At 46.0% G+C, this 72,089-nt stretch overlaps 2 protein-coding genes and 1 long non-coding RNA gene across 5 annotated transcripts in view; 1 reads left to right on the top strand and 2 right to left on the bottom strand.

Moving 5' to 3' along the window:
- Window positions 1–33,129: 33,129 nt before the first annotated feature.
- On the bottom strand, window positions 33,130–58,507 carry LOC127592431 (uncharacterized). Its single transcript, XR_007960125.1, has 3 exons — window positions 57,992–58,507; window positions 55,502–55,587; window positions 33,130–33,202 (listed from the first exon to the last, which is right to left on the bottom strand). It is a non-coding gene; the product is annotated as an uncharacterized LOC127592431 (long non-coding RNA).
- Window positions 35,987–62,275, top strand: tmem121ab (transmembrane protein 121Ab). The gene is made up of 2 exons (XM_052053179.1): window positions 35,987–36,277; window positions 59,835–62,275. Exon 2 carries the CDS (start codon window positions 60,367–60,369, stop codon window positions 61,309–61,311), a length of 945 nt encoding a protein of 314 aa, XP_051909139.1. The 5' UTR covers window positions 35,987–36,277; window positions 59,835–60,366; the 3' UTR covers window positions 61,312–62,275.
- A 4,708-nt stretch (window positions 62,276–66,983) lies between these two features.
- Window positions 66,984–72,089, bottom strand: part of slc24a4b (solute carrier family 24 member 4b) — an 18,565-nt gene continuing 13,459 nt past the window's right edge. For 2 of the 3 annotated variants that reach the window (XM_052053152.1, XM_052053150.1), the window contains exons 11-17: window positions 70,804–70,973; window positions 70,575–70,716; window positions 70,314–70,480; window positions 70,018–70,132; window positions 69,751–69,863; window positions 69,579–69,644; window positions 66,984–69,455 (exon numbers count right to left, since the gene is read on the bottom strand). In XM_052053152.1, the coding sequence (XP_051909112.1) occupies window positions 69,306–69,455; window positions 69,579–69,644; window positions 69,751–69,863; window positions 70,018–70,132; window positions 70,314–70,480; window positions 70,575–70,716; window positions 70,804–70,973 (923 nt within the window). In that variant the 3' untranslated portion in view covers window positions 66,984–69,305. The remainder of the gene's footprint in view (window positions 69,456–69,578; window positions 69,645–69,750; window positions 69,864–70,017; window positions 70,133–70,313; window positions 70,481–70,574; window positions 70,717–70,803; window positions 70,974–72,089) is intronic. The other variant, XM_052053151.1, reaches the window with a different exon arrangement.

The following is a 72,089-nucleotide window of genomic DNA, read 5'->3' as shown; positions in this document are numbered from 1 at the left end:
CAGCGGGAAGAAATCTGCCCATGTTAATAGCTGGTCTCGTATTACATGTATAATGGATTGCAGGCTTGTTAAAGTCTGTCGATGAAAGCTGAAGATCCCCCCCCCCCACAGTAAATAAGTTCTCGCCCGCATAGGAAGACTAACTTCCACTGGCCGCGGGATATAACGCTGGGCGCCTTCTTCCATTTGGCTTTACTGAAGTTTCTCAAAGCTCCGGCCTCCAACATTCATTTTCTGTTTTGACGTATCAGATCACCTTTTTAGGCTGTCTCACTTCATCCTGGATTGTCGCTCCCCGACCACAGTCCTTTTCGTGGTGCATCACTCTGCCGTTTTTCGCACCTAATCCTTCCACTCATCCCCCTTGAGCTCAGTCCGGTGCTGCCTCGAAAGCCCTCCAATGCAGACGATCAACAAAGGCTGCTTTCGGTGCGATCCTATTCTTCCTTTCTTGGTTGTTTGGCACGTAGGGTGCAGAGGGGGACAGATTTAATTTACGTTTTATGAACACTTCCTGCTGGCTGAAATGAAAGAACGAGTGACGGCGCTCAATTTTCTGCTTGTGCTTTATTATCTTTCTGCAGGCGGCGCGTCCCCGCAGCAGCAGGGTTTTGGTCACCGTCTCTCTGCTAAATAATTCCAACATATCCCAGGTCGGAAGCAAAGCATGATGAGATGAATCACGCGCGGTTCGATCGCTCAGCTGGATTTTAAATGAGTGTCTTTACAATTGTGTTGCGTGGTCAGGCTTCCATTAAAATGTTCAAAATGTTCTGCGGACCAAATAACGTGGGCTGATGATTTCCTTTGCCCTCCAACTAATTAGAAGTCGAAGTTGAAAGGGGTGTGAGGACACAGCATGAGTCACCCAGATGAGAGTGGCGGTCCCGGGCATAACTGTCATCATTCCGTTTCATTAGCGGTGAATGTGTCCAAATTCTGCACAGAGGCATGTCGTTTCCTCCTCTGGAAAATGAGCACATCAGAAAGGGCTTGCTACGGAGTAAACAACAGAGCATCTGTGTTCTTGGAGATGCAAATGCGCAGCCAGGAGGGCTGCGTTCCAAAGTCTAACCATTCCCCTGAAAGGCGAAACAAACTGGAGGGGGATGCATTTGGATGGATGATTCCGCTGAAAATTGGCTGAATGCAAGCATCAACTGCGGCTTTGTCACTAATCGGCGACCTTGTGCTATCGCTGATATCAGATGAATGGTCGCGTCGCAGCTTTTACCACTTTTTGTTTGCCCTGTCAGGCAAATGAGATACAGCTTGAGACACAAAAAATGGCTCTGCATCTTGAAAATCTTACAAATGTTGATGAAAACTCAAACCATGACACTTTATCCTCCGTTTACAACCCTGTTTCGTTTCTCGTTCGGACGTAACCAGAAATTTCGCTCCGGATAGAAAATTAGATAGTGGCACACAACTTCCTTTTTCATGCAGTCCTCTGTCATCCTGTTTTTTATGCCTACATACGGCAGTAGGTTCATGTTTTCATGTACATCTTAGGGCAAGATGATTGAGATAAATATCGGGAGATGATAAATCTTTCAAAATAAGTCCGACAAGAGGACTTAATCTTCGCACTTTGACTGCATTACGACGTCCAATCGCCAAACGGCAAAGTGGTGCAGGTGAGCAACGAAAAGCGTACGAAAGCCCTTTTGGAAAACGGCTCATCCAGTTTCCTTCATCATCAGGCTACTTATCATTATAATAGAGCACATCATCCTTTTCCTCATCAACCCCCCCCCACTACCCCCCTTCACGATAACGAGCCCATTTGCCAGCACGTTCAGCATCATTACTCATGCTATAACATAAGTATGATTACTGTGTCACGACACGCTTCCTCACTGGCATCAATCTATGTGCCATTAATACCACAACTGTCCTCATCGTTATTGCCATGGAGTCATCGAAATGTCTGCTGCAGCGTGCCGTTTTGAAATAGTGTGAGTGTGTGGGGGGGCGGGGGGGATCATATACGTAGGATCTTTTGTATTCATGAAGAACGTTTTTGGTGCTTGCGAAGGCTTTATACACAGTGCACGAAAAATAAAGTCATCGCAGTGTAAGTCCGGGTGGAATGAGCCAATTACTAAGCTAACCTATTCAGAAGGTTTTAGCAGGTGGCTGGCTCCAGATCATTTCCTCCTCATCCTTTCCACCTCATTCCCGACCGGTCGCGCGAGGCAAGATCTGCAACCCGCAGAACTTTCTCAAACAGTGCAGCTTCTGCAAAAACGCAGGGAGAAAAAAACGGGCGATGACTCATTTTTTGTTTGGCCGTGTGTGGTCGATACTCTTCTGAGAATCTATTTGCTCTGTCGTACACCACACACGCGCACCTTTCGCTTCCCGCTCGGATTTTGCTTTGTAGTCCTCAAGCTTCTCTCATCAGAATTGTCATCATTGGCCTTGGTTTTGTGATAGTCCTGACAGGTACACATGAAGCAAATTTCACCATGAGGAGGAGGAGGAGGAGGAGGAAATGTCAGCGTCAACAGCCGCAGGCCAAAAAAACAAAAAAAAAAAGAACAAAACAAACATGGGTGATGGCGAGTTGCACTGCTATTCATGAGAGAGCTGAGAAACAAAGCAGTAGCATGAAATCGATCACTTCCTAAATCACCACAAAGACATCCGCAAGGGGCACCTGGCAGCTTTCCAGCTCATGGAAACCCCCCCTCCCCCTACACACACAAACACACACACACACACGCATGCACACACACACACACACACATTCCTTGTGTATAAACACACCCACATTCAAAACAACAATGCAAACCTTTGGCTCCCTTTCATGCTAACATATCCAGTAATCATCATTCCCGTCACACCCGCATACTGACAACTTTCCTTGCTGGCATACACACACAATTGAAAACACACGCACACGCACACACACACACACCTTAACAATCCCTCAGACTCGCTCGCTAAATAAACAAATTAAATATGCAACCCAGTATCTGTTCCTCTGTTGCACACCCGCAGACGTAGGCAGCAACACAATCCGTTTGCTTTCTTTACCCTTTGGCAGACGCAAACAAACACAAACCCTGAAGATTAAGACAACGTGGTCAACGCAACGTGTGCAAGCCACACGTGGGCAGTCATATTTTTGGATTTAGAAAACATACTTTCAAAAAAATATATTTTTTTTGCAACTACTGCTTTTTGCTGTAAGGTATAACATCTTGGCTCCATTAACATTAACGGCGTGGACCTGCGGTTGTTTGATTGCACTGATTTGTAGGTGCCATTCCTTCACTCTCTTTACGCCGCCGCCGGCTTTGCTGCCAAGGCTGACTCAGCAATTTGCACCATGTGTCACTACGATGCTTGAGAAGATGCTTGCTCAGCTTATTTTGGGCCAAGTCCACCAAAGGGAAACACTTGATTCATCTACGCGGGGGTCAACCTCAGACATTATCGCCACAAAAGGGGGCACTCCACTACAGCAGGGCCTTAGTTGTCCCTCCTAAGGGTCGTGCGCCACCACCGTAAGGCTGGTGGCATGATATTCAGTCATCAATCATCATGGGGATGCGGTATCGGCTCTGGGAGCAGGATCTTGATGCCAAATAATTAACCGGCAAGACATGACAGGATTTACGGTATTATTCTGCCAGAACAGGAAGCCCAGAGGAAAATACAAGCCCTCAAAGGCAACCAAATGATTTGTGTCATACATCTTGGATGTTTGTTGACCGAAGTTTCCGTTTGAGTTTCCGCACTCCAAGAGGAACATGAATTTATGAAGATACAGCCGTGGGGATTCGCAAGACGTCCTAATCTGCGCTCGCTAGCTCCGCCATTGTCTCCAGAGCTTTCCGGCCTGGCTCCGCTGCGTTAGCAGACAGCGCCGAGGAAGCAGGAGGATGTGACATCAAATAGAAGACGTGCAGTTAAGGTTTGGATTCCTGGGGAAACGGGGAGTTTCTGTTGAGTTTCACGAAAGTTAGCTTCACCGCTGCACACGGTAACTTTAGGACTAGTAATGTAGCGCCTGCCGATGGCCATTTCTTCGTTTTTTTTTGTTTGCTTGGGATCATTCTTCAAAAACTTGGGGGGGTGGGGGGGAATGACATGAGTAAATTCCTACCCCAAACGGCATGAATGTACTGTGGCTAATTCACCTGCACAGATCGCTGCTAATGTATTATGACACATTTACGACACATGTCCCCTGTGTATCACACAGCAAATCCCCCCCGCCCTCCCCACACACACACACACTCTTTTCCATTAGGCTAGCCAGCCCCGAGTGGTCTGACATTAAAGCTGATCCAGCATGGCAAGATATTGCTTCCTCCTCATATTGTCTGCGTTCAGGCCCGGCACGGTCCCGCTTCCTCGACCAGCACTCGCACCGTCCGGCATTTGACACTCCGACAGCCATGTTAAATTGATTCCCCGGGACTGCGGTTTATTTTCCCCGAGCTTTTCCAGCCAGATTGCATGAATGGCTCCACTGGCTGGAAACCGAGGTGGACCAAAGCTAATAAGCCGATGCCTGTCACAGCACTTAGCACCAGTGAGCGACAGGATAACACCGGGTGCGTATTTGCCGACTGTTTTTTTTTTTTTCTCTGATGCTTCGCCTAATGCGGTGTATTGATCCTCACCGTTATGTGATCATTTGACTGCTCCAAAATAGTCCGCGGGCTTTTATAAGCAAGTGGGAATTTCATATATTGCATAGTAAATAATGATTTTTCTTTCATTAAGTACAGGTGCTGTACATGTTTTATTTTTTTTTTCCTTTAAGGAAGTGAACCACACAACCGGCTGCCGAACAAGAGCGAAAAGCAACCCATTCACACTCTCAACTTAATCGACCCGCTGGTCATTCAGGCCCATGCTCATCGAGCTCAGCGGTCTATCGGCACCACAACTGACCTTTTGACCGCGGCACCCCGACGTGCAAGAGGAAAAAACAAACAAACAACAAAATCGAAATATGTCGTGACTGAAAAAAATGGGGAAAATGCCCTGCTTGACAGAGCTAAGTGAAAAGAAAAATCCTGGAGCCGCACCAAAACGGAATGTGTTCGCCTCAGCGCTCCACAGGCTTTAATGGAAATTGGCTCTGTCGTTTTATGCAAACAACCTAACTAACAGGGCAGCAAAAGCTACTTGGCGGAGGTAAAGATATGGCAAGATGATGTAATCAACATTCAAAAACAATTTTGGAGCGTCATTGCATTCTTTGTTACAATTCCAAAAACATCAACGGAACAGCTAAACGAGTTCAACAACCAGTTTTCGTATTTTACGTATTTGTCATTGGAGCAGGAAAGCTCCCATTCGTTTCCTCTTTTCGCTCCCCGGGAGAGGTGGCGATCAAGCGCTCACTAATCCTCCAGCGCAAAGTCCAAATTGATTTGCGGGGCCCGATGACGAAGATGCGCATTGACATTTTGGTGTCATTTGGCTTGAACCCGAGTCCCGCAATCGCACCCTGGGGTGCAGCCACGAGCCGCGTCGGCGCCAAAATCCTTCCGATCGATAGCGACTCGCGCTTTGTCGACGCATGCCGGTTGCCGGTTGCGGCATCGGCCTGCCGTCGCTTGAGCGCAACTGCTGGGAGAAGGACTCTCGAGGGAGTCTTTCTGATAATGAGGAAGTATGTTCACGATGGGCGGCCCGGTAGTCCAGTGGTTAGCACGTGGGCTTCACAGTGCAGAGCTACCGGGTTCGATTCCAGCTCCGGCCTCCCTGTGTGGAGTTTGCATGTTCTCCCCGGGCCTGCGTGGGTTTTCTCCGGGTGCTCCGGTTTCCTCCCACATTCCAAAAACATGCGTGGCAGGCTGATTGAACACTCTAAATTGTCCCTAGGTGTGAGTGTGAGCGTGGATGGTTGTTCGTTTCTGTGTGCCCTGTGATTGGCTGGCAACCAATTCAGGGTGTCCCCCGCCTACTGCCCCAAGACAGCTGGGATAGGCTCCAGCACCCCCCGCGACCCGAGTGAGGATCAAGCGGCTCGGAAGATGAATGAATGAATGAATGAATGTTCATGATTTGCTTTGTGTTTGACTGTGGATCAATCAAAGGCGCTCTCCTCCTTTTGTCTCATCAAGGATGGGCTCCATCTCACTCATAACAACCTCAACAGAAGTTGACAAATCCAAGTCCGACTGTCCAATTATGATTTCATACCAAGATCTATTTCCAAGCGCATCTCAACCGAGTCATATCCGGTAACACATCAACAACCCAAAAGGCGCGGCTGTCCGAATTGCACCTCCTGTCAGCAACGAAGCAAAGGTAACAAGCGTCAACGCTGGCCCGAAGCTCGGCGTTGTCATGGAGAATTGCCTTCTCCAAATGCAACGCGCATCCAGACACTTGCACTCAAGGGTGTGTTTACAGTTCCTGCTTGTAACCTCTGACTTCAGGGTTTGGAATCTGTGATTTATTTCTGCGCGAGCGCCCGAGGCAAGAGGCCATTTATCTCTCACTGTCCCCCGCGCCGGTTTCTTTCCTCGGGAGGCAGTCTGGACAAACGCGCGCACATGTACGCGCGCACACACGTCGACTTCCATGATGCCACTTCTTATATTGCCTTTGTGTACGCTTGAAGGCTACATAATGCACAGTATGTGTCCCATTAAGCCTTCCGTGAAACTGTGGACACCATGGTTGATAGTTGGATGATTATTTCTTGATCGTCGCTCAATAATAGCAGCCAACGTGTGCGCTAAACAGAGGAGAGTAGTTTTGGATGATCGAAACGATGCTAGCTTTAAATTTGAGCTCATTAGAACGCCGGGGGATGATAAAAGCTGTAGCTCGGGTAAATCAATGGCAAATATTATTGCGACTCCCGTGGCTTGGAAATATCACAACGCCGCGTGAAGTGAGTGCAAGAAAATGATCAGGCGGGCGAAAGAAGCATCCCTGCCTGACAGAATTTAGCGGTTACTAATCCCACACACGACGGATCGTGTCACACAGCAGACTGAAAAACTTTTTGATGGGCAAAAAAAAAAAACGTGGCATTTTAAATACTATTGAGCATGTAAGCGGCATGAGGCTACACGAGCTATTCTTTGACCGTGGCTGTATCAATATTTGAGAGTGCATTGATTTGGATTGCCTAGCAACACCATCTATTGAGGGGTTGATTCCTCCTCACCCCACCTGCCCTTTTTGCTACCTTCGTCATCTCGTTCTTTTTTTTTTTTTTTATACATATAAACTTGCTTAGACTTCCATGACCTCCTCGAACTCACCCAAAATTGGATGACAGGCAATTAAGCGAGTCGTCGCCGGGATTGCTGGCAGCATTCATAAGATGCGCAGGAATTCATGTGGCAGCGCGACACCCCTTTGCACTTTTTATTTCCCCATTTTTAGACAGGGATTCTTTTTTTTTTTTCTTTTTTTTTAACCCCCTGCGGAAATATCGCATTGATGAATAGGAGTGAAATAAGACAGGAATCAAAACTATTCAACAAGGGATAACAGCAGAAGGGAAAGAGAGTGTTGGGGGGTGGGGGGGGGGTCGTCTTAGCTTTCGATAGTAGAAGGTGGCACATTCACAGTATGTAACACTATGATACCCCCCCCATCAAAAAAAATATATATATATATATATTAATATATATATATATATATATATGACGGTACCGGATGATGCATGGTGCACTTCAGTGTAAAGATCTTTTTTTTTTGCCTCCAGGGATGGTGAGAAATATATTTTTGCATCATTGGCCTCATCATTTGATGATCACGACATGCTCGGCACCATGCTCGCCTCGAAATAGCATTTCCAGGGGCCGAACATGACAACGTCAAGCTTGATTAAGCATCTGAGATGAATATAGAAAAAAATAAAAAAACTGATTATTCAGTGCTCGTGTCAAACGAACACAACGATGCATTGCAAAGACGCGGCTCCACCCGTAACCTCACAATTTGTCTCTCTGATCTGAGCCAGGCGGCACAACTTGAGCTACTTGTACCAGAAAGTCAGACAAAATTGGTCTTATACTGGCTTCGATGAACCGCATTTCTCTCCAAGAGTCAAAAATGGTACATTCCTTCATCTTGTGCCATCCTGTGTGAGACAGGAAGTGGCCTATACGCACGGATAAACAAACGGGAATATTTCATATCTCACACTTTTGTCTCCTGGGAGCCATTCTGGTGTTAATTGTATTCAAGGCAGAGACCGAGTTACAACTTTGCTTGTTACTGTAATGAGCAGGTGGGAAGAGGAACAGGGATTTTTATTTTATTTTATTTTTTTTTTAACCGCACTGTGCAAAAGCGTGTGAATGTATTAATCACATAAAGTTCAAGAGCTCAATAAAACTTCAGGCCTCAGGAGGAGGTTTGATTCATTTCCCTTCCGTCTTTGCAGGTACTTGAAATGCGAGGTGCAAATCTCCTGTAAATTGATCTTTCGGCTTCGGGACAACACAAAAAAAAATAAAAAGGCACCGGTCGGTGTCTTATCGCCCTGCAATGGCGTTTCTATAATAATGCAAGATAACGAATCATAATGAAATAGCTTGTCTGGCTCATTGCCCTCACGCCCCCCCCCCAAAAAAAACAAACAAAACTGAGATAAACAGGAGTGCAGGCAACATCTTATTGACCCACATCCATGGTCAACATCACTAATGCTCTTTCGGTAAATGGGAGGAAATATCTGCAGCCAGGTTCCATAATCTTAATGAAAACCCGCTCAGGAAATTATATTAATGGAACAGCAACCGTCTCCGCCGCCTGTTAATTATTTTGTTTTTTTTAACGAGAAAACCAGCAACACAAAGGTTTGCTTCTTGTTTGGCTTTTGCGTTCATTTTATGTCTCTGGTTATTGTTGACATGTTTGTTTTTGGTGCGTGGGTATGTGCATGCTTACGCGTGTCACTTCCTATCGGGATTATTTTATTTTTATGCATTGAAGAAATACAAAACATAATAGTGGGGGAGGGGGGATGATACCTCGACAGGATAGTATAATTTGATGGAATTTTTTCACTTCTAAATTAGATTAAATCCTATCTCTCTTTCTCTCTCTCAATGAAATTGATTGTATATTCCAAACAAAGAAATCAAACCGGTAACATTTCATGTTGGGTAACTTAGCAGCCTTGGCTAACGTCAGCTTGTATGATCCATTTTTTTTTCTTGCTATCAGGAGGTTTTACAGATGGAAAATCCATTCAATATCCCAGACATTTCGGCACAAAATTGTCCAGAATCGCACTGTGATGGACGAGGTTCAAAAAATAGGCAGATATGTGGCAGCAATTGGAAAGGAACGTTCGAGAAGCACATCAAGAGTGATAGGGGGGTAAAAAATTACTGGGGAGCCCCGGAGACGGATGAGTGGAAGGAATGACAGGGATGCTCTTGAGAGATATAAAGTTGGGAGGACGGAGAGTGAGTGCGCCAAATTGAAGGTTTCCATGTGCTGCTTGCGGGCGTATCGGGTGGGCGGCAAGCCAGCCGTGCCGCGAGAAGCAATCCAATCAGCCGTAATGGAGTCAAAAGGTCATTGTTCACTCCTGCTAAACTGATAATGGCCAGCGGTCTCAGCATGAACCATCCAGCCAAGGAAACACTCACGCTAACAAACGTCAGCGGATGTTTGCGTTTAACCCTTTCGGGTGCGGCGGTTACTACAGCGGACAGCATGAAAGGGTTAAACATACATCGCATTGTTCACAAAAAAGGGGACATATGGCTCTTATGATCGAGCAGAAATGCACAATAAACTTGACGGGTGAAGCGTGGGAGTGTGAATGCTACATGAGCCCATGGTGGACCCCACCTCTCGCCCCAAAGTCCAAAGTCCACCTTACCCGTGACACGAATGAGGACAGGTGCTACCAAGAAAGGCTTCGCAATGAGCCCTTCAAGCTCTCGCAGTTATTCAACCAAATGAAGTCAAGGGTCTGCCCCCGCGATGACACGGCATGGCAGTTCCGAGCTGCTCCATTTCAGCAGGTCGCCTTTGAAACGAAACGAAGCCAAAATGATGGGCTCGTGATGGCTTTAATTAATGGAAGTAAACCCAAGGAGCGCTTCCCTATTAACCCTCATGACTGAGGGCAAATTCCTTCATACAAATTCCTGGCGAGGCTTTCCTGCATGATCTGCAAATGTCCTGCACGCTCGAGGATGCGCTTGTGACACTGTTAGCACGTGTGCTATTAAAGCCAAAAAGGACGAAACTTAAGAGAGTGGTCGTGACATTTTCGTGGCAGGAGGAAACAAATGCTCTTAGGGAAGGACGTGCTACTGCTGCAAAGTGGCACTTAGATTCACAAGCATTTTTTTAACTCCTTCACTCTCAAAGACGTTTTTAAACGTCTTTTCAGACTTGCTCTAGAATTGGCTGGTACTGAATGAGTTAAGCACACGGTGACCGGAGGGACCGTTAGTAATGATCAAAAGTTTCTTCTTTATCATGCATGTTTTTTTCTTGTGGGCTCAAATGCTTTATTGACAAAACGCACTCAAGGGGGGTGGGGGAGGGGCTTGCAATTAGCTCCGATCAGAGGGCAATGAAGAAAACTTTTAAAAGTATTCACAAGAATCATTATAGGCTCCCTCAAGCCAAACTAGGCTGTAAAAATAACTGCAGTCGATAGTCCCTGGGTTGGCGATAGTATCTGCTCTCGTTTGTGACAAATGATCAGTGAGACGCAGCAGCAACAACAACAACAAGAACAACAACAAAGAAGACAGTGTTCAAACAGGAAGCCTGGAGGCATGAGCCAGTGGACCGGCTGCAGTCATCCACTTTGTGTCTGCAGGTCCAAAAGTCAGACGCGATGAAATAAATTAGATTGAAAGCACAGCTTTTTTTTTTTTTTTTTTTGGACACCAGCTGACGAGTTGATTCATTTTCACAGTGCTGTTTTCTATTTCATGTATTTATTTGTTTTTAGCTTTATCTTCGTTGGCTTTGTCGTTGGTCCCCTTACTCGTCTTATATAATGTATGTAACACATCAAATATGTCTACATAGGCTCTGCAAATTAATTCCATCATATGGAAGGACATGCCTGCGGCAGAAATTCCCCAGATTGTATTCGATTCTTCACCAAGCAGGAAAACGTCTTGCCAAATGGCTTTTGATCCCTGTCAAAAACTGTCTTCTGCTCTGTACTCGTTTATGCGACGCAAGAGATGTCCTGAAGGGACTGGAACTGGTAAACATAGCCGTGCCTTCAAGAAAAACAAAACAGTATTAGCTTAAGTAGCAGCACTGAAAACGGCCACAGGCCCAGACCGAGGTCGTTGGGATAAAAAAAATCGATCGGGTCTCAGCATCCATTACCAGCAATGGAGATGAAGAGTAGCGAGACGCAGACAGAAAGACGAAGAGGGGCGCAGACGGCTCAACAAAGCAGCATTCGTCCGTCTGACGGCTGAAGCAGTGATGTAAGAGGCAACCGCGCGCCCTAAAACGTTGATTGTAATGAGGCTAAACAAAATCTATTCAGTCGGCAAAGCTTTACTGGAAGCTCGTAATGATGTTCCGAAGGTGCTTTGTCGGCTGTGATAAATCTTCACTTTGGTTGTGTGCCTTGATTTGTCACCTGTCAGATTTTGTTTCATATTCCGCAATGATAAGCTTTTGTTGGTGTGAATTTGGCAAAGGTGAGATGTACACGATCGGAGCCTAACCTGATAACATGACACGTTGTCCACTGTAGTGGATCGCCGTCTTTGGCGTTTCTGCCACGTGACGGCAGCAAAGCGCCTCGACGCGTCTGCATCGTTTGGCACATCCGATATTTTGAGCCACATCTCGCCAAGCTAAGAGCAAGAAAAATTCAGGAGGATAACTGAGCACCGCCCCCGCCTGGCGGGTACGGGTGAGTTTCATCCTATCTGGTGGTTTTACTGGAGCGGGCTAACAAGTCCTTGGTGGAGTTCGAAGTGAGGCCACGTTCCCCCAGAGGTCGAGAGCCACAAAAGGCGACCGGCATTGCAAAAAGGTCAGCTCCCCTTACAAGTTCCGTCGGCTTGACAACAACAGCTCAGGGCTTAGCGCGCTATGGTCACATTTTTCACAGAGATCTCGTTTGGGTCACAGCCCCGCTTAACAAACGTACACGCCGCTCTAAAGGTTTTGAACCGACAACGCTAACCTTGTGAGCACTATTGGCAACAAAAATGTGCAATGGCTTCTTTCGGTTTTATGATTGCTTGTTTTTCACCCAATGACAGCTCTCTGGTTTTCATAACGGTTGCCGACAACTTGTATCTATGTCGTCTTCTTCATGGGGCGGAGGGGAAGCAAATATGAAAGCGAGCGTAAATGTGTGTTTGTTATAAATCGATCTCGCCTCCGTCGCGCTCTTCGCGTCTTCCAAATCAGCATTCCGTCTTTGCTGTTGCCACTGATAGCGTCTGGCTGACATTTGTGGGAGCCGGGGGGACAATTTCGTTCCGGCCCACAGGTAGGGAGCGGCTGAGTGGTGCTTATTATTTTGGTTTTCCAATCTCACGCTCCAAACCATTTTGCAAGCTTCCTTTTCAACAAACACCCCTCGCCGAGCCCATTAGGTGGACAAATACAACTGCGGTCGGTCTTTGGAGAGAAACTCAACAAGGCAAATCATCAACAAAGTCTGGTTGGAACGTTTCCATAGCAACAAAAACATCATGCGGTGACATTTAAATCCAGGCCGGGCTTCGCCTGCGCGTCCTTTCTCGGTTCATTTTAAGCACGGCGGTTATTTGTCAGCGCACGTAAAGCTTGTCAAGAAGGTCATTACTTGTCATTACGTTCCACTTCATTCTTTAATTGCCGGCCTGAACCTTTGCATACGCTCCACTGGGGGTGGGAGGGGGGGGTCGTTTAAAACGCACTGCGAGACAGTCCAAACAAGAGCAGATTAAGACTGAAGAATTTAAATTGTTGTCGTGCAAAATTCTGTTAAGCTTGCTTTTTTTTGGGGGGGGGGGGATAAATAAATAAAAGGCTTTCCTTATAATTACCTAATTACCTTCACAAATTAATTTGTGTGTGTGTGTGTGTGTCAGGAATTTAGACAGACGCAGCTGGAAAGTCATATGTGGCTTTTTTTGTGGCTAACAAACGTCATTGGTGCAGAATTTGGGTACAAATTGGACTCGTCGACCGCCCGATGGCAGCCCCCCCCCCCCCACCCCGTCAATGATGGCCGCCGTCAGACCGCCTGAACCAGAAACACAATCCGAAGTATAGATTTTGCCAGCTGCAACGCGAACATCCACATCGGAAATTGACACCGCTCCAAAAGAAAACATCATTACCAGAAGTCGAGTTCACCTCCTCCGCGGTGGAACACGTCGCCATACTCCAAAGGTTTGTTTTGCCTCGCAGCGTATCGTCAAAAGCGCGGAGGAGATGGCGTGAAAACGCCAGAAGAGGTCGAGGGAGGTCACGGGACTACAAGAACCTTGCAAGGAAAAAAAAAAATGACTGCCAGACCCCTACAGCTGACCCGCGGTTGGCGCCAGAGCAAAACCAGGATCCAACATCACCACGCAGCGAGTGCCGACATTTCCCAGAGATTGAAAACAAGACTTTTTCAGATTTCTCTATTGGCTCGCAATTCTTTGTGTGGATAAAAGCGGGTTCACACCGAGGACATCGTGGAGAGCATCGAGCTGCTCGCAACATCTTCCGGCATGGTTGGTTTGGGATCCCCGGGAGATTGTCTGTCATCTAATCAGGACCATGTGTCAGAGATTTAAAGAAACGACTCGGCACACAGGAAAATTGTCTTGAATATGGGCGGAAGCGGACCTGTGAGAGCGAACGACGGTTAGTTGCTCCGTGATCACACTCTAGGTCCCCGCAAGTTCGACATTTTATTGTAACATATGCAAAATACAAGAAAAAACACTGCCCTCGATTTTTGCATGCCTCACCCCCTGGTCCGGCCCTCAGTCGTGATTGGTTACCTGTTTTTCAAATTTCAGTACATTGGTGCCTTTTCTGTCTGGTCTACATCAAATTAACATGTTGCAGACTTTGCAGATGTCGCCTGGGGCGCGACGGGTGTTCTCAACTCGTCTTTTGTTGCTCAACCGCTGTTCCCGATTTATTCATTCCCCTTTTGTGACCGGGTTTCGCCTTCTCCCCTGTGGTCGCCCACCTGTATTGACGTGCTAATTGTGGACTTCAACAGCCTTCCGACTTTGTGCGCAGGAATTTGGATAGATGTGCCTAGATTAAATGAAACTTTAAACATGATACAATTTAGCTCCTAGATTCCTCTAACACCATGCCAGGACATTGAAGGGAGAGCATAAAGGCACAGCAGCCACTTTATGAGTTGTCTTGAAGAAACTTCAAAGTCGGCTCCGCCTGTGATCCAATTTTTCCTTTACGAGTATGATTCAAAATCCAGTCCACAGCATGCTAATGATTTGAGTTGCCGCTTATAGTTTTCTGTTATTTTATCTTTCGAGCCAATTACGGCATCGTTAAAAGACATTCAGCACCAGCCAATTCTGGACCAAGTCTGAAAAGACGTTCATAAACGTCTTTGGGAGTGAATGAGTTAAAGATTTGGGGTTGTGTGATTTGAATCCTGTTCAACTCTTGGTAAAACGGGGCCCCGACTGAAAATCATGTCGTGGGACGAAGAGATTCATTAAAGAGGGAAGACTAAACACTTGAAAACGGAGTGCCGGCCGGGGGTTAGGCACAAATGGGCAATTATCCCAATTTGCAGCACCCGTCTGCAGCTGGGAGCTAACTTTCTAATTAAGTTGGACTTTTTAATGACGCCGCAAGAAATTCACAAAAGCCGCACAAGCTGTTCACATCGCCGAATCCTTGAGCAAAACTTCCACCTAATCAATCGACAAAGACAAGCCCAAAGACGATCATTCCTCAACTTTTTTGTGGCACTCGAGTCCTCAACGGCCGAATGGACTGACGGTTCCAAACCAAACCGGTAATGAAAACGCCACATTGTCACCTCTCCTACCAAGCATCTGTTGATGGATACAGACAACGCGCCACCGGAATTGACGACATCCAGGCCACTGTGTGACGATATTACGGATGACAGCCAACATATTTTGGCTTGAGCCGCAGCTCACATTAATCATCCGTCGAGAATCGAGAGCTGTCGGGCCACAGTCGGATGCAGAGAAGCTTCACTTGGCGAAGCCCCCTTGCGCTCACTCGGGTTCGCCAGCGAGCGGCAAGTTCGTGTTAGGGGGTCGGACCTCCCCGTCCCGTGACGCTTGCAGAATCCGTCAAATGATTCTTTTATGCATTTATGAGCTCGGGTCGTGTTTGGGTCTCACGTGGGAGCATCTCCAGCGCCCGTTTGCTGCGCTCCGTCAGTTTGGTGACCTTAATGCCAGACTAGAAATACCACGGCTGTTTTTTTTTTTTTTAAACGACACAGATCGTAGCTGACACACAGCGATGCCCCGTCAAGCTTCAAGCATTTGATAAATACAGGCTGGATCTTATCATCTGACTGCGTCGTTTTTCAAAGGGTCGGACGTTGCCCTGATTGACTGTTGGCAAATGAGAGTCTCGGCGCCCGCGGCTGCACACTTTGATACAGTTAAGAGTGAGACGAAAAGTGGCGAGGCCACATGTGGTGTCGCAGACAAGCTGGAGTTCTACCATCTCGAGAAAAAAAAAAAAAAAGGACAAGAAATGTGCCAGAGAATCAAGAAAAAAGAAACCAGAGAAAAATCGAATCAAAAAACTCACTCGGTTTAAGCCTGACTTATTTAAAGACTCTCATTCATGCCTCTCGACATCAAACACAAAGTGTGAAGAATCTGGGTGCTTGCGCGCCCTCCTCCTGCGCCGCCATGACGATTCGGCAGTGGGAGGTGACGGATTAATGGAAGAATGAACAACGGCGTGCTGAGAGAGGGCCCGGGTGTGGATTCACAATTCTTCTGCTGCGTCGCCAATTTCAAGCGAGCTACGGCCCATTCTTATTCCTCCTCAGCTCATGTTGTTCCGGGCTTGAAAGCAGCTCAGACCGACACAGGGCGACAGGTACAGTATCACGCCCCATTTTTATGAACTTCAGTTGAACTTTAAGATGGGGAAAAGTGACATCACAAGTGATGTCACGTTTCCGCTTCGAATTCCCCTCGTTCTATCATCTTCCTTTTCATCCATTTCCGCAGCCATACAATTCCCCCCCACCCCCTTTTTCCTTCCTCGGGCAGTCGAAATCCTTCCTCCAGGAAGTACAAAAAGGAGTGAGAATCAACGGCTCCCAAAAAAAGAAGAGTCGTGAGTGAAGACAATCGTCGGCTTACTGGCATTGTTTTCGCAGTGTGAAAGTCCGGCAAATCGTGTTGGCAGACGAGTCGAAGCAAAGCGTACACAAACGCGAACGTACATTCATCCAGCCATCCATTTTCTGATCCGCTTGACCTCAGAAGGGTCGCGGGGGCGTGCCGGAGCCTATAACAGCTGGCTTTGGGCAGTCGGGCTGGGGACACCCTGAACTGGTTGCCAGCCAATCGCAGGGCACGCAGACAAACAGTCGCAATCACATCGAGGGACAATTTAGAGTCTTCCATGAACCTGCCATGCATGTTTTTGGGAATGTGGGAGGAAAGCGGAATACCCAGAGAAAACCCACGCAGGCATGGGGAGAACATGCAAGGCCGGAGCTAATTTCAAACCTGGGATTCTTTCTTGTTCGTCACCCCGCTTTATTTATGCATCAATTCCCATCGCCGTTGTAGTGTGATTGCTGGTGGTGACGGTGCTGTCCCAATTCTGTCACCATCCAAACCCGTGCGGTGGGCACAATTTGTGGTCGTGGGGGGCGTCAAGGGCTCTGGAGCTGCAATGATCGCATCAGTCACCGCGGCGAATCAGAATAAAAGTACGATCATTTTTCTACAATCATTTTCAACAAACAAACAGTGCAATGATCGCATCAGTCACCGCGGCGAATCAGAATAAAAGTACGATCATTTTTCTACAATCATTTTCAACAAACAAACAGCAAAAATAAATAAATCAAATAAAAATCAAAGCGAAAAATGTCAAGACAATTTATATATTTCAGATGCTTTGGGGGATGTGAAAAGTCAAAGTTGGTCATTTCACAATCAATAATTCAGCCTTCCAAAGGAATATAAAATGACAATATTGATTCCACGAGTGAATTTCTGCCGTTGGTGTCACATTTTAGCCTCTCCATTCCTATTCGTCCTTGCTTAAGTACAATACAAGCAGCGCAATATCGTTTCCTCTGGAGAGTTGCCGCACATTAGCGCATCAAATACTTGCTGTTCCAACCCCCAAATTTTTATTGGAATTTCCGTACCTGAACATCTCATGCAGCATTGAGCAAAACCTTTAACACTCAGATATGAAAATTTCATCAGTATATGCCGATGAAACCACAAAGCACACTTCCAGTGTCCCTCTGCTAATGGCCGAGGTGTCTTCATAGCTGCACGAGGCTGGTAATTTGCACGTGCGAGCACTTCTCACGAGGTGCAGACGTCCAAGTGGGACCGTAGGGCAATTACTTTGGGAAAAGTGTCTCATTTGTATTCGATAACGGAGCAAAGAAAGCCCCTCCAAGAGCCGCTGTCCGCCACGCAGTTTCAGACTGATCAAGGGCATGTTGCTGAGGTGGAGCTGCGTGAAGATGATCATCCCGCCTGCTGAATCATGAATACAAGGTGGGTAAAAGACTTCCCCCCCCCCCCCATCCCCGCCCTCCACCCCCCACCCCGTCCTCTCAAAGGAGATGGCGCGTCAGGAAAAAGGTACAATTGACCTTAATCTGCCTCGCTGCTCGCTATCGCAGCCTCACCCCCCCCCCCACGACTGTTAATCACGCCCCTCGAGACCACCCTGAGGTCCAGCTACATTCAAGCGCTTATTCCCTCCTTTCGCCCTGCATTCCCACAATCGCAAAGGTTCTCTTTCGCAGTGTTGCTATGCGTCATCGTCACGTTTGTCTTCCGGTTGGTCCCTCTGACAGCACCACATCCAACTGTGCCCGTGGACATAATAACCCAAATTTATGTATGCACTGTTCTGCCAGAAGGCCATTTTTCTTTTGGTTGTATTTTTTTTTTTAGTTCTCAAATGATGACTGAAGAGATGCATTCATATTTTATTTAAATTTTTTCCTATTACTGACTAATCCACTTTCATGTGTCCATCAGAAATATTCCAAACTTCCGTCTAAAATCAGGACTCTGGCAAGAAAATGATTCCGCCTTACGGATTTTGAATGTGAGTGACGCTACGCGATGCATAATGACGGTGATAAGCGTGTGCTCGACTTTGTATTGATGTATAGCTGCACGTATTTGATTTGATTTATTGATTACATTTTTTTTTACACCAAGAACCACATAATTGCCAATCGCTGACATTATTATTGTTGTTTTGCCAAGAAACACTTAAAAAGCCATTGACTATCCATAAACATCTGTCGTCAGGCAACAAATTTAAAGAAAATTGCGCACAGCAAATCAAGGAGGTGTGTGGAAAAACAAAATGAAAAGAGTCAAGCAATTTAATTGCGTTAAAATGAGCCCCAGTCAATCGTTTGGCCGCGGTGGAAATAACGAGACATGTTAATTACAGTAACTAAAGTCCTGCAAGATGGATAAACTGATAAAATGAATTTGCACTAAACAGTTTTCTTTGAAGAGAGAAAAAAAATAACTGCCCATTGTTTGTTTTAATGAGCCAAGATGGGAAGGACTGTCTTGCATTTTTCATTGAGCCATATTCTCATTGCCATAATTCTCTCACAGCAACATGGCAACGCCTATGTCGCGGCCTAAAGTGTAAAAAGCAAACCAAAGCACCACTTAACGCTCGGCGCAGCCCATCCCTTTTGTTTTTCCTCTTTACAATCATATGCAGTATTCATCGTCGCCAGGGGGGCCCGGGAGTGTGCGCGAGAAACATTTGAATGAATGTTTCACACACACCTCCCCTTCCGGTCCTTGTACCAAAAAGAGAGAGAATTCATTCACGTCACATTCTTTCACTTTTTACGAGGCAAAGGCATCTATATTTTATCGTGTGGTTACTCCGCGGCTTTTTTGGGAGTGTGACTTGCTTTAAAACCGCATACAGGTGAAAATACTGTTAAAAGTGAGTGTGTCTAAGAGAGAAAGAGAAGTATTAACTTTAATCCCTAAAAATGAATCCCAAAAAAATCAAATGGGTGCAAGACGCAAGGTTGACATCCTTTGCGATTCATTGACATGACTTGCGGAGGGAATTCCGGGATAAGTGCATTGGATTCGGGGGGGTCACATCAATATCTCACCAAAAAGACTTTTTCAATCAAACCTTCAACTGAGGCGGCGGGATCCGAATGCTGCGCTCGTAGGACTCCCGACTGTCAGTCATCAAATGTAATTGAGTTTTTGTGGCTGGTATTCAGAATACAAAGTCAATCGAATCACGAAAAGGGGCAGGGCTCCATCACAGTGCAGCCTTGGCTCAAAAACAACGAGGCCGTAAGACAACATTATATAAACCACTCACAAAAACTTATGACAACTGTGGCAACCCTCATCTAGAGACTTATTCTTATAAATTCAACCTTTTGTTATTGCTCATAATATTTACAATGTTTTCTGGATGATTGATAAGTTGTCTATTAAGTAATTTTTCCCCCCCTCTTCACTCATATCGGGGAGCCCTCAAACGTCCTTGAGATTTGAAATGGTGTGAGTATTGCTCTTTTTACCTGCGGAAATATTTTTGCAGGACTGTCATTCTCAAAAACAAAAGCCCTTACAATACCGTAAGGGAAAAGACAGCGATTGTTGTTTGGACCAAATCATCATTTTCAAAGCCACACAAAAGAGTGAAGAGGTGGTCCTTGACCCAGTTCATTAAAAATGCTGAGTGGGGATGGCTCCCAAACGTGTCTTTGAAGTTGAAGCAACCGTTCCTATTCACGTTCCAAAATTAGCGGCGTGTTTCTTACACTTTCATTTATTTTACAAAGGAGAAGGCATTAGCACTGTTTCACATACTTCACGTCATTGAGCAACCGCCGCCACTAAATAGAATCGAAGCAATTCAAAGTTGAATGGGAGAGATTGTGGTGGAGAGCAGATGTGACTGGCAAAAGGCAAACAGCTGATGGAGCAAAGCATACTTTTGTCTCGCCATATATGGGGCGATAGTCGTCATTGCTGCCTGTTAAGAAGTAACTGGTGGTTAAAAAGTCACTAGGAAAACTGGTTAATGTCCAACTGACATCACAGTGAGGTTCCTCAGGGATCCATACTCGAGCCCCTTTTTAAGTTGGCAATAAGGAACAAATTCCATTTCCTCTCCAGTTCGTAAGTTCAGTCAATGACATTGATAATTTGGTTGACCAGTTTACATTGACTGCTGCTCATTGCATTGCTGTTGAACGCCGCCATGACTTTTGGTTTGAAAGGCAAAGATTTGAGAATAATCTTACCCATAAACATCGCACAAAATGGCCCTCAAAACAATATTGCACCATCTGGCCCTCAATACATCACAGACTACAGAGCAAACAAGGTGAATTAAGTTTCAGCTCGACAGGCCGAGTTCAGCTAAAACTTTTCATTTGTAGCCAAGCGTAAAACATTGTTTACTGTAACTCTGTTCCATTAAATATGTACCCTCTCTTTTAAACTTTAAACTATTTGCTTGTTTTTGTTGTTGTCTTCATCGTGTCATTTGAATGCAACTTTAATGTCTTATCTTTAATGTATTTCGACGTCTCAGTAATGCACTTAGACCGTCTTGAATTGTGCCACATTAAAAAGAAAAATAAATAAAATGCCGCTGAAAATGCCATTCATATTAAAACTCTAAAGCAGTACATTCAAATTATTTGCCGCGTTCGTTCGTCCCCTCCGGCGCACAAGAGACCACCCAAAACTTTTGCTTTTGCCGAAAAGTTGCAGCCAGATGACAAGATGGAGGCCTGACACAGATCGATGCTCGTTGGACAGACAGAAGCGGGCGATCCTGCCTCGCCACAATGCAGATACATAACAAAGCAGACCAACGAGCGCAGACAGCTCGGGGGGGGGGGGGGGGCTTTCATCTTGGTGAGCAACTACCCCCGGGGAGAAACGCCATTCATCAGCATCACAGCAGATTCATGTTAGCTATAAACAAAGCAACAGAATGCGTGTGGCAACAAACAAGAGCTCAGAGGCCATATCGTAAATTTTGCTTGGGAAAAACTTGATGTCAGCAAAAACTGAATTTACGATGTCACACACAATTAAGATGATTATTTTTAAAAAAACATTATGCTTTTTTTTTTTTCTAGTTTACCTCAAAGCTCTCACAGATATGCTTCCATTTTGGACAGCAGATTTTTAGAAAAATAAAATAAATTAATATGATGAATAAAATGATATTTCACAAAATAATTATCCAGATATTTCTCTCCATCATGACATTACAATTCATGTCTTTTTTCTTTTTTTTTAGCTAAAGTATCTGAAATGTCGCCGCAGCCTCGCCGGAATTAAACAGGCAACCAGAGGACACAAATCCAAGCAAAATGAATGACCTAAAAAAAAAAAAAAAAGCTAATGGTACGTATTTGCGATTACAGTCACTCATGCTAAAACTGAATACTTGACAGACTGAGCATTTAGATTTCGTATAAATCAGAATGCTGCTTTGTGCATAGAGCAAAATCTTCACCAGACGCGTCATCCTCCCGCCTTGTTATCTTGATAGGTTTACCTCCTACGGCGATCTGATGGCAGCTTCCCAGCAGCCACAAAAGAGCGCGTGCGAGGCCGCTCTCTCGCCCCCAACAAGGCGACTCCTCCCTCGCTGTTCTTTGACACAAAACAATGTACATGAGTCAAGGACTGCGCAGGGGGTGACAGAATGGGAGAGAAATCAGGGCCGTTTGAACTAAATTTAGATTCCAGGTGTTGTTCTTCACTCGGCTGTTCAGAGAAAGAGCCAAGTTTCCACGAAAACTCGGTTGCAAGTTTCCACCTATGCGTTAGGAGTAAGACGTTTATTTCCGAAACGCCTTCCACGCTGTTATTGTGACACTTGTGAAGGAGACCTTGACGTGCTTCTTTGGTTAATGGTCGGTGGAGAATTGCTATGCCGCGCGTTCCCATGCGAATGGATTCTCTCACATTGGCAATTTGTACTCGTGTCATTTTATTCTTGGTGCCAATCAATAACGGAATGCATTTGGGGTCCAAAATAAAATGTTTTCACAAAGGCGACATTGTTGATGGCGGCAGCTTGTGGAGTGATGTGGAGAGATTCGCCCCATTCAAACCAACGGTCGGGTGGTGGAGGGGGGGGGGGGGGGGTCTTCCTGAAGGGGTTAGCACAATCCCGACATTCCCTCAATTAACCGCGAGCACGGGCGGCACAGCACCGCTTTGATGGACTCTCGATTGAGAGCAGAAAAGGTTGCCCGACACCCCCGTGTGAGTCTAATACGGACAGGCAGGAATGAGTGCGACGCAATCTCCTTTAAAAGACTAAATGTCCGGCAGCGAGACGACAGACACGCGCGTGCACACACTGGTGAAGGGACTCGGTTGTGTCACAGCCACTTACAATCTGATTTCGGGGGTCCCGGCTCTGGGGAGTGTCCAATTGGGATTCACTTCTGAAGTGTCAGGTGATAACGAGTCAGTTTGGGACTTCTCTCCAGAGCAAACCGCTTTGACTCTCAAGGCAAATAAAAACTATTTTATTGAGAGTGGACCAATTCCAAATCACGAGTTGATTTCAAAGGCAGACGGCCTTATTTTTTTTTTTTCACATCATAGAAACGGCGTGACTCATAAATGGGCTTGACTGAATGGCGTTTCCCCTACAACAGGCATTGTGTAAAAAGGGGGGGGGGGGGAGTACCTCTTTTACACAATGACTCACGATTGGGGCGTACATTGAAATGGAAGGAGTGACGAACTTAGTATCCGTAGCAACAAGGTGGTTGAATATGTTCAAGGATACTCAGGCAAGACAACTTGGTATCAAAAGTTTGCGATGCAGAATAGATGGCGGCCATTTTCTTTGTTGTGGAAATGGCTCGTGTAAAAACTTTTTCGACTGCGGTTCCAGAATTAAAGCAGCGATCGCAGATCCGTTCAGAGCTGACAATCAGCGACCGTAGTTGATGGGTCGCTGTCTTGGCTTGACTTGAATTTGCCATCCGTGGCCCTTTCTGAAGCAAATGATGGACGGGGAGACTGAGAGCGGGCGCATCGATGTGACCGAATTGTTGATTTGAGCCCGAGTCGACGAGGACTTTGATTGACAGAGATGAAAGGCGAAAAGGATGATGCGGCGAGGCACATCACTCTCAGAAAGTATTGCATCACAGCCGGAGCTAAAAGAGATGAGCTACTTGGAAAGAAACCCAAGGGAGCGAGGAAGCCAGAAGCTGGAAGATGAGGTCAAGGGGATGAGCATGCCCGGAATGGTTAACTTACAAAAGTTGAATTTGAGATCACGTGCTTTTGGAAGCTTCGGCGCCGCTTACCGGAGATCGAATGCACGCAAAATTGCAACAGTGCAATTATCGAACGGAACAGGCTTCAATGATAGTCTTTTCGGCTCCACTTCTCGTGATTTTAATGAGCCACGTCAAGCACCTCAAGCATCGCCCGAGTGTCTCTTTGCCGGGAGGTGCCGGGCCAAAGCCGAGTTCTTCTCTACATAAGCGGCTACCCGAGACGTCTGCCATGCGGCGTCATTTGGGAACACTTAGGAGTCTCCTTGCGCTAATTGCATTGGCCCAATTACCTTGAGGGGAGAATCTGGTTGATGGCTGATTGTCTATCGACATAACGCAATGAGCTGGGACAAAATTATCCGTCTCACTTAAGCGTATCGCGGCATCAGCAAAACAATTTAAGTAGCCAAAAGTGTCAGTCTTTGGGAATTGATCCTCGCGAAAGATCCCCCGTGCCCGCACCGGAGAATACCGATAGGCCTACTCAGTATTCCGATCATGACTTTTTAAAGTTGGCGGAGGTGTGAAAGATTCAAGTCTGTCAGAGTTAGACTGAAATATCGGGCGCGTTTCTCAACTCTTTTGTCTGTATCGGGACTCTCGAGTCCTTTGTCAAACTGGAGATGAAGCACCCCAAAGGTGGTAAAAAAAAAACAAAGTACATGAACAGAAACTTGTACCTCGTTGTAAAAGTAAATCTTTAGAGACACAATTATCGACAGACCTAATCATTCTAATAGATAAATAATGCGGTTCGGATCTTGTTTGACGTAATGAGATTCGAGGAGTTTAGAAGGCAGAAGAAAATAAACCGCTGCAATACGGAGAAACGTGTACCAGTAAACGTTCCCCAAAATGATGCAACAGATTCGGAGATGGAAAATATTGCCCATTCCTGGTCTCATTGAAGACATTTTTTTATTATCTTGTGGCAGCCTAAAACCCATAATTCAAAAATTCGGTCTAATCTGGAAAAAAAAAAAAAAAACACATTACTTGATGCAGCAAATTTTGTGATGCTAACCGAGTTAGTCAGCTAACTAATTTCAGTCATGTACAGGTCGAGCGCAACTCTTCTTTATTGACGGACCTCCAAACACGCTGTGAGCCATGAGTGCAGTGTTCGGATTCAATGACTTTTATATTTGACACAGAATAAAAGTAATTAAAAAAAATGCTACGACTCTTGGGAGAGATTGAAGTCAGACGGTCTCAACTGTGGAATACTATTGAATCAGTGCCATATTGTTTGCGGAAGTGAGACCCGCCTACGAAGAAAGAATATTGTGGGGGGTGGGGGTGGGGTCGGGGGTGGGGGGTGGGGGGGTTGTCTGCTCTCAGTGAAGAAAGTCAAGAGGGATTTTAGTTAAAGAAAAAGGAAAAAAAAATTACAAAGACATAGGGGAAGACTTGTTTTTGACAGCAGCAATGTTATTTATTCATCGCCGTGTTTCCTGAAGCCTATTGTAGGTCTCCCCCCCCCCCCCCCCCCCCCAGAACCTGAATAGCATCTGTTTTTCTTTTACATTTGTAAGCGCGTGCGTACCTCTCGAGGCCAAAGCAACATTTCTCAAGTAAAGAAGCTCAGCGCAAGGCCACGATCAAGAAGCTTTGTGCTGGGACTCATGATTGTGTCTCGCGACGCAACCGTAGACGGACAGTAAACGACCTTCGGCTCACGCTATAAGCAGACACAAAGGGACGACTAACAAGTTGTTCCGAGTGCTTGTATAACATCTCCCAAGTCGTTCACTATGGCGTAAAAAAAAAAAAAAAAGATGGGTTTGCATCCGCATTCTAATGACGACATAAGCAAACAGTTGACCGCCTTCGCTTTGTATTTACCGGCACATCCCGGAGCCCCTCGGTTGAAACCTACGACGGTAACCTCAAGCAATTTTTGGCACGTGTCTGAAAAGCTCCTTTTAAGGCAACTGTCGGGCAAACGCCAGCTCTCAGGCATAATTACTGCAAAGCAATCAAGATACGTTACCGACAGCCGGCTAGAAAAAAAAAAAGTACGCAGGACAACATCCACCATATACAGCTGATGACCAGTCTGGCTGATGTGATGGCCATTATTTTTTTTCGCCAAGTCAAAGGTAACAAGGACAAGAAGACAGTGCTATTGGCAGCCGAATGTGGCAGTGGAGTGTCAAAGCAGTTGCTATGGTGACGCATCAGCTCGGCAGAAAACACCCTTGGCGGTATTTGATTGTTCTAGTTCATGTCATAGCGGTGCATTGCTTTATTTTATTTTATTTTGTATTTTTTTTAACCGTAGCGCCCAACGTCGTCGATTGAAATTGCTTCCTGTGGTAGATTTTTTTTTTTTCGAGACCGTTTTCCTCCAATTGTCATACATGCGACTTAACGCGGTCTTCAACGCGCCCGTTAATGCCGTCAATTAGCGCACGGGAGCCAAGACATTTGACGGAGGAGAACGGCGAAATGTCAGCCGGGTCATTTTATGGACTGCAAGCGTGTCACACGAGCAAAAAGGGAGCTCCGAAAATAGGATCAATTGCTTCCGACCCCGCATTGATTCAGTGAATTCTTTGTCTTTCGGCGCAGGGAGGAGCATGCTAGCAACACGTGCACGCGCGCTTGCGCACGCTGCTGTTTGGCAGCCAGACACCCACAAACCTCTCATTTGCACACTTCAAGATTGCACGCGGCGACTTCGCAAACGGAAAATGGTCGGCCAATTTAGTGAGCGTACAGACGACATAATGTGGGTTATTTGGGGGAAGAGAAAAGAAAAATCATACAGTGTGAAGCGCTCCTCCGAGTTTAATGGCGCTCATTTTATCTCGGCGATTTCTGTCGCGTGCCAGTTTTGCAATGCGCAAAGGCTCGGTCTCTTTATCAGATGATCGTCCGCCTTTCAGACGTCATGCAGCGGGCTGCTGTTCTGGAGGAGAAGTTTAGCCAATCGGCTTGTTGCTGGCGTTTACGGAGAGCAACAAAGTACCAAGCGGAGATCGTCGGGCGGGCGCCTTCGGGGAGCCATTACTTAGAACGTTTGCAAATGCGACCCCATTTTCCAATGCCCCAAAAAAAAAAATCAGTCCGCTGAAAAACTGTCGAGGGGCTGCGAGACAGCGGCCTCGTGTGAGGCGATGTCTTCAAACGCGCTCCTCAATGTTTTTACATCTTTTTATTTCCTATCCGATTGGCGGGAGGAATATAAGGAGGGACGTTGTTGTCCTAAGGAAAGGCACTTACGGTATATCTTTAAGATGGTTTTAACACTTGCGAACACTTTACACGGTGACAAATACGAAGGCAGCATTCAATCATACTACGGTAATTAGATTGCCGGAATTCTTTCATTGCGAAGAACTCCCGAGCGAACACCAAATCCCAATCGCGGTCAGTCGCTTTGGGAAGTGATTGACGGAAGGCGGGATCACCGCGGATGAAATTGGTTTCTTTCATCAAAAGCCACGGCGAGACTTTACCGCGTTGCTAATACGGAACGGGCTGTGCGTTTTGAATCATGACATCCCCCCCCCCCCCCCCCCCCGAGTCATTCGAGTGCCTCCACAGAATTTTTATTCCAGTGTTGGGAGAAAAATGTGGAAGCACAGCAATGAATGCTTTTGACGTAACAGGCCTGAAGAAGTGTCAACCCCCCCCCCCTTCCCTTCCACGCAAGCTGCGTACAGCCCCTTTGTATTTTTTTTTCCAGGCCTTATGAGCCAATGAAAGTGGACTTGTAGAGGAAGCAATTCCTCACTCAAGGCACCATTCAGTCAACCTGCAATTGACTTGATGTCATCAGCCTTTCACCCCCCTCCCCCCCGCCCCCACCACAACAGCAGCTGCTTGGCTTCCAACTGGGTTTAGTTGGACATATTTGAGGGCGACTGCAGCAGCCAACCCGCTTGGACGCCCACCAATCAAGGCGACGATGGCACGGCGGGTTCCAACCCCGCTTTGGGTCTGTCCGCTTTTCCATACGGACGCTTCCGAGTGTTGTTCAAAAGCTTTGCTGGACCCAAAGGTGCTAACGTGTTGGCTGGATGTTTTTTTTTTTTTTTTTACATTTCCTTCCAGCACGATTCCCGCACAAGGCTTACTGCGGGTACTTTTTCCGAAAGCTTTGATTGTCAGATGGGCAGATAACACTTCATCCACCCATTTTTTTTTTTTTATTGCAGTGCAGAAAAGGTTGAGCAACCAGAAGGGCAGACGGTGACACACAGAGAGCAAATTAAAGGTAAGGGGGAAAAAAAAAAAAAGAGTATCCATTAGCGAGAGGTCCAGTGTGCAAAGCGGTGGCTCACCTCAATCGAAGCCTGCCTCGCCATTTCTATCATTAAACTAATGCCGGAGATTACAGATGAGGTCCCCATTAATCTGCGAGGCTTTATTGACTTGAAGTGCTTTCTTGCACGGGCTGTCACATACTTGCCCGGATAATAAAAGTCCAAGCTAAAAAAATGTTCAGTCAGAGGAACAATATTCAAAGGAGGGAAGCTGCGCCCTACAGCAACGGTTTTAGGACGTCAGCATGACAAAAGAGGATACAAAGACAGTCTCTTATCTTAATAAAGGAACATGGGGAGGTTCTGAAAAAATTATGGCCAGGGGAGAATACATACTGATTTTATCTTGGGCTGCCTTTTTATATATTTTTTTTTTAAAAGCCACTTCAAACATTTTGGTGCATGCTAATAACTGCAGACGCTTCCTAACTGCAATGTACTCATTGATAAATGTACAAATTCACTTGCAAGGCCAACGAATTGTGATTTGCAGATCCGTCCTCACCATTCATTTAAAAAAAAAAAGTTGTTTTTGTTTTTTTTTGCAGTTAGAGTGACTGACTGACTTGCAGCCTTCATCGCGTCCTAATTATTGAATTGCGGGCAAATACGGACAGGATTAGACTAACAACGAGCGGGGGAGTGATGAGCCTGTCAAAACAAAGAAGAAGAATTGCGAAGGTGTGTCACACGCAACAGCACACAGGAGCGCGTAGGAGTGTTTGAAGGCTTGAAGTCAATGTGCATTGGAAGTAAATCCAAGCGTCTGTCCAAACTCGATGAGATTTGTCTATTATTGATTTGCAAATGGGTTTTCCAGTCCAGCTGTGGGCGTGAAGGAGGAGGCAGGTGTGGATGCCTGGCAGCATATGTGTTTGCGCGACAAGAACAAATGTGACAAGAGGGAGGAGGTGAAGGAGAATGACAGATCGGTCTGTGCGCTGCAAGCCGAGTCTCCCCCCGGGGGCGACGTGGCTACATCCTACCGGGGAGGCACAACTTAGAGTAATTGGGTCGTCACCGCCGAGCCACGCTTTTAAGACTGCGGTGCAAAAAAAAAAAAAAAGTGAAGGGAAAGCCAGAAGAGTGAGCCCTAAATGATAAGAATTTGCTCTGTGAGTGAGAAGCAGCAAAACAGAAGCTAAAAAAAAAATGGTGCAGAAAGCAAAAAGCACATTAGGCAGGGAATGATCTGCTCCTTTTTTTTCGTCTTAACCTTCCAGAAAAGTGATTTTTTTTTTTCCTGCACAGGCTGATGTGAAAGGTGTTGACCCCCGAAGGAAGAATGCACAAGTAACCATTCAGATGATGCTTATTCTATTTTTTCTTCCCCACATATACTCCGTGGTCAAATCACATTGGACCCCCTTTTTCTTCAATCCACTTAAAATGCTCTGCAACTGAGAGAGAAGGGAAGGGAGGGCAAGAGAGATGCCGGAAGATGGCGACGTACAGTATTTGGGCGTTTGCTACTGCTTAAGCACAACTAAAATTCGATCGTCAATACGAAGAATTCATCTCATTCGTCACCACCCAAGAGCTGATTGTCAACTTTTCCATCAATACAGACGCTGGACTTTGACCACAAACGAAAACATCGAATGAGATCATTCGAAATCAACTCATACCTCAACAAGAAAACAAAAGTCGGAAAGCACAACGTATCCGATAAATCATTGACGAAAATTGATATCATATGAACAACTGTAGCTTTGACTTATAGTTAAAAGGTCGCCCGGCGGGCTGAGACGGACATAAAACATTTAAAAAGAAATGAGGTTGCCGTAGGGGGCCGAGTTCAAGCAAGGGGCTTTGTCCAACGCATGACAGTTCAGTAATAATTTAGTCACAACCCTCTCAGTGGTCTTGTCAGACTATTTCTTAAAGACCTTTTCAAAAATCTCACTTCCCTATTGTAAAAAAAAAAACGTCCTAAAATGACATCTATTGAGTGAAAATGGAGATCATGTCGTTTAAGGGTGTTGCACTGCTCATGCAGTTCGGCTAATTGATGAAATCATGTCTCCCGGAAAGTCAAACTCACTTCAAAAGCTGTTCGAGGAGTCACAAATGAGGGAAAGAATGGGCAACGGAATATTAATCCCATAGGTTGAAATGTCTGCAAAACACAAGTAGTCTCTTGTTGATTTCGTTTTATTTTTCAAATCTGCCTCGCCGAATTGATTTTTTTTTTTTTTTTTTTTAATGGCTGGAGAGCAACACAACACACCACGACAAAAACCCGATATAAAGTCCCGACAGACCGTGTTAATTAAGAACCGACTTCAAGAACAATGTTCGCAATCTGCTCGAGGGATCACGCCAACGCCGATATCAAAACGCGCGGGCCAAAGAAAACACCTCTGAGAAAACTGTCGGCACAGAGGTAGCGTGAAGTGAAAGGGTGGATTTTTAGCAAGCGTACCTTATTTGCCATTACATAACTTAAAAAAAAAAATTGACTCAGACTGCTGAGAGAATGTCAGTCAATAGAGGAAAAAAAAAAAAAGACATCGTTTGAAGACACAAGCCTGATAGGAAAAGCTCATTGGTATGCGTGATGATGAAACTGCCATTTTAATCGAGAGTTCATCTTCACAGATAAAAGTCGATTGAGAAAGGCACATTAATTTCGATGTCCTTGGTAGGCTTGGACTACATCAACTTCAAACGGGTGGTCTGACTCGACTGGATACGAGTTAAAAGCATTCGCGGTTGCGTCGCGACTCTCGTCGTGTTCTTGTGCTCTCAACATTTCTTGTTGGGCTTGGGAGAAACGCTCTATTTTGATTTGTGGATCACAATGAATAATTTTTCTTTTGAAGTTTTCAAGAAGGCTTCTGTCCTGTCCAACAGACGTCATCGTTTGCGCTGAACGACTACAAATTGAATGTTTCAGTTCATTCCAGTTATCACTTCCAATGAAGTTCTCGCAATGCCGACGATCTTAATGAGTTGTTGGATCGCAGGTGGCGACAAGTGTGTCCAGTTGAATTTCTCAACCCCCTCTCCCCCCCCCAAAAAAAAAATCGGAAGGGAAACTGCAAGCAATAAAGCAACGATGACAACCTCCGACAGGGAAAACAAAACACCAGGCTGACAGCGCTAATTGGCACATTGCACCTTTGAGATCGCTTGCCGTCAATCATGTTCAAATTCATTGGACGCGCGTGAATTCTTCTTTTTCGAGGGCTAACAAATATCGAAACCAAAACTGCGAGCCAGATAAAAGCTTGTGCGAAATCATTTGTCATTTCACGCCGCCGCCGTCCGTCGGCTGTTTGCCGTTGCCTTTAACGGCAGCTGCTTAGCAACCGATGCCGAGTTAATGAGAGCAAAACAAACGATTGGGCGGCGATGGCGATGGAGCCGCAGGAAGTGAAAGACTTCCAAATTCCTGACAGTAAGTCCGCTGCGATTGACGTGTGACCGGTGAGTCTAATCTCTGTAAGGCTTGGCTCACATCAAGAACAACCTTCCACAGCAATACCCTCTCTCTTCTACCCGGCTACTCCACTAATCCCCTCTCTCTTGTCTTCTCCCATAATTCCACTTGCTTTTAAACCCCCGTGACCGTTTTAAAACCCGAGCTCACATATTTTGACAGTTGATTTTATTTTATTTTTTTAATTCATTTCCGTCGACACTTTTAAAAATCAAGAACCTGTGTGGAAGCCAAAACCTCCTTGTAAATCCTGACTGCTTTTAAACACGAGGTCACACATTGTGACTTCAAGTCAGTTTTGGGAGAGCTGTCAAAAATGGTGAACGTTTGGAATTGGAAAACCCTCCTTTGAAAAAGCCTCATGGGGGAGGGGGTCGGGGGGGTGAGGGGGGGTGCAAATCCTGATTTTAACTCTAATTCGTAATTGCTAACCGCAGTTGGTTAAAAAAAAAATCAATTTCATTCACTGGTGCGATTTCGTTTCATCATGAGTGCAGGACAACAAACAGAAGAAATAAATGAGGTGAAAAACCAAAAAAAAAAAAAAAACCAACACCACGAGGATAAAGGATAAGGATTCAAGTTGCTCGAGTTGTTATTTCGGCACTCTGCTTTGCATTCACTCGGTATGCAAATGAGGGGTTTTTTTCTTCCGAGGAGCTAATTCTGCTGAGGAAAAAAAATAAAAAATCTTTCAATATGCTGATCCAAGTGGAGTTTTATCTCGGAACATGTCGCATGACTCCCCACAGAGTGCCGGGCAGGCTTGCGCTGCACTTTACCACCTCGACTTCCAGTATGCACACGCGCACACACACACACGCACACACACACACACACACACACACACACACACACTGCTAAGTCTCTTGCTGTCCTCCAAATGCCAACCGTCTGCATTAATAAACATAATCACTGTTCTAGTCTCAGTCACTCTTTAACTCCCATACTCAACATGCAAGCACTATGTCATGACCTGCTCAAAAATCCTCAAATTAATCCATGAAATAAGCTAAGAAAATGGCCTGATATATACTTTGACCCCCCCCCCCCCCCCGAAAAAAAAAATCAAGCCACTCACACTTTATTGACTGCACACACAAACTCGGAGCTGCAATGTGGTTTAGATTCAACATGCGGTAACTGTGCTTCTTTCAATCGGATTCTCTTGAATCGTATTTTAGTGCCCCCACCATCGCATTCCACTGTAAATGTGGCCGCCGTCATCGTTTCAAGCACTACCTGGCCCGATGCCGCTACAGATGGCGTGCGAGAGACTGGCGGCGTCGTAGTTACGGCTTTGAAATGGAAAGGAGCTCTGTTGAGCGCAGATGAAAGTCAGGAGATACACAAGGCCCAGGAAGCCAAGCTCATTATTTATGAGTGTGTACTTATGCGCAGTATGTATCTGCAAAGAGAGGGGTGGGGTGGGCTGACTATTTTGCTTACTGCATTGCTACATTTTTAGACCACATTCAACAGCCCAATCTCCTCTCGGGGATCATTAAAGTTTCATCTTATTGGCCCTTTCAATGTACTCCAACGCTTAATTACACGGCTGTGTTGAAAAGTATTCTTGGGTGATGAATAGCTCAGATATCGACTTCAAACGGGACAAAAGTAGCGGAGCCCTTTGAATTGTTTCAACTCTGGGAAGCGAGATTGTCACGAGGTTTGACAAGGCCCGAGGTTCTGACACGCCCCCTCGCTTGAAGTTGTCAGTGTGGCTGCAGGGATTATTTCTGTTTGGTCCCGCGTCGATGCGCCTTATACGCACTGCAAACGTCCCCCTCGACGTGTTAAAAACAGGAAATGGATGTCGCAACGGTTTGACTCTATTCCGGTCAAATGAGAACTTTTTTTTAGGGACCGCTTGTGGGTTCCTTTCGGAACTTAAAACCCGCAAGAAAAAAAGAAATAATAATTCTCACCTTGTTCAGGGAGCTTGGTTTTGGGGCTGGCACCAGGACTTCAAAGCAGAGCTGAAGAGGAAACGCAGAAGGGAAGCTGAGGGGGGGAGAGAATAAAAATAAAAAGTTAACATGAGAGTTAGCCTAAAAGCGAGAAACTGCAAGCTGTGTGTGCTGAAAACATGAATAATGGAAAGAAATGTAGATGAGGACAAATTGACTCCCCATTAGAACTGCAGTGAAAATGGAGAGCGACACAAATTGTGCGGGAGATATTTACTGATGCTGTTGCATGAGCGCGCGTGTACTTTTGCATTTATTTGGGGTTTGACAAGCGTCGAAGGCATTGCTGGAGGGTGGGGGGGGGGGTGTGAGAGGGCTGCGGAAAGGCAAACAGAGCATGTCAAATCATTCTAACATGCGCCAAAAAGCATGATGTCATCGCCGAATCTGCCAGACGCGCGCCGCAAGTGGCGATTTCAGATGGTTCGAGGCCGCATCTGCGGAACACGCGGCTGGCCATATGAAACGCACCGGAAAAATCGCTAACTAACCTCTTTCACACCAGTTTTTTGTGGGGCTGGGGGCGGGGGTCCGACTTAAATATCTCAACCGGGTACATGGAAGCAGTCGCTCCACATTATATGGATGTGGTTTGGGAAGACATTGAGTAGCAGCAGATTCTCCTCCACGGGGGAAAAAAAAAATGGGGATTCAAACCCCTGACAGAGGAACGCACCAACACCCCCCCCCCTCGCAGGAACACGACCAGCCTACACACCGTCAATCCCATTTCTTCTCCTGTGACTTGACGTTGAACATATTTTCTATCTTTAATTAGCTCATATACCGTCTCTCTTGGTTGATAGTGACATGGTGAGATTTTTTTTAACAGCTGCAAAACACCCACAACTGAAATGTATTATTATTATTAAAACTGTGAATTGAGGGCAGAATGTGATTTTTGAAGGTGACCGCCAAAATCATAATTCCATACGGGTTATATGTTGGAAAATATGCCTCAATATGCAAATAAGGAGACCTGGTTATAGATTATTACAGTTACTGAAGCCAAAAATATTTACTACTGTGTATAAGACCTTGCTCATGTTTTGTTTTGTTTTTTTTTAAAATCCATTTGGCATTATTAGTGTCAGATACAAAGAGACATGAAACGTGTTCGGGCTATCTGCTTCAGATGGAGCATGAAAAAAATATATTTAAAAAACTCGGAGTGTAAATGTAGGACTGCTTAATGTGATGGGCCGTCGATTCCTCGAAAATTCAGGATGACAAATTATACCGACATTAGGTAGGCAAGAGGCTCTCCGCCTTGAAGTTAAAGAACGGCCGCGCTAAGTCCCATTTGTCATCACTCGCCGCTCGGAGTAGATGAATAACGTTCATGTTGCGAACAACGGAGCGCTGTATAGAAATGGATCTTTTCAAATGTACGAATGCATTTCCACTTGAATCGCCAGATCCGTGTGCGTCACATCGCGTACGTTGTTAACGTGACCATGAGAAACAAGTGTATGACCGACACTTAAAAAAACAACAACACAGTGCCGGATTTGTATGTTTTCATTCGCTGAGGAATGGTGACTATACAAAGGTGCAGTTTCATATTTCTTTTATGTTCACTTGGTAACCTGCAAGATGAGTTTCAAAAAGAAATACGGTTGACGAGCACCTTTGGAAATGGAAACGGGCCAAAATATGCGCTCGGCCAAAAAATAAATAAATAAAATTTGAGAGCACTCATGTTAATCCTTCACGTCTTTATCAACAACATTTGCAGCTAGCATGATGTTGCCATGGCGCCGAGAACAAGCCGACGTTTGCAATCAACCGCACCCATCAATACCTCGAGGATTGTTGATGAGCATTTCCGAAGGGGCGGCCACTTAGGAGTCCGAAGTACTCCGTCGTGAGCTTTTGACCTACGTGCACATCATGGCAATTTAATGTCTAATCGCATAATTCAACGTCGATTACGGGAGCTAGCGTTGCATGCCAAATCACTCCTGTCCTCCATCCATCCATTTTATATACCGCGGATCACAACTGACCGATGGTGAGAGACACCCTGGACCGAACAGCCGCGACATGACCAATGAACCAAAAATCAACGTGAGGTGCAACTTTGGTCCCGTCGCGCTTGTTATTTGGCTGCGATGCTTAATGGAGCCTTTCACCGGTGATGACTTCCAACAGTCCACCATAAATATTCTTTTATAATGGAGACAAATTTGCTCAATGGGACAAATCAATCCTGACATTTCCATCTTATTGAATTACTAACCCAGGAGATGGTGTGATAACGTGCAAAATGGCGGTCCCAAATTAATTACGACTGCCATTCTTTTGTTCAGAGACTAATCCTCCCACCAGCTCGATTTACAGCATACGGCCATTTTTTTTTTTTTTAATGACACATTCCCTTGCAAACTGTTGCTCCCTTCTTACAGCAAATGGCGACAGGGCAGGGGAAGTTGATCCAGATGGCTGCTTTCGCTTTCTAAACAAAGTGGCCATTAATTCAATTATTTTCCGCAAAGTATGAGCGCTATTTGTGGGAGATGGAAACGGAAGGGGTGGTGTGTGTGTGTGTGTGTGTTGATTCTGTCTCGCTTAGTCTATTTAACATGCAAGGGGAGTTGGATTTTGGTTTTGGCACTGTTGCAATCAATTAACTCAAATTGAATACTTCTTTATCACATCATTGCCAAGAGGGCAAATGCCCCCTGTTTAGCGAGAGGGGGTGGGTGGGAGGGACAAGGGGGTTGAGATTGAGTGTGAGAGAGAGAGAGAGAGAGAGAGAGAGAGAGAGAGAGAGAGAGAGAGAGAGAGAGAGAGAGAGAGAGAGAGAGAGAGAGAGAGAGAGAGAGAGAGAGAGAGAGAGCGCGTTTGCGGTTGACTGTAGTCTGCAGACTGGACTCACCATGTACGTCTGAATTCTTTCGTGTCGGGCATGGGACGTTCTTACGTGTAACTAAACGCCGTTATTACTACTTCGGACTGTTTTTTTTTTAAATTACGATAATTTTTTTTCATTATTACCCCCCCCCCCCCCCCCCCCCCCTCCAGCCTTCGAAACGGATTTACAAAGCCTCTCTTCTGAGCCTGCAATGAGATTCAACACTTTGGACAGACTAGTCGTCCATTGACGGTAAGCCGGCAGAGTTCAGGTTCGTTTGTGTCATCGATGAATCGAAAATGAAACACACTGTTGAACTGACAGGGAAAAAAAATAGATATGCATCTAAAAATGCAGTGAAAAGCTGGTTTTATCATCGCTGTCACCGCCTACCGGCTCCAGTTTGTGACTCTTTCCTCTTCGCTGCCTTTGGATGATAAACGATGCGTTTGTGCGCGTTCAGCATTTTTTTTTCTTTCACCGATTCCCGAACAACGGGCTCGACGTCTCGTCCAAAACAATTTCACTTGGAGCACGTCTTGGTTTCTCGAGGACGAGTTTGCTCGGCGGCACGTCAGTTTGGTTGAATTGCAGCTGTTTCTTTTCGGCTCTTGCCTCCGGTCTGCCGCGCGCTCGCGCCTGCGTTCGCGGGCACGCGCGCGCACGCCGACAAGCAAAAAAAAAAAAAAATCTGGCCGCGACCACCAAACTACTAACAGCAATCATATTTTCAAGTGACTGTGAGAGCATGGGAAAGTCACCCGTGGTCTTCCTTTGAACAAATTAAGACGGAACAACATTTTTGATGCAAAAGGAAATAAGCGTCATGCACGATGAGGGGCCGACTTGCCGTTTATCTTTTTTTAGGGTTTAGTTTGCCAAACTGCAGCGTCAGCCGTGTCATTCCAGTTTTGTTGGATGATCTTAAGACTTAAAATATGGCATCAATGAAATCCTAATTACACGACAGTCACGATTGCTGCACACAGGCTGATGAACCGGAGTCATGTCAGCTGATTCCAGGAGTTCCGAAACCGAGTTCCGAAAAGAGTTTCTGTCCTAGGGCGGAGGCGCAATCCGAATATGCACGCAAGCCAGTGCCCGGTGCAAGAGTATTGTGGTAATTACAGTGAGTATTTGATAAATCAAATGAAAGAAAGTCTGCGATTGGCTGACAACCGGTTCAGGGTGCCCCCCGCCCCGCCTACTGCCCGAAGACGGCTGGGGTAGGCTCGAGCACACTCCGCGACCCTGGTGAGGATTAAGCAGTTCGGAAAATGAATGAATGAATGAAAGAAAGTAAGTGCTATACTAAGATTTGCCCGTAACGTCACCCCAGTCCTAAGATTTTTCGGAATTCCCTTTATTCAACGTTTAATTCCTCAAGGAAACGCCAATTATGATTTCAAAACACACTGCAATTCCAAATGTATTTGTTCAACATGACCCTGACAACTAAAAATCAGATGATTTGATTTTGAAAAAACGAGCACGTACGTATACATCGCCGCTTCGCAATCCGTATAAAGCCCAATGACTTCTTTGCTATAAGCAGGGGTGTACATAATGGGTGCGCCGGTGCACAAGATTCACTCGTATCACTGTTATTTGGCGTTTTTGGGTGGGGGGGAGCCCGGAACAGTGATATCACCGCCATAGTCGAGTGCCGCAATGTGTCGAACACCACATGGGGATTTTCACACCATTTTAATTCTTACCGAACCTTTTAGCTGGGATTAAATACTTGACCTTTTCATTCATGAACGCCGAGTGCGGTGGCCACCCGGTATCGCATCTCACTCGCCTCCCTGCTGCGGTGCTGCAGCTGTTTTGCACTCTCAAATGAATTCACACTCTATAAAAGGGAGGAAAAATACACATGCCAGGCTCGCTCTGGATAAGAGGTGACACCCCCCACCTCCTCCCCCTCCACACACACACACACCCTCCTGCTCTTAGCCTACAGCACTGTAACTGGCTTTGATGGCTCAGAAAACACAGTCACCCCACCCCCCACCCCGACAGTGTAAACCCACAGTGATTTTCACATCAAGTCCCGCATTTAGCAGTGTCAATTTTAATGACGCTCATTAGAATCTTTGATTACATTCAACGCGTGATAACACTCGTCTTGCTGTTAACTGTTGTCCGATATGTCGGCTCGAAGCTGCGAGTGGCATGAATTGAGTGCAAATCGTCACGGGGATGTGTCCACGGTCCTCCACCCCAGTGTCCTTGAAAGAAATCACATTTGGAGGCGCCAGTTTAGGGTTTTTTTCCCCCCCTCTGGGCTATGAAGCGCCGGGCTCGACGGTCTGGAGGTTGCTCATTTCTATTTTGTGGCTGATGAGGCGGCCCAATGCAAATTAATCTATCATGCTCAATTTATGATCCGATAAACGCAATGAATTTTGAATATTGACCCCCGCAGGAGTCAAGCTGCACGCTTGGCTACGCCTTCATCGCCTTGGCAATGGAATCTTTTCACCTCAGGGGCATGTGCTCTCAACTGTCTCGCACTATAAAAGATAAAATACAGTACTGAAGTGGCCTCTGCTCTAACAGATACATTGCTGAGCCGTCCACTTGAATAAATAAATACCTCACTCCAAGCAAAAGCTGCCTTTCTTCCCTCAAGGGGGTGGGGGGGGAACTGGCAGTGCAACTCGGTGGCTTATACGTCGCGGTACCACACACTGACTGCGACACATCCTGCCGAAAGGATATTACATCATCAAAGATGAAGTTTGCGGTGGAGTTTAATGGGACAGTTCTGTATGCATTTGAAGTCACGATTCATTTGAAGGGCAAAAAAAAAAAATAATAATGCAAAGATGTGCATTGATCTCACCAAAGTGCACATATCAAGGTCCTCCCCTCGTACACCAGACGCATTCTCCCTGCTCGACTTTAGCTTTCTGCACTTGATTAAATCATCGCTATCAGTAGCAATGCAGAGGTTCCCAGTCTTTGAATTGATTAACATTTTCAAAGAACAACTTTAAGGTCAGCCGCACACTTCCCGGCATCCAAAACACTGCGGGCCACCGTGTTCCATTTCAAAGGCGTTGCATTGCTCTCATTACAAGCCGAGCCGCTTCTCACGATGGTGCATTCTGCATGCTTATTGCACTGCGGATTGTGTTTCTGCATGCCTCCAATTCCATTTACGGGGCTCCTTAAAATTCAGCCCACCCGCTGGAAACTCAATTAAATACAGTATCGCTATAAATATATGAGCAGAAAGCCACCGAGACAGCCGCTCGCCCCCCCCCCCCAGCCCCCCATCACCAATCATCCCGGGCCCTGACCCCGCCTGCATCAACCGCTGCATAGTAACCGCAGGCCAATTTGAATGATCGTCTGAAGACATCGTGGGAGGCCGTCAACGCAGGCCAAAACCCGCCGCGTTCTTGAAAGCTCCGCGCTCTGAACATCAAACGCGATCGCTAATTTCGACAGCGCCCGTTAGCAGGGGCAAGCTAAACGAGAGCCCCTTCGTCTTATCCCGCATTTCCGCCTGCTCGTGCCATATGGCGGAAAAGTTGTCGGCGTCATCATCGGCGGACACACCGAGTGCAATTTGTACAGCACATATTTCATTTGCGCAACGGTTTTCCAGCCCCTGGTTTCCCGTTTTGGAAATCTCCCTGACCTTAATGGCTTCCACTGCATGGCCAAATGGCACAGTCGCTCAATAACAGCCATACTATACGCTAATGTGGCCCGAGAGAGGCACACGGGGAAAGGAGCCTCTGGGCATCGCACGTTGGAACTTCTTTGCAAATACAGTATCCGCCTTAATTAGAAAGATCAGAAATGCTCAGCCTGTTAACAAGGCGTCCATTATGGAGAGCTTGGTGATCCGTTCGAACGTGAGCGCGGCATTTGTCGGGAGAGGGGAAAACAAAGCAACGGCACTTTGATCAACTCCGTCGTACGAGCAAACACGCAAACTCCTGAAATGTCTTGCGTAGGCTAAGGGAGGAAAAATGAATCCAATTCAAATCGACGTCGGAATGTAATTTTCTCATCACAAAGGCTTAAACGGTATTTTATACATTTACCGATTCGGGACAAAGATTTACAAGAGCGCGCATATTGGCGTCAATCTTTCATTCTAAAAGCTTATGCGGTCATTAACATTCATCAACGTGAGCTTCCGGCACATGCGGTTCTTAAAGTAAGTTCTCTTTAATTAGTCTTGCGGAAATAAACACAACGCAAGGGGAAGGTCAAAACGATTACGTGCCCAAGTACATCGGACAGGAGAGGTGGTTTGGGGAAATAAACGGTTGCTTCGGTGTTAAGTAGCCAATAAAGCAGAGTTACGACATGTGGACAATTGCAAATCAGATCGCCAATCAGCGTTGCAAGGAGAGAAAACAAAAGTGCCACCGCGACTTTTGACTAATAACCGCCAGGTCGAGTGAGACGACAAGGTTTTTATGGGGGGTGATAAAATATGTCTCGTCCGCAGAGTAGTTAAAAACTGGACTTTATTTATTTATTATTATTTTTTTTTTATTTTACATCTCACACATTTGGCCAAAGCAATCCTGCCGTGGAGTTTCACTTACGGACCAATCCGACATGTTCTAACCGCCCATATAAGTATCCCAACACGTACACTCTGGCACCGCACTTGGGGGCGGGAAAAAAAAACGAGTGCCAGTGAGGCTGGATAGGAGTGAAATATTGGAGCCGTTGTAGCCCTCCAGGCAAGCAGTTATCAGAGACATACAAGCGATGGGCAAATACATCAGCTCAAGTGCCACAGTCTCCTCCACGGACCAAAAAAAAAATAAAAAATCCTCAAATAACGTCTGTCCCACAGCTCATAGGATGCTTCAAATACTGCCGAGAAAATAAAAAGCCCCCCCGCCTATCTATCTATGTATCTGTTTGCATTTCATCTGCGTAGACCTCCGTCTAATCATGCGCACCTTTTCAGTCAGCCATCCGACAATTCAGTCATCCAACCGTCCAACCGAGTTCCTTTTCATCCGCACGCCAATCAACAAATCCGCCATTTAAGTCGAAACGATGCTCCTGCATCAGGGACAGATTGAAGGCAGCGGCGCAGACCCGCCAAAGGCTCTGAGCACCATCCCCAGAAACCCATCAGGACCCGGCGCGTTCCCCGCATGAGATCCATTGTACTTCCGCCGCCGTATTGTGTAACATGTTGATTTATTTATGTTTTGGGTAGAAGTAACAGACAGGGGCTCGCACGCAATCATACGTCTCCATATGCCGTCTGCGGTGATGTAGATGTTCATTAATTATGGCACGGTCCAGTAAGTAAACAACATTCTTTGCTCCGTGTGTACACATGCAACAATGTGACTCACCCGAGGGGGGACGCAAATGCATTTTGCTGTCGACGCCGTCTTCCCCTGATGATTTATTTTCAAAACGACCAACCCGATTCAAAATGACATTCCACTGAGCCGATGTCAACTGAACTTTTTTTTTTTTTAATTTTAATTTTTTTCCAGCTGTGCAAGATGTGTTTTAATTGCCGCGTTTCTTAATTCAACTTAGCCCGGGTGCGGGGGGGACTTAGACGTTTCGTCGACACACCGTGTCGCGGCGCTCGATAAGCAAGGCTCTCCTGATTGAATTAGCATGAGGTGAGCTCTGCCATCGTCGGCCTTTAAGCCTGCTGTATGGGGCTGGCTCTGTAGGATTAGCGCCGCTATTGCTCCGGAACAGTAACAATTGCGTAAATCAGCCTCAATGTAGATCAGTTGTGACAGTTGTCGGGGGGTGGGGTGAGGGGGGGGTCGGTCTGCCTCAGCCAGGCTGCAGCCACCAGCACCATTGGACTGATGAGTAGCAGCAGCCGTTTTCTGAGGTGATGCGCGTTTCTAGAGCGTTGAGAGGCAGAAACATCTGCTGGTGTGTCACTGCCTCTGGGCTGTGGAGGACTTGTCTCGCTCGCTCGCTCTCTCGCTCGTTTCCTTGCTTTTTGCCTTCAGCCCTCACTCCCCGTGACCTCAAGTCACCTCCCTTTGTTTTGCCGCACTCTTCTTGCAGCACTTAACAGGCAACATCAACACGCACCCAGCAGTCATATGTCATCCTTCAATGTGCTGCACAAAGTGGATGGAAATATGTCAACACATAAAAAAAAAAAATCTCACTTATTTCCACTGATGAGTTAGTTTCTCTATCTTTCTCCCACCATTACTTTTGCCTCTCAACTCAGCGGGGTGTGAATAGGCGTTGGGCGGACCACTCCACTCGGCAATAAGCCAGAAAATGAAGATGATCAAATAATTCACGCCTTGCCTGCCACATGAAGCTCTCAATTGACTGCTGTTTTTTTTTTTTGTCAATACGCGAAGGCGCGTGATTCCAAACACACCAATCTAGATCTCAGGAAAATACAAGTAGAAGAAGAAAAAGCAATGGATGATGCAAGGGGAGCTTTTTCATGGTGGCGATTGACTTGAGATATTTGATGTGTACCAGCACCGTGACAGAAAACGAACCTATTTTGCAACCCCCACCCCCACCCCCCACCGCCATTACAATTGTGTCGCGACTAAATAGTACCGCTCGGTGTAAATAAGGCTCGGTACACATCAGATACGAGCAGATGCAAGCGTCCATTCCTTCTGATTCTTTTAAAGGCTCAAAAGCGTCCGTTTATGTGGGTGTTGTTCCTGGAAGCGGAGATGAAGCCGTGTCGGGCGCTTCATCTCTGTCCACGCGGCTCTCTGGCAGCGTGGCCAAAAGCCGCTGCCCACAGTTTTAAGTCGGAGCCAGAGACACGGGCCGCGGCCACCGCCAGCCCGGAAAGCTTCATCATCCAGCAAACATGCTCGTTTATTCCGAGTTGGCCGAGGCATCAAGGGATTACTCAAAGATGTACAAAAGGAAAAGGCATTTCTTTTCTTTGGACTTCCTTGTTTTGGTGGCTTTGTTGGGGTCCCTTATTTTCCATTTCCTTTGGGTTCTCTCACTTCAAGTGGTTTCTTTCTTCGGAATGTTTACGCTTAATGAAACCCGAGCAGCGGAGTCCCAGAGGCATGGTGCCTTTGAATTTTATTCTTACCCTCGGCAGATCAATATCGACTATGTAGTGCATCCGTCTGTTCTTAATGACTAAAACTTTGTTGCAACAGATTTTTTTTTTTGGCGTCAACATCTCAGCGGAGACGCGATGGAACAAGCGGCATATGGTTAACGCCTTTGCGAACGCCGTCCGGACAAACGTTAGATCTCTCGTGGCTCACAAAGCTTTTCTCTCAACCACAATGGGAAAGTTGGGCGAAGTAAAATGCTCAGATTCCCGATCACAGCAGTCACTCACTTTCAAGCGAGCCGATTCGGAGTCAGATGACGGAGGAAGCGGCGAGTCGCACCGCCGGAGCGGACCACAACATTTTGTATAATGGCCGAACGAGGGCTCTGCTCAGTCACCGTTTAGCCTTCAGAGACGGGCGACGAGAGTCAAAGAGGTCAATCGGGAGAAGGCAGAATTGCTTCGGCGAGTTTCGCAAGATCTCTTTCGATAGCAGTGACAAGCTAGTGCGCTAATAAACCTTTGCTGATGTTACAATAGGAATCGATCTAATGAAGGCTCCATGTTGTCGAATTAAGACTCTTCATTTCCTCTGAAGTGATTTCCCGGAAAGGTCAAGTTTATTTTTGCCCCGTGAAGATCCCAAAATTATTCGTCAGCCGCCTTAGCCCAAAGCTGCCCGAATATCCATCCGAGGGACAAAAATGTCGCCACAGAGCGGTAGGAAATAATTAACTAACAGATGTCAAGATTTTAATGCCAACGATTAATCAAGGCTTTGGCAGGGCTGCTTGATTTGGAACAATGGCGCGCCGCTACCAATCTTTTGCAATCCAAGTGCTTTCGAACAGCGGGTCAAAACAAATGTCACCACCGGTCGTTACGCGTGTCCGGCAGATCAATCATGAAGGCGGCGGCGCCGAGTTAAACTGCTCACAATGTCTCGACATCCCAGCAACAAGCACGGAGGCGCGTTGAAATCTCTGCTTTTGTGTGCGTTGACCTTTAGTGACTATCAATTACCTAAATTAATGACCAGAGTAATTTTGCGGCACTTCCAGCTATCTGTGGTTGTTCAACATTCATTGGAGCGGTTAGAATTCAAGGTAACCCGTATTGCTGGTGTTTTTTGTCAGATGTCGTTTGCTCGTTGCCGTCCTTGCACTCATGCGGTCCTGCAAACGCGAGCTAACTTGGAACCGAAGCGCTAACAGCACCCCGTTTCAATCGGAACCGCAAATGTCAGGTTAGCTATTATGCTGCATTTATTTACCTACACTGCTCTCAGAGTTTAGAATTGGATTAGAAATGGATGAAATGGAATTTCCTTCTCAAGTAAAACAGAAAGAAATAAAGACAAAAATGAAAGAGTGCGCACAAATGTGAAAAAGATATTTTTCAAATGTATTCACAAAGCCTTTTCAATAAAACGTGGAGACCTGGTCTCCATGCTAATGCATAATTTGGACCGCGTTTTTTCTTCTTCTTCTTTCGCCCCGTTTGGTGCATTGACCTTTAACAGCTGTTAATTGCTCGAACTACCGTGACTGCAATTTTGCTGCACTTCCAAAGAAATGGTTGCTCAGAATTCTTTTCATTTTCATGGAAAAAGTCTTTTGGTTTGCGCCAATCCCATCGCCTGGCACACGCAGCAGACAAACAACCACTTCACAATTTAGAAACTTCAGTTAAACGCACATGAATGTTGACAACATACGGGAGGAAGTACCTGGAGAGAACCTATGCAAGCATTGGATGTGCCCGTTCATGCAATCCTGCAGAGCAAAGTGCTCATCCAATTTGAAAGCCAAACACCAAATGGACCCATTCAACCGCGACCACAAATGCTAGGTTAGTCCTTGCGTCAAATTTAATTTCACTGCTCTCAAATTTACCTTTACCATCCATGGTCGCCTTTTTGCTCTCGAGAGTCGCCGGTGAGCTGGAGCCCATCCCAGCTGACTTTGGCTGAGAGGCATCCTGGACCGGTTGTCAAGTCGAACAACTTTTGGGTTCGATATCGGATTATTCATGAGCATTTCGAGCTCGAGTTCAAACGACGGCGCACACGCGGCAGACCGAACCTAACCCGAGACAAATTGCTAAAAACGACAACAAAGACTTGGCTGCCCTTCCGCTCAGTTGCCAAATTAAAAATGCAGCAAAAGACAAAATCCAAACTATATTGAACGAGAAGAAGACGAAGCGAACAGATGTCTTCAGTCAGTCTGCTAAATATATCCCGGAGGCTTTGTCCGCATGCCAATGCAAACGAGTCGGCCTTGCTTCGACATTCTGCTAGATTTGGCAAGATATTATTGGCCGGTGCATTCTTGGCAATTAGCAAACAATTAGCCAACGCAATCAATTAGCCAACGCTATCGCTCGATGTCTTCAAAACGGCCGCACGGCGTTCCTACTAATGTGGCCTTACAACCGTTTCTAAAAAAAAATCCGATGGAGACTTTTGACTAATCACGGAGAACCTTGTTCATCAATACCTCGTCTTAGCGCCAAAGCCCAGCTAAGACTCTGGTTCTATTTGACAGCAGCGCCGTCTGGGTTTCCGAACTTCCATCCCAAATTGGCTCTTTGAGCAAGTCGCGACGCGGTTCCTTCTTTTTGTTCGTTTAGGTTAACGGGATTGTCACCTTCTGTGTCACGGCAGGATGGCCCAAGGTGCCTCGTATCATTCCCACGCCTGTCCACCCTCGGTGTCCTGAGCTTAAAAAGAAGCGATAGCAGCGTGGTCGCACGTGGACGTGCCGGTTTTTGCCCTGCGCACCCATCCGAGACCTCGTCTCGTGTGTCAGAGCCACAGACGCGGTACGTTAGTCTGAAGTAAAACTGCAGTGAGATTAAAAAAGAGGGAGCAGGAAGAAGCTTAAAAGCCCGCCACCGCTGCAGGTGTGCGTCTGTGTGGGAACGATAGAACGCTTGTGTCGTTCATCGGCTTGCCGCTCACGACTGCGGTTAATTATTCACCGGGGTTGTGCTGCAGAGATGAACTGAGTGGCTCTGGGATAAAGGCGCTGAAGGAGGAAGGTGAAATTACAAAACCTAAAGATGCAACTCTGGCTGAATTGTAATTTCCTTCAAATTGATTTTGAAGAGCTTCCCCGACCTAACAAACATGCACAGACATTGAGAAAGGGAGACAGACAATTGCTGTGTTGCTTTTCCTGAAGAATCTCCGTGGACAGTTTCACGTCTGTCCCTTTGTTTGAATCAAAAATTTTTTTCACATCAAATTCACAACCTCTTTCCGGTTCACATCTCCCAAGAATTGAATGATCTAACAAAATCTCAAACACACTGAAGCACAGGGAGCACGAAAATCTTCTAATGGATCTATTCAGAATCCCTTGAATTGCAAATTGTCCCGTCGATAATCACTACAATCACCTGCCCACCCCCCCCCAAAAAAAAAAATACTCTGAGAATCACATAGCAATGTGACCTTATAATAACAGCTAATCACCTGAAATTAAAGAGAAGTGTCTCTTTCATTGCCATGGCAACCTCTTCTAACCTACTTTAGCCGGCTATAATATTGCCTGGGAAGCGCTCATGCTCTTACCCCCGGTGTCAATACGAACCGTGCCGTTCACAGTTTTAATACCAGACAGTAAAGCCGGTGGCTAAGTAAGCAAATCCTAATGAGATTGCGTCACTTTACAACAAGAACGTCGTGTTTTCATTGCACCCAGTTTGGAAGCAGCAGAACTAAAACAATTTTTAAAAAGACGACTACTGCTTCCACTAGAGATGGGCATGCTAATCAATTGTGACGACTTAATTGGGGAGCGTCTTCAAGCCCACTGAGGCAAAACGGAATGCGTGCTATTCGGGGGGAAAAGAACGAATTCCCACCGAGCATAGCAAACATGAAGTCGAAGAAAAACTGTCAGTGGGCCTTGCTCAAGAGTGACTGACGAGCAGACACAATTTCAACCCAAAGCAAATGTCCTTGTAGACTTAGCTACAGCGCCCCCCCCCTATAAAAAAAACACCCAAAGCAGCTATGTATTATGGATACTATACTAACTATAAGAAACTCCAGGGGGACAGGGATTGAGCCCTGTGGGGACAAAAACTATTACTAGAGCGTGGCCTGCCAGAGGACATTCTCTGCCTTTTCGTCTTGCTCCTAATTGTGACGCATCTCTTCCAGTAGACCTCTGCGCTGCTTGGCATGTTGCGGCACAACGCGGTCCGACACTGAAGGGAAGCGGCTCTCAATTCGGACGTACTTTTAAACTGAAATGAGGCTTCACAAACCATCTACCATTTTAGACATTTTTAAATGAGTACGGGTTTAAAACCATTCATTTCACCCGAAATAACCCCAAAATGTGTCAATCTGCTAAATGGAGCCCATTACTCTTCATTCCAAGTCATCCGGCATCTCACGCCACTTCATTCTCTCCTCCCTGTCGATCTCTCTCTTGTCCTCTGTGACCAGCACGCCTCCTCGGCTGCGCCTGTTAGCCCGCTAAATGCGCAGCGGGCCGTGGAAAAGAGCAAAAGGCGCCGTGATTGGCAGAGATAAGGCCTCTAATTAGAGGCAGTGATTGGGAGTTGCGGAGGGTGTGCTTCGCTGGTAGGCAGAGGCGGAGGAGACGGACGTATTCGGGGCGCCCAACCCCGCCGCAATTAGACACACATCTGCTATCAACGATCAGTTCGCTGTCCTTACAACAGACGTTCTGACGCATGTCGCCTGTCAATGTCATTCATTGTCCCCGTTTTTTTTCCATTTGCCCGTTCTGGAGATACTGTCGTCCAGATACCCTCACACACACACACACACAAGATAAATAGTGCCCTAATATATGCATGCTGAGCAACACAAAAACATAAAATGAGCATATAATACACAGGTCACCAGAATAAATAAGAACCTGAATGAAAACGTCAAAACGTTTCCAAACATGTCAATATTTTATCGGTCGTCGGTTTATAAGTCATACACCGTAACAGACGTCCGCATAGATTTGTTTATGAGATAAATGCACATGCAATCATGATGTTCTGTTGTTTATGCAAACAGTTAACGGCACGAGCACCCCGCCGAGATTTTTACGGGCGGGGTGAAATTTCACGTCATCTCAGCGCCAAGTTTTATGACTCTAATCCCCTTGGCTGACACAGACGCAGCGCCCACTAGCATGTTCCAAAAGGAATAACAGCACTTTGTGCTACATCAGGAGGCTCTTTGCTGCAGGGGGGTTGTCGTACCATCCGCGCGATTTACGAGCCGAGATCTCAACAGCCTAATTTAAGCCATGACAGTCATCGTTTTGTTCATCAACACTCCACAAGTAAAAGGGTCGAGAGATGTCTGGCTGCGATTTATCATTCGGAGCCGGACAACTTCTGCCATCTGCTCAAGTCGTAAATCCGGAGGTCGTGCATTTGGCAAATAGGGCTGCACCGCTGCGGAAGTCCGTTTTTGGACAGTTGCGCCAACGAAGGCTTCAGCGTGGCGACGCAAGGGTTGTGCTTGCATGCTGCTTTTAAGGAAAAGACTCAACAGAGGCGGCGGCCACCGACAGGGTAATTTTGTCCGGCAGGCATAATCCACATCCGTGAAACAGGCTAAGTGGTGTCTCTCCAAGGTGGCATAATATGAATGTTAAATTACACTCAATTTTCTGTCACGAATCGGCCATCTGTCTTGTTGGGGGAAATCAATGTATTACTTTATTGTTTTTGAGACTGCGCTAACACTCAACAGTTTGCACCAGGTGCGTGAAAAAATACAAAATATTAGATAGCCGCAGCCCGAAAAGACAAAGACGTCAAAAGATGCCGTGTGTATAGTTTCATTTCCTTACCAAATGGCAATCATTAAGAGAATCGATAAGGAATCGGCTCGAAATATTTCAATGCCAACACAGCCTATCTAGACAGAATCTGGCAAACCAATCAAAACAGTTTAAGTCATAAATCGCCAGGGTCAGGATACACATACTCTATTCAATTTGTAGTAGTAAATATCCACCTATAAAAGAGGCCCGAGTCAAATTTTGGGCAGAGGAATAAATAAATAATCTGAAATGTCATGTACAACCCCGCATGGAAAAAAAAAAAAAAATCAATCTGATACATGCCGCACATTGCTAAAAAATAAAAAATACGGAATTCAGCTGCAGTGTGAACATGGCTGACATGTTCAAGATCAGAAAGTAGTTGAAACTAAATCCTGATCCATTGACGTGCAGTGGTTTTCATCCAAGTGGGTGTGCGTTCGATACAGATGGCTTGTCCTTGACGTGTAAACACGAAGAGCGCGAGCTCGGCCTCGAACACACGACCCCGAGGGAGATGTGAACCACAATCATCATCATAAAACCGGGAGCGGGAGAAGATTGTCGGATGTGAGGAAGGCTCAGCGGCCGGGTCAAACAGCCTCGGTGAGATAGGGAATCTGAGACGGAGACAACGGAGCGGGAGTGTATGGTTGGGGGGGGGGGGGGGGCGGGGGGGAAGAGGGAGGAAAATGTCAGCATTTACGGCAGCAGGAAAAAGCGAGAGGACGAAGAAACAAAATATGTATTCCAATCATTGCCGCATTGATTTTCTCTTTCCCGGTACAGCTGTAGAGTGAGACGTCTTTTTGACATCATCGGGTGTACTCTTCCCTCAAGGTATCACGGCAAAAAGAAAACTGCGGCGCGGTAAATGAAAAAAAACAAAAAAAACCACGAAAGGTACCGAGGTCTGAGCGATAGCCCTCGCGCTAATTACGATGGCGGCGGTACGATTGCAGTTTATCCGATGACTCAAGCGACCCTTCCGCCACATCACATCGAGTGACTTTTAAGCAAATCCTTATTTATTTATTTTATGTACTTTGTGTTCTTATTTCTGTTCTGACTGATTGTGTGCCCGATTGCGGTGACCAAGTGTCACGCGCGTAGGTCAACATTCGGTTTGTGATCACGCAAGGTCCTTTTTTTGTGCTTTCAAACTGTGCAAATAGTCGTTTCTTATCATTAAAATGCCGGCGTGCTTTGTTTTTTTCGGGTCGCTTTCAGCCTCCTCTTTTCCATTGCTTTCCCCTGCTCCTGTCAAGACGCATTTTATGTTTGCGTCTTTTTGGTAGCGCCTGTGTTATTAAAGCATTGCTTCGGGGAGGCAGAGGCACTGGAGTCTCATGGAATCGGTTACCGCAGGACAGAGCGTAGACTGGCTATTTATGAATGGCTCGGAACTGTAAGGGAGAGATGCACTGCTCAATGTCCTCTCCTCCGTTTGCCTCCCCCCTGTTTTGTTGTAAACCATCCGAGTATAGCATCCGTTGCCTCTATGTGTGTAGGTGTCCCCGCGTGTGCCGTTGGTACGATGAAAGCGAGCTGGTGAGGGATAGCGGAGGACTCCAGAATTATTTATGACGGCGGCGCACTATAATTAGCAAAAACTCAATTGCATGTCAACATGGACGGCGGTTCATCCCGACCGTGCTTCTGTCAAACGAGATTACAAACGATGCGGGTACTGCAAGCAGAAACTAGCCATGTTGGTCAGGGGGAAAATAAAATCAGATTGCCCAAAGGGGAGGCCGTGCCCTGAATTATTTTAGACCTAATTGAGTGAAACCAAAGCATAAATAAACTCATGGTGGCATTTTGAGGGACTCGAACTCATTATCAACACCGCTTGTTATGCATTCCCAACCGAGGCCAATATATGCATATGAGGTATAGTGCTTTCACTAATGACCTCTCTCTACAAGAGGGAAAAATAGTCAATTATTGTGCAACAAAATGCTTTATTTTTACCATTTCGATGACCTACATAAAACAGGATTCGGCTCCAGCTCACCGTTTACCTGAACATCTTTAATGGCGCCTCTGCAGCCCTGAATGTGTCATCAATTAATTGCTTGCAGAACCTTTGTGGGACAAGTTGACAAGTGTTATTAGAGAATGTTTGGGCTATTGATCGTGCTAAAGATTGCAATATGGCAGCCTGGTGAGTCAAACGTGATATTATATAATGACTGGCAAATGTGTATCGCAAATTAGCATGCTAATTACCTGCACCCGGTAAACTATGAAGAGATTCCACAAAGTGAGACCTTTGGCATATTTATCACTCGGTATGCAAAGTCAAATAGCCAAGCCTTAATTGTGACATAATTTAAGACGTCGTCGTCTGGTAAGCTCATCAGTACGCTCTGCAGAAGCCCGAATGTGATCCTGATTATTTGAATCAGGCGTGTCGGAGGAGGAAAACATTGAAAATGTGCAGGAAGGCGGCCCTCGAGGACCAAAGTTGGACAGTTGAATGTTTTTTTCCTCTTTTCGTTTTGGACTAACAAGGTACTTAAAGCATCCCGGCACTTATGCATCACTATTCATTTTGTTGAGGCACAGAGCGAAGCAAAACGTCAACTTGGACAGTGTGGAAGCATTTTCAGGCTCCCAGGCACGTGCTGAAGCAATCGTCACTCAAGAAGCCCAAAGTGAGGACTATGTAATGACAAATCAAAGAAAATGGAAATCAAAAGTGTTTTCATTTTCAGAACTTAATGGACCTGCATACCTGCTTCGCGACTTTTTGATGTCGGTGTTTGTCAAGCAAGTCTGCACACCGTTTTCATGAGGCAACAGGCTAACACCTTCCGTGGAATTCATTCCTTGTTCGTACCGTCTGGGGAAAATGTTAATGTGCCAGACAGGCCAATTTTCGAAGATATTACGAAAGACTTTTATGGAAAATATTTTGAAAAAAAATATTCCTTGCAGTTTGGATTTTTTTTCTTTTTTCCTAGCGACATTCTTGCACACAGTGGATGAAAAGGCTTACTCCTTTTCAGAGGGCTGCCCTTTGAGCTGTTGTGACAGATTGATTAGCTGCAAGTCACAGTCAAGGCACCTGAACCCTTTTTCAGGTGCGGCAGAGGAAGAACACATATTTCTTGCTCCAGGATGCCAATTTCCACTGTCAACTTTTCTTTTGCCGGGCTGCAAAAGCCTGGACTATTTTATTAGCCAACCCACATTGCGGGTGGTGAAAAGACCGAAAAGGTGAGTGGCAGCAACGCATCTCCTCCACACATACCGGAGAGGTTTGCGAGGCAAATACATCTCGAAAATATGTTCCATCAGTCACGACCCAAAGTTTGCGACCAGAGTTGAGGGCGGGTAGTTGAATTGTGAGCTTTAGCTATTAGCTTAGTTGCTATTAGCTTAGCGCTTTAGCTATTAGCTTCGTTGCTTATTCTCACTCCAACAGTTGTCGGTGGAGATAGCAGCTCAGCGACGCCAACAGAAGCGGACCCCCCCGCCCCCAATGTGAAGTAACGGAGGCATCATGTCTCGAAAGTCATCTTTCGCAGGAGACTATCCGGAAAGCCCGGCCTCCGGTTCCCCAGTCGGCTAGTTAGCCAGAGAGGAGCCACATTTCCATGGCAGACCGATTTCTCTTGGCGCCTAGAGGAATTGCACCAAGAAACAATTTGTTGGTCGGACCGCCAGGCTTTGTTCCATTGCCGCACCGAGCAAATAGCGCGCGGCTGCGCTGGGATCGGACGAGATGGCAGACAGCCAGGCCTCTTTCGACATAGGCACGTTTGCAAATGGAATAGAATGATTCATTTCCCGCATTGTCAAGCCACCGCTGATTTACTGTGTCGCTCTGTAGGCATTTCTCGATACAGATTCAGAAGCCCGTTGAGGCTTTTTTTTTCAAAAGAATTTTGTGTTATGTCAAATCGGTTATCTCAAATGTTGAATTTTTTTTTTTTTTCGAAAAACGTAAATAAAATTAATCCACGAAATAGAGATGCATTTCTTAAACCATCAGTGCAATTCCTCTCGTTACTTTTCGGAGAGGTTTGATTTTCCAGACATGACTTATTGAAAGGGAAATCTCTCACTTTGCCCGCCATTAATCCTCGGCTGCTAATATTTAAATCCTCTGCTCAGCAATCCCTTTTAACTCGCGCCTCATTAGCAGCGCATCAAATCCTCTCCGTATCGCATATCTTTGGCCTTTTAATCAATCACGTGCAACAGCAACCTTTGCTCTGCTGCATCTCTTTCCACTCATCCCCCTTGCCGTCTTTTTTTTTTTTTTTTTTTTTTTTTACCCCTGCTGTGTTCTTCATGCCTCCCACGACATATTGAAGGTGACAGGAGCGTGTATGTTTTATGCAAAATCTACTCATGAAGTCTTGCGAATTAATATGATGTGCCTGTTTACGTTTTCAGCCCCTATAACGTTCACATTTCCAAGTCCCGATTTCACGTCATCCATTTTACCGATTTGGCTTGCAATGAACGCCGAAATAACATGAATGTCATGATAACGGCCACATTTTTCCCACAAAATACATCGAAAATACGAACCGTGGGAAGCTAACTGCCGCCGCGACCTAGCTTATGAACAAAACGTGCAGCGTGGGATTCCCCGTGTTGATTAGCAACGTTACCAATCGAATCGTACGTGGTTGTACTTCCGGAGGCACGGCGCGGTCCTGATTATTTTTTGGGGCGAGACACACATGATGAATACCGAATATTTGTCTTTGAAAAGTCATTTTACTCTCAAGTGAAATCGAGCAAGCAGTCATGCGGCGTGACTTGAATGAGACTATGGATGCCAATCTCCCCCAGGGTGGCGGGAGCTGGGGGTGGTGGGGGGGGGGGGTGTGACCAAAGTGCATGGTGGGAGTCAGGGAGACAATTACTGGCAGAACAAGAAGTGGATATTGCTGCATAATTTATCCTGATGCTTGAATGGACTTTGAATGGATACATTGTACGGGCAAATCGATACGCACGTTCCACTGTGACATCGGCGCACCGGGATTCGAAGTGAGGGGATTGTGTCGGAGGAGCGTGTTAACAAAGCGTCGATGTTCGAATGAAATTGAAAGAAAAAAAAAAAAAGAGTTATTGTAATCACCATGGCCTCGGTTGAACAAAATTAATGATGTGTTGGATTAAATGAGAGGGAATTGATGATCCTTTTTAAAATCGGGTCATAATAATTCGATCGTTGGCAGCGAGCCGTGGTCGGCACGTCCACATCACAGTTTTAAGGTTCTTGGTTTGAATCTCGGGTCTCCTGTGTAATTTTCTAAAACAGCCACGTTTGAAAATATATTTGACTAACTTTCTCATCATCCCCTCGGGGAACAAGTTGAACCCCCGAAGGAGAATGCGTCGTCAATGTTGGCATATTGTGTCTTTTTACGTTTGATTTGACTTCTAAGTTTAGATGACATTTGCGGGTTGACTTGAGTGACTCAGCTTTTGGAATGAAGTCATAACCTTTTAATTTCGAGAGCCATGAGAATATGACTGCAAGCAAGAAAAAAAAAAGACTACTCTAGGTTTTGACAAAATAGTCTGTGCAGCACTTGCACAGACTATTTGCCCGACATTTCTACACGAGTGTAACTTGGGTTACAACAGAGTGAAAAGACAATGAATGTCCTTTTTGCCCGTAAAATTGGGTGACCGCCTCGAATCTCCTGACGGATGGCGATACTTTGCAATTAGACTGGCTCGCGCAGTCGATGGCTCATGCCCATCACTCAGGTACTCCATTGAAATGGTCAAATTCATTCAAAAAAAGAAAAAAAAAGACTTGAGGCCACAAGCACGCATCTACACTGAGGAAAAATCCACTCAGGCTGAAAGAGCTCAAAAGCTACGAATTTGCCCCGCATTGATCTCCGCTGCCAGCACAATGGAGGAACTGTTGAATTCATTAACCGTCGTTAACGGGCCTGCACCACTTGGTGGAAATGCTTCGAGAGGACGCGAGCAACAACCCACCGTGTCAAGATATCACGAGCGGCGATACGTAGACACACATTTCATTTTGGAAGAAGCCCTGGCAGCTCAGTGATAGATGATGCTTTATTTTACAGCCGTGCGCTCGAACGTACCTTCACACACCGTGACGTGAAGGTCAATACTCGGCCACGCTCGGTCCCTTCGGGGCCATTTGAATACGATTGGCAAAACATTGGAAAGTGATTCCAGGCATGAGCGCAAGCTGCGTTTAGTGATTTGGGTTGGAGCACTTTGCCATGTTCTAATCGGAAGGTGGGGTTGGGGGGGGTGCTATTACAATTTGGCAGTTCCCAGACTGTGAATAATGGGATCAACAGCCAGCCCACAAAAACTAAATCCTGTCAGTAAACATTTGGGAAGAGAAGGTCTGGGTTGAAACAATGCGCAACACCGTCACTGTGCGGTGACTTTGCGCGTTGAGCGCTCGTTCGATTGAGCTTTTTTGGCCGGATTCAAGGCAATCTGTCACTTCTTGACAACGAGCCAAGCGCACAAACGGAAAAATAAATAGCCGTCCAATGAAGGCAATGCTTATTATGCGGGTGGCAAGCGGTCAGGATGCTACCTATTCGGGACCTAATCAGGAGAACTAAGGAGAAATTTGGAGATAGAAATACTTACACTGCGATTGGCTGGCAACCGGTTCAGGGTGTCCCCCGTCTACTGCCCGAAGACATCTGGGATCGGCTCCAACACCCCACGCGACCCTAGTGAGGATCAAGCGGTTCGGAAAATGAATGAATGAAAAAAATACTCTCTCACACACACAAAAAAAAAGAAAAAAATACGTATTGTCCAAAACTACTCTGTATTGTAAGGTTGTTAGTTAAACTTTTAAAACTTATTGAAGATGCCAAAAAAGAAAAAATCCGCCCAAACTACTACGTGTTGTGTGTGTGTGTAGGATTTCCAAGCGGTCTCGAATGCAGCATTTAATTGGCGGGGGGAAGCGACTGCGGTAAACGGTCGTGTGAACATAGAACTGATTTAACAAGATGGATAGAGACCTGGCCTGAAAGCGCCGACAGGGCCTTTGAAGGCATCGGTTAATAGAGTCATCGGTTCAAAGCTACACAAGGAAATGACTTAGCCAGTGTAAACATGTGCTCACTTCAAGCTCTCGTTTCAAAGACTTTATTAACATCAAGCTCCTGGCTTACACCAACAACCTGCATGCTACAATATACACTCCATTTTTCATCAGTGCTACGAGGAGGCCACATAGGACCACGCTCTTCCTAACCAGATGGATGACAAAAATTATTTTGGAAAAAAATGGACAAAATATGTCCAAGTGGTCTCTGAATACATTTCATTGTTGATCATACTCTTTTTTTCAATGCATGTAGAAAAGATTGACTATGCTAATCCACATATGGAGCATTCAAGGACAGCACAAAACTGCTGGGGGGAAAAAAAAGTCATTGTGGCTGTTTGCATAAAAGTCCATGTAAAATTATAACATTATTCAAGTCCATGTCCCGCATATCATTCCAAATTTGCAAAAATAAAATCTAAAAATATAAGGCCCTCTCAGATTGTAATACAGGACCTAACTACGCCAATTGTGCCACCATGTGGTTACCGGTGATATTACAATTTAAAACTACTACCAATCCTGCATATTCATATTGCCCACCACCTGATAAAGACAAACAACCAATCACAATTTAGAAACTTCAATGAACTCAATGCAATGTTTTGGGAAGGTGGAAGTAAGCCAGACGACCTACAGAAAACCCACGTTAAAAACACGCCAAATACACAAAGGAACGCCGAGGCCAAAATTAAAACCCAGTTCACGTGGATTTTTTTCCCCCCACCACAAAATAATTTTTTTTCAAACAAAACATGACAACAAGAATGAATGATAATGACTCACTGTCAAAGTTCATTAGCTTTCCGTTCCAAAGAGCGCCGCACGCATCTCATGCATGCCTATAAATTCGAGGCCACACTCCTGTATTATCACATTGGTTGTAATCAATTCAATAGGTAAGAAGAAGAGTCTCAGCCTTTCCGAAAAAAAATAATGAGCGTCATTTATATAGGCGTAGGTGATACGTAGGCTCTATGCAGGGTGCAGTTTTCATGTACATTGCTCATGATCTGCAGTATTATCCTAATCAGCCAATTAATCATAATTTTACGAGTATAATCTCTCTCTCTCTTAAAATGTGTTCTACCTAATGGGTTTTACACATTCAACTCCATGCTCGGGTTTCTAAATCGACGGCTTGGCACTGTTCCAGTGACACCATCCAGTGTTAGAGTGGAATGTTTTCATGGGGCTTAAACACTTGGAATAGAAATATATGAAACCACCTCGAACCATACAAAGTCAATTTAGCTTTTATCTGAATTCTCTGTAAATTTCTCGTATCACACCAAGAGGGGAAATGGAAAGTCAAATGAAGTCAAAGTACTCATTTGCATTTCAAAAGTTATTTTTTAAAAATAAATAAATAAAAATGATCTTCCGGCGAAAAATCAAAGTAGATCATTCTACAAATACATATATTTTTAAAAAATACATGAATAGCTCTTTCAGTCAAACACATACTGACTCATCATTCATTTCAATTGCAAATTGCTTTAACGTCAATACTTACAGGACATATGCCGGTGTGCAGTCTTACTGATGCCTAAGTTACAAATGCATATATAATTCTTTTCATAATTTTAATATCAGACAAGGAACCATAGTTGGTTAGTGGGTGTTGATAAATGGACCTTGAGCCCAAGCATGAGTGCTCTTTGTGGCAACTTGACGCATACGTTTTGGTTTTCGCTTTGCAACATTACATTCCAATTCGCATGAGATGGCCTAGAAATACTTAGAAGGAAGGTTGTTCTACAGTTACTTTGTAATTATAAAGCGACACACTTGACATGTACTGTCGGCACCTTCAGTAATGCAATAAAAACATTTCAACACTGCATTCCTGACATACGGCCGAAGTCTACGTCACAACTCTGATAAGCACATGAACGTGTGAGCAGAAAATAAGGAACGCCTTGCTTTGTGTTGCGGGAGGCTATTTTCGCGAGCAATCAACTTGTCATAAAGTGTCGACATTAACGACGTGTAACAGTTTAAACTCAACTTACATGGCTTGTTTGCTGAACATTAGGTCGGCTCAGCAGCGACCAGCGTCATTACGTACGTCGGAACACCTGCTGCGTTTGCGTGCGTGCATTGGAGTCTAATGATGCGTTCAGGAGCGGCTCGGAAGTGCGCGTAACGGCATAATTAAAAAGAATGCAATTGTCTTAATGGTTATAAAAGTGTGGGTTGGGTGTGTATGCGAGGTCAATTAGAGGGAGGGATGTATTCGAGTTGCAATTGCCTGCTTTGCTTGCATTTTTACGGCGCTTTTGGCTCTTTGCGCGGCTATGCCTCTCTCATTCGCACAGTCGCCAAATTAAACTATTGATTCTTTCATTTCATCTTCACACTTTTTGGTGCACGGCGGTTGACGTTATAAGAAATAAAATACCAACCTTACATTTACGAAAGACTACTCGAGATATTGAATTTTCACATCAACATACATATAGTCTCTTTAGTCATTCTCACTTTTGGGATTGGCTCCAATTTAATCTGCAAACCGAATGAGAACAAGCCCTGCAGATTTTTTTTGTGTATATTTTATTTTCACTTACTGTATTTGTTATTAGTTTTTTTTTAAATCAACGATTCACATTGTAACTTTGTAGATTTGACAGCCAGAAACAGTAATGCAAAGGAAGACTCATTCATTCATTCATTCATCTTCCCAACCGCTTGATCCTCACTAGGGTCGCGGGGGGTGCTGGAGCCTATCCCAGCTGTCTCCGGGCAGTAGGCGAGGGACACCCTGAATCGGTTGCCAGCCAATCACAGGGCACACAGAGACGAACAACCATTCGCACTCACACTTGCACCGAGGGACAATTTAGAGTGTTCAATCAGCCTGCCACGCATGTTTTTGGAATGTGGGAGGAAACCGGAGCACCCGGAGAAAACCCACGCAGACCCGGGGAGAACATGCAAACTCCACACAGGGAGGCCGGAGCTGGAATCGAACCCGGTACCTCTGCACTGTGAAGCCAACGTGCTAACCACTGGACTACCGGGCCGCCATATTTAGAGAGAATACATACATACATACAGAATAAATACATAGAGAATACATAGAGAATTACAATATCTACTGGAGAATGGAAGGTGTGAACATGTTTCTCCCACTGATGCTGTATTTTGTTCACTGGCCACTAAGACGACTATATTTTCGTGACTTCATCCAGTGGCAGGCCGACATGTCATCATGAATTTTCTTCAGCGTTGTTTCAAATCAGGGCCAATGTCGGGTCTTGGATTAACATCCAAGACACAAACGAACAATTACAATTTAACCGCAGCGGCAGCAGATGTTTGACTTTGGAAACTGCCACTCCCTCGACACACAGGAAATGAACTATTTGTTTATTCATTTGCGCGGGCTCAAATTGAAAGCGCAGTGCGGGGGTAATGATACGGAAAAATGAAGCGCAGAAAAAAACCCCAAAAACAACAACGATATAGGGTAAGTCGCCGCTGTATGCGACTCGTGAATGAGCTCTTCTATTGGATTTGCTCTCAAAATGACACCGCTGGGTGCAGTGCGCTAAATGGAATTTCATTTGAGGATAAGGAGGCGCGCCGCTAGATGACCAGAGACACATGACATACTCTTGAGAGAGAGGTGAAGCAATCTTCTTATACCTCGTCTTGTCCTATATGCACCGGTGCCAAGCTGACACATCACTTGGCTGCTCGCGTGTGCGATCGCTGCTGGCAATGACAACTGTGTTATAAACCCCGCGGTGCTGACAGCTTTCTTTCTCCTCCTCCGATCCCGCCATTGCTCTCTCCTTCCATCAACCCCCCCACCCCCTCCGAATCTTCCTCATTTCATCTTCTTTCCTCCAGGCTGCGAAGTTGCCACGTGGCAAGGAGAAGGAGGAGGAGGAGGCGGAGGGCTGGCGAGTGGCAAGGATGGATATCCAACCTCCCCCAAGAGCCCCCCCACGGGGATGTCGGCGTAGGACGCAAGGCCTCACGGGCCGTTGACCTGCTGTCTTGGTGATTGATGGCGGCTCCGGGAGGCGGGGAGGCTCCGGGCCACTGCAGACTCCTCGCTCTCTCCACCGTTTCCCTTCACTCGTACGCTTGCAGCGCCATCCGCAGGAGCCCTGAGAACTGACGCTTTGGGGGGCGAACGCCGCTCAATCGATGGAAGCGCGCCGAGTAACGAAGTGATGTTCCTGCGCCGGCGTGCTCATTCCGCACTCTGCTCCGCCTCCACGTAGCGGGACGTTCCCGGCGAAAGGCGATCGCCCCTTAACTCATCCACTCCCAAAGACGTTTTTAAACGTCTTTTCAGACTTGGTCCATAATTGGCCGGTACTGAATGAGTTAAAGGTGTAACGTGCGAGTGAGAGCCCCCCGAGGTGCCCCCGCCATGGTGTTGCCGCCTCCCGACAAACGCCACGTGTGCTTGACCACCATCGTCATCATGACCAGCATGGCCCTGATGGACGCCTACCTGGTGGAGCAGAACCAGGGTCCCAGGAAGATCGGCGTGTGCATCATCGTGCTGGTGGGGGACGTGTGTTTCCTCATCGTGCTGCGCTACGTGGCGGTGTGGGTCGGGGCCGAGGTGCGCACGGCTCGGCGGGGCTACGCCATGATCCTCTGGTTCCTGTACATCTTCGTGCTGGAGATCAAGCTCTACTTTGTTTTCCAGAATTGCAAGGCCGACAGGAAGAGTCTGGAGACGGTGGCGCGGAAAGCGTTGACGTTACTTTTGTCGGTGTGCGTGCCGGGTTTGTACTTGGTTCTGGTGGCGCTGGACAGCATGGAATACGTGAGGACTTTCCGTAGGAAGGAGGACATGCGAAGCCGTTTGTTCTGGGTGGCGCTGGACTTACTGGATCTCCTGGACATCCAAGCCAATCTGTGGGAGCCCCAACGCACGGGTCTCCCCATCTGGGCCGAGGGCTTGATGTTCTTCTACTGCTACATTTTGCTCCTCATCCTGCCCTGCGTGTCGCTCAGCGAGATCAGCATGCAGGGCGAGCACGTGACCCCCCAGAAGATGATGCTCTACCCGGTCCTAAGCCTGGTCACCATCAACGTGGTCACCATCCTGATCCGAGGCGTCAACATGGTGCTGTTTCAGGACAGCCGCGTGTCCACCATCTTTGTGGGCAAGAACGTGGTGGCCATCGCCACCAAGGCGTCCACCTTCCTGGAGTACCGCAGGCAGGTCAAGGAGTTCCCGCATCCGCAGAACGCCATGGCCATGGAACTGCAGCAGAACTCGGTGGGCCACGCGCAGACGCTGCCCAACGCCACCGCTTTGCCGCACGAACCCACGCCGCCGCAGGACGCCATTGACACATGACCGCCGGCGTCTCGCATCAAATGGCGTCGCGGAATTTAACGTGAAATCGGACAACGCCACTTTGGTAACTTCGAATGAGTTTTTCCCAGTTCGTCAACAACAAAAAAAATTGATATACGGAAGAAATCATCTTGGAAGAAATGACACTCCGAAGCCGGGGTACCACTGTATTGTGTTTAAAAGTTCAGACTGTGCTGAGAGACTCCAAACACAGCAGCCGGGGAAATTGATGTCGTGTAAAAATTGGTCCTCTCTCTGTAAGTGTCTTTTTTTTTTCTTTTCTTTAAAGGTCACCAGTACCAGCACCAAACGAGGGAACGTTTAGCTTCCCCGTTTGCCTCCAAAAGAGGAGCAGATGGTGACAAATGGCCACGGCGAGCAGGCGGCCTGCGCTTCGGCCACGTGCGCTTGTGTTGTGTAACTCGGCAGAAGCCGACGCCTCGGGCGATTTGGAACTATGGGTCGGAGTAAAACAAGCACCGGACCGTCGACTGCGCACGCAAACACACAGAGCGCATCGCCCCCGTGAGCGCGAAAGAGCATGCACGCTATTCGGTATAACGTATGCCTGCGAGTGCGCGCAAAAGGTGTGCTTGTTTACCACCGGGGTGGTGATTTGTTTATGACGGATCATTTTGTAATACAAGTGTGTCTGTTGGTGTGTGAAGTTCAAATGGGATTAAACTATTTGTTGATGTCAGGTTAAAAAAAAAAGGGAAAAAAAGGGAGTTGGTGATTTTTTTTTCTCAACTGTACATTCCTCTAAACGTCTCAAAACCTTGAAATGAAAGAATAAATTATCAGAGTGACAAATGAAAAAAAAAAGCAACTTAAACAAGGCGAACAGACTTTTATTTTGTTCATTATGATTTGTTTTGTTCTTAATATCGTTGTTATGATTATGCTGTATATCATTTACGAGCGAGAGGCCGATGATGTTTTAATAAAAGAACATTGCCGATAATGCTGTTCCTGGTTTTCATATTGTTGGTAAAGAGGAATTGAATCTGGAGTCTGGCACGGTGGGAAAAATGGTTAGCACGTGCGCCTCGCAGTGCAGAGGTGCAGAGTTTGATCCCAGCTGTGGCCCACAGGAAAACCCACAGGAATACCCACAGAAAACCCATGTGCCTACGTGGGTTTTCGGTGGGTATTCCGGTTTCTTCCTGTGGCCTTCCTGTGTGGAGGAAAGCCACAGAAAAACCCACAGGAATACGCACGTGGGTTTTCTGTGGGTATTCCGGTTTCCTCCCACATTCCAAAATAAATGCATGGCAAGTTAATGGAACACTTCCTCACTTTGTTGGCATCGCTACACCCGGCATTGAGTGAATTGCATCATTTACCCATTTTATCAATATGCAAAAGTTTCAAACTCTCTGCCGGTCTTCACATTTCAAAATGAGGACTTTTATGACGACATTCCGAGAAAATCGCAATGTCCCATTGGTCAGCTATTTTTACAACAAGTTCTTTTACAACAAGGGGTCCTGCGGGCACCACATTTGACTCACGCTTGAAATTGTCCATAAATATGCTGCCAAGTTGTGCCAAATTCTTCACGAAAACAGCTTCCGGGTAGCTTTAATTACCGTACATTTTCTACGAAATTCCCTCGCTAAGTCGCTAACTGATGCAAAAATAATTAAAGAGCGCTTTTTAACACATCACCTAGGATTTCTCAGCACGGCATAAAGGGGGAAATGGTATCATCTTTTTATTCGCGCCATGCCCGCAAAAAATCTGGTCCAGCAGACATTTAAGTGGCAACCATAAAAAAATCGATGGCTGCCAAACAGACAAAGCGGCTTTAGAAACCCGCGTGTAGAAACTTGCCAAGCAAGCAACAGTAAAAGATCGGCAGCAGGCAAAAAAAAAAAAAAAAAATGTAGCGCATCGCTCAATGTCATGTAATTGCTCGCAGATGTCTGAGGCTTCTGTAATCCTCCTTCTTCCTCATTTGGAGGAAAATGTCAACTTGTATTTTGGGCCAGAACGCAACGATTCACAACACGGCCCTGTTTGCTTTCTGACTGAGGAGTGCGATGCGATTTGTCTCGTGTGCTGTTGTAGGTCAATCTGTTGCGGTCTTTTCATCTTTATGAACTGCAAAACAACAACAAAAAACATTGACATCACAGTGCAAAAGGGCTCGGAAAACTCAACTGTTTTCTGATTTTGGTCATTTTCAGTCACTGTGATGTCATTTCATTTGACAGGAAGTGGCAAAATGGCCGCCCCTGACATGGAAACAAATATTCCACAAATGTCAAATGAATATGAATGTCGCGTTTAGACTAGCGGAGGTATAGAGTGTCAAGAAGAAAAAAAAAAAGTTGACTTGACTTCCCCTTTAAAATCTTCATTTTGTTTTAGGATTTGATTTGAAGCAAATCTTCTTTGTGAGCTGTCGTAGCGGTTAATCTCGCTCTGTCCGAGTATTTAATTACACACTCAAGTGAGGTCTTGACTCTGCAACAACTGTAATTGTGTTGCTATTATCTTTTAATTCACAGCGCTAGTTTATGTCGCGGTTTGCCCGTCTGCTGTTAAATCTGTTGGCATTGAATCTGTTCAAAGGCAATTAAGAACCGGAGCCCGACTTTAATTAAGAAAGTCTATTTTGGGAGGCTTGAGACCGACTATTGATACTTGTGGCTGTGAGATGGTCATCTGTAGCCCCGGATGTAATCGGAGTTTAATGTTGGGCTTACGCGTGATGCCGCGATTGTTTTAATCAATCTCGTCGGTGCAAAAAGTTTTTGTCAAAGGTGGGAAAGCAAAAGAACGCCTTAAATAAATAATGCATTTACATCGATGCAACATATTAGCTTTCGAGAGGGCCTGGAAGCGAGTCATCCATAAATCAGAGGCCACTCTCCACATCCGCAAGGTATGCATATTCTGTTGGTAAAAAGAATTTTCACCTTGCATGGATCCAGCATCTCCACAGGCAACGAGACTCTGCAACATGAAATCAAAGTCAGTCAAATTAAACGGAAGACGCTTTGTGCAGGATGCGCGCTAACGAATGCCGACTTTGTTCACTTACTTGCTTCAGTGGGCCCACTTGCAGGTAAACATCTCCGGCGTCATCACGCGCCGGTCGCCTCGCGAGCGACGCGTCGGTCCGACCTGCTCAGAACACTCATCTATATGCAAATCATCCTCGCTCACTCATAAAACAGCTGCCAGGTTGTTTCCGATACTCATGTTAAACGCTTGAGAGACCGATAATACATTTTGTGCATCTTTGAATGGCTATCTTTGACAAATCTTGGAGGGGGGGGGACAACAATCCTGACAAATTGAATGAAAAGTTGGACCACAAAAGACCCGTCAAATTCAAGGCCCGGGGGCCACATCTGGACCGGCACATAATCTTATGTTCAAATGGCCCAAATATCGATCTGCATGTACCTGACTTTATCAAGCTAAAATGGTCGCCCTGCGCACTCAGCTCCCAATTCTTCATTCCCGGCAAATCAAACTGTGGTAAAAGCGCTTTAGTCGAGAAGCAGGGGGTGCGCAGACAAAAATTGTCAACTTCATCGTTATCATCTCACAAAATATATCACTAATGATGCCCCCAAAGATGTCGATATCAAAGCAAACCTAGAGCCGTCTTTCTGTTGGCATAAAAAACAGGATTAAAAAGAGGACGAAAAGTTGGCCAGCCTATTGTTCGCAAAACAAAGAGGACAACTTGTACACTGAGAATGTATGACGATAAGAACTTCTGACTAACTTGGCAGCCACTCCCACGCTTGGTGGAAACAAGAGACGCTTCCTGATGGAAAACATATATTGTTCACAGTTACAGAGAACAAAGCACGTGCAACCATCCATAATGTGCTACATTCTGATTCACCGTGACAAATACATCATTATCTGACTACACCGGGCACCGGTTATGACAATAGTTGAGCGACTCCTATTGAGACACGGTACAGCATGTCCTTCGTGTTCAGCGACAATTGGATGGAAAAACTATTGCAGGCAATCAAGCCACAACCCGAGAGGCGAGGCGAGATCTCGCCGGCAGATAGAGAACAAGGTGGGGATATACATGCAAGGGTAAAGCGCCGATGAAGATGAAGCGCGCTGTGCCTTGCATAGATAACGATGCACGACCACGTCCGCCTGCGAAGGCGGCGGCGGGCCAGAGTGATTGAGTTCAAAGGGGGCAGCTTCCAATAGCAGAAACTTTGTGACTTGAATGTGCTTGTTGAGCTAAAGGTAAGCCAGCAGGAACGCAGACTCTGACCCGGAGTTTCGATTGGAATCTAAATGTGCCGCTGCACCTCCACAGAAGCAGAAAAGTGTATTTGTGATTGGGGAAGAATTACTCCTGCAGCAGCAGAAGCACAGCAAAAGGCCGTGTTCCAAATCAATCGCTGTCCGCAATATGGTGTCTTATCCGGTGAGTTGGCCATTTTGTTGAGCTGTTCGAATGTGTTGTGCAGGATAGTTTATCCCTCCATCAGTGATGCCGATTAGAAAGCTTTTTACAAAAACGATTAATGAGTTAACTCATAAGTTAACACATGCAAGTTACCCAAGCAAACTAAATAAACAAATAAAAGAAGTACCGACTCTGACATTTTTCCTCGATAGAACGGGAACAGCAACGAAGCGGAACCACCGAGCCAGTTTGCTCAACAACATCCATCACTGTTCAGGTCTGCCACGCATTCGAGCAGCAAAGAAATACCAAGAGGCGCAGTCTTGCAAAAAGCAACGAAAATGTCAAGGGGAGAGACTTACAAGTTTTCCAAGTGGGATGATAGTGTCGTATACATGAAGGTCAGAGAGTGTGTGTGTGTGTTTACACACTCGCTCACTGGAGAGGTGCTGCTGGCTGCTCGTTAGGGAACACAAAAGCCCATGCTCATTAGGCGGATGCACCCTGCGCGGTATCCATGCTGACCCATTCATCAGATGGCTGCCTCTCAAAGCATACAAACAACTATCATCAAAACTAAATAAATAAATAAAATAAAATAAAAACCTGAGCCCCCCCAAACTCTCATTCCATTAAAAAAGATGCGGTTTCGGTCATGGTTTTGCGAGGGGGGGTGGGGGGGAAGGCTTGACTTGTGAGTCAATATTGCTCCCTAGTGGTGATGGTGAATACTCCACGATAGCTGGGAAATTAGATTTTATATAAGGGATTGTCACAGCCCCCCCCCCCCCCCAAAAAAAAGTTAACTCATCATATTAGGAAAGTTAACTCATCATATTAGGAATTAATCCATCCATTCTTTGTATCGCTTATTCTTAGTGGGGGACTTTTAAAGATTCAAATTGAACATCCATTTCTGTTCTTCCCATTATACGCAACAAAGGCAAAAATGTTTTGTGCTTGCTTTATACAAGTGATATTTTTAAACAAACTCTGCGGCGACAGCTTAGTCATCTTCAGAATTTGGCCGTTTGATTTGAAGGTGTTTGAGATGAATACTTAATGAAAGCTTTTTATTTCCATTGCCTTGGCAAAGTGCTGTTTGCAAAGAAAAGCTCTTTTTGTTGGACAAAACTTTGTACACACAGCTCAGACCTGGCATATGCATATGCATATATATATTATATATACACATACATATTTATATCCAAGCAGCTGATAAATGACTTGAATTTCACCAGTGATGCAAGAAGTTAGGAGACAAACGTACAGGAATGATTTTGCCATTTTATTTTTTTTCTTCACATTATTGCTTTACAGTAAAATGCATTGGTTGGATATGTCCAGTATAGCAAGACAATACATTCATATAAGTTATACGGTTTATTTTTAGTTTTTTTTTTAATAGTAACTAACTTTACATTAGACGTTTTTTTTTTTTTGTTCATCAGTTATTGTTGACAACTCCCACATCACATTGAGCTCACAGTGCATCAGGTCGCATTCAATGAACGAAATACAAACGAGTCCTCTCGTGTTTTTAATCACCTTTCCACAGCGTGTGCGTGATAAATACTTGGACTGACATCCACTCTGCATCAAATAATTCTCCCCCCCCCCCCTCCTCCCATCTTCTTCCTTCAGAAAAAAAAAAGAAAAAGACTTGCTGACAAACGCAAGCTCAACAACAAGGAGGACAAAACTCCAACCCGGCAACCAAGATAGGACCACACAGAGCAGCCTTAAGAACAAAAGAAAAAAAATTGCACATTTGGACTCCAAACGAGTACAATAAGGTGTATCTACAGATGGGCCCTGTGTGGTCACCTCCATCAAGCATAGAAATGGACGAGCATCTTCAAGGAGGCGGGAGTTCAACTCTCCCAAGTGCTCTTAATCCAGGTCCTCAAAAAGTGACAAAGTCCAGACCAAACATGACCGATCCATCGCGTCGCTCCTTTTGGCTGTTTGTGGAAAAAGGGACCATAGTGTCCATCCTTTGGCTCAGTTCGACAGCAATCACCAAAAAAACCCAAAAATAAAAATTAAAAAAAATTACAAATGACAAAGCACACCTGTGAGCTCACACATCGAGTACTAAACGAACAACATCATCATGGCGACCTGGCAGGGGCCTCGTGTCACGCACGCGCACACACACACACACGCAAGTCATGACATTGAGATTGCATATACAAGTGCCGGCCGACATATGTGGCACAGGAATATCACCCCCTACCCACCAGTTCTGTCATAATTCTCTGTAGCTCGGCTCATCACTTGCAATTTTGCAACAAATCGCACGGTAGCTGCCGATTTTTTGATTCTTTTTTACTCTTTGTAAAACTGGACCAGGCGGTTGCCATGGAGATGCCTGATGGGCACAAGCAGCCTTTGCGCTGCGTTTGGAGGAAGGGGAACACTGCATTTAACATCCCAGCATGCACTGCGGACAAGAGGCGGGTGTGCTCATCGTAGTCTCACACACACACACACACACACACATTCGTATCACACACACGCGCACCAAAGGAAGCACTAGTTGATTCAGAATGAGAGGATGGCTCTTAAAGTGCAGTATCTACATACAACTCAACACGATAGCCCCCCCACCAAAGAGCTGTCCCTGATCACTGGTGGCTGTGGTTGGCACCCCCGCCCCCGCTTACTGGCCAGGGGGGGTGGTCTAGCAGACAGTCAGCATCGAGATAGCCGTCTCGTTCCTTTATCTCAAAAGTTGATGGGAAAAAAAATCAAGCCAAAATCCATCCCGCTGATCTGAAGATGGTCGAGTTGAGTGAGCGCTGAGGGTGTTCAGATCTCCATCCAGCACAAAAAGTCATCCGCGTAAAAAGTTGTTTCGAGTGGGATGCAACATGCTCTCCCTCTGTCTTTCACAAAAAGATGGAGGGATTCTTGACCAAAAAAATAATAATAATTACAAAAAGAAAGAAATTGTGTCCAGTTCGATGTTGTGCAGTGCAGTCGTAACTCAAAAATTCAGTTTGGACTGATGCTTCCCAAACAGTCCTGAAAAAGTAGTTTCTTTTTTATTTAATCAAGTGAGGTGAGAAAAGTTTGCAGGCGGTCATTGAGGGACAGAGTTTGTAGTTCCTTGTGTCAAGTTGGTAGCTGCAGGAGGGATGCTGACAAGGACAAGACCCTCGTCTTGGGCCAAAAAAAAAAGTGTGTGCTTTTCTCTTTGGGTTCTCAGTAAACCTTGTGAGGATTCTGTCAACATGAAAGAGTGATGACATGGTGACAACGTGTGGGTTGAGGGGGGCAGAATTAAATTCTGGTGTCCCCCACCGCAGACAGCTAAATGGATGGACGAAATAGACAGGTGGACAGCAGTACTGCAGGAACAGGCAATCCTCGAAATGAGTATCAAGGACTGGCACTGTGTGAGCAAAGATTCGATGCAAAATGACACAAGTGTGCCACCGCATGGACATACTTGGGACTACACAGACAACGGAGTGTGGGGGTGGATCAGATAGGTCCAGTATTATTGAAGGGAAGGGTGGGACTTTGGGGCTGTGAGGATTGTTTTGGTGTCCGGCTGCTGCTGCTGCAGCTGCATCGCGTGTTAATCCTCAAAGCACATAGGCAAGTTGACAAAAGTGAAGACGTTGTATTCGATCATGACCGAGATGCAGAGGAAGACGGCGTACAGGATCAGTACATATAGCCCCAGCTTCGGGTCCAGACGCCACTTGTTCAGGTGAATGCCCAGGACCTGTTTGCGGTGCAAAACAAATGACTAGGTCAGTTTCATTCCCAGGGCATTGACTCAAAAGTGATTCATGGAACGCTCACAGAACGAGAAGCGGCAAAAAAATAAAAATAAAAAAGCACTCACTGTGAGGGCCACAGATCCCAGCAGAAGCACCACCGAATACACAAGCCCTCGACTGTTGATCATCACCTGCAAAAGACGAAACAACCGCCTCACTTCGGTGCCATCGCGCAAGTCCAGCAAACACTAGTGGTGGCGCAAAACAGAGTGACCGAAAGAAACAGGCGAGCAGCACCTCCGATCCGTAGTCAACACACATGGTTTGGAGCGCCCAGGGGACGCCCAGGCCCACGAGGATGTCAAACACGTTGCTCCCGATCGTGTTGGACACGGCCATGTCTCCCAAGCCTGAAACACACCACGCAAGCGTGGACACGAGAACCGATATGAGCAACGCTACGACAAACGTATCTCCAAAGTACAAATTCCCGGAAGCATTTACGGCACATCGCCGTGGTCATGACATTTTATACACAGTCCGCGAGGGGGGGGGGGGCGCGACCTTGACGAGCCACGATGAGACTGGCGATGCAGTCGGGGACGCTGGTGCCTGCTGCCAGGAAGGTGATGCCCATGATGACGTCGGGGATTCCCAGAGTGTAGCCAATGATGGTCACCTGCAAAGAGGGCAGGAACTCTCAAAAAGTCTTTCTAGACTAACGGATAATTTTTCCACATTAACGTTCCGTCAGTGTCATCCAATATCACCGATTGGTTGTGCAGTAAAATGATGATCTGAATCTTGATTGACGACCAAGTCGAATAACACCAAAAACAACAATACAGACTCAAACTTACCATCCAGACCATCAGGTAAGAGAAGACCGCAATCCAGACGGTTGAGAGGATAAAGGAGAGCATGAAGCATCTTTCCCAGCGTGGCTTGCCGCAGTTTGGGACGGTGAAGAACAACAACAGAAGCAGCGGCCACGAGATCAGCCACTTGATTCTGTTGCCGCAGCCCTCTGCAAAACAAAGCGTTTCGGTCGTCGGTGCTTTCAGTCGCTCACGAGAGCGACGGGGTCAATGATGTCACGACCGTCCCGATCGACCGCGTACTGGGAGGACCAAACGGGGAGATGCCGCTTTCCTCCTCCTTCTCAGTGGGTTTGTCCTCGGGTACGTTGCCATTCTCGATGTCCGTCTTGCCGTCAATCACTTGCGTCTCCATGCCGTTGGCCGCCTGGACTAACTTCTGGCGCTTTCAGAAGAGAGACACTAAATCCCGGGCACACGACGTCCACATAGATACAGGACAACGCCGGTCCGCTGCAACTCTCGTGTGTACCTCTGTGATGATGAGGCGGCTCGCCATGCGCAAGCGGGTCTTTGGTCCAAAGTGGCTGGTGACCATGACCCGCAGGCCCGCTTCGGGGAAGCGGAATTTGGACGGGCTGGCGTTCATGATTTCGTCCACCATCACCACCGAGCCACGGCTGTAAGCCTTGGTGGGTTTCACTGGAGTCGCAGGGGGAAGGCGGTACATTTGACATCGTGTAAAAACAGCAAAGAATGACTCCTCTGCCAACCAAAAGATTATTTTTTTTCCAACTTTGCCCTCGTTAGTGCAATTTGGACTCATGCATGCAAGAAGGCGAATATATTAATGCGTGTAAACATTTCTTGAATTCATTACCGCTTCAGTCGGGAGCGTGCCGAGAGAGCAGCGGCGGAAAAGTAGGATGCAACACAAACAGAGCGGCACAGTATCGCTGACAACAAGCAGGAGCAGGTTTAGTAAGGCTAAACAGACAGGCGGCGGGGTTAGATCCAGTCAGTAATCACAGAAATTAGTGAAGAACTCAGACAAGTGGCTCGAAAGATTGATAAATGTTATTGAAGTTGTTCGGGTTTTTTTTTTCAAGAAAGTTGCAATCCCATGACACTAAAATATGACAAAAACATCAAGAGGAAGTTCAACTTGACTTTGCAACGTTAGCATGGAGAATGCTCATTAACTCATTCAGTCCCAGCCAATTCTGGACCAAGTCTGAAAAGACGTTTAAAAACGTCTTTGGGAGTGAATGAGTTAACTACGACTCGACTTCATGTATTGCTTTTAGCATTCTTAACTGTCATCCAATCGTAATAAGAAGTGAACCTTCACGGAGCAACGGTGCGGACTCACAGATGACACTGACGAAAACGGCCATCGCAATGTGTACCTGGGAGGCGAGTCGCTTGGCAAACGCTACCCACGGCTGATTGCGCCTGCGCCTTACCTTTCTCTTGCCGCACTATACGACTTCAGACAGCATTCTCACGCACGCCTTAGCATCTAATTGAATTAAAAAAAAGCTTCAGAAGTGGAGAAAAAAAAATGAGGGGCCGTGGGTCATTCACAGACAGTATATTAATAGCGGTTAATGTAATACAGCTCATTGGGATCAAAGCAAGTGGAAGTTTGCCAATCTTTAGAGAGAATTAAAGCATCTCGCCCAGTAGAGAGAAAGAACGAATCAGATGAAGCAAGTTGAGCAGAACAGGAGGCGAGATGAAAAGCCACATGATCTCCAGCGGGGGTCTTGCCAAAGAAAGTCACATTTCCTCAATGATGTACAGGTCATGGGGCCA

This window comes from Hippocampus zosterae, chromosome 19 (genome assembly GCF_025434085.1).
Source record: "Hippocampus zosterae strain Florida chromosome 19, ASM2543408v3, whole genome shotgun sequence".
Classification (NCBI taxonomy): Eukaryota; Metazoa; Chordata; class Actinopteri; order Syngnathiformes; family Syngnathidae; genus Hippocampus; species Hippocampus zosterae.
Note: the sequence above shows the minus strand (reverse complement) of the source record. Positions and strands in the feature narration are given on the sequence as shown.

Bases quoted from the DNA above. Each gene is read 5' to 3' on its own strand.
- tmem121ab (XM_052053179.1), top strand. From the start codon at position 60,367: ATGGTGTTGCCGCCTCCCGACAAACGCCACGTGTGCTTGACCACCATC.